The sequence below is a fragment of the Amblyomma mixtum genome, chromosome 8 (assembly GCF_055824585.1).
Source record: "Amblyomma mixtum isolate Tamu chromosome 8, ASM5582458v1, whole genome shotgun sequence".
Taxonomy (NCBI): domain Eukaryota; kingdom Metazoa; phylum Arthropoda; class Arachnida; order Ixodida; family Ixodidae; genus Amblyomma; species Amblyomma mixtum.
In genome coordinates this window covers 67,094,210-67,166,298 of record NC_143019.1, presented here as the reverse complement: position 1 = coordinate 67,166,298, position 72,089 = coordinate 67,094,210, and the positions used below count along the sequence as shown (strand labels likewise).

The 72,089-nt window shown below is 48.4% G+C and overlaps 1 protein-coding gene and 1 pseudogene across 1 annotated transcript; both read right to left on the bottom strand.

The window, feature by feature from the left end:
- Positions 1-14,209: 14,209 nt before the first annotated feature.
- On the bottom strand, positions 14,210-29,062 carry LOC149332828 (uncharacterized). The gene is made up of 7 exons (XM_089557564.1): positions 28,912-29,062; positions 28,369-28,473; positions 22,465-22,533; positions 21,661-21,879; positions 19,298-19,477; positions 18,397-18,573; positions 14,210-14,436 (listed from the first exon to the last, which is right to left on the bottom strand). The coding sequence occupies exons 1-7, from the start codon at positions 29,021-29,023 to the stop codon at positions 14,210-14,212; spliced, it is 1,089 nt and encodes a 362-aa protein (XP_089413690.1). The 5' UTR covers positions 29,024-29,062.
- A 4,445-nt stretch (positions 29,063-33,507) lies between these two features.
- Positions 33,508-50,886, bottom strand: LOC149332827 (uncharacterized; annotated as a pseudogene).
- Positions 50,887-72,089: the final 21,203 nt, after the last annotated feature.

The window sequence follows — 72,089 nt, the reverse complement described above, 5'->3', positions numbered from 1 at the left end:
TAATGAGCCGTATGGTCTGCTGGACCGACGTCGTCAACCTGTCCAGCATTACTTTGTTGCATCTGTTGGATTCTACAAGCCTTTCAAGCACCAGTATCGCTTCTACTTCCGGAATTTCGTTTCCGTTGATTGTCAATTGTATCCTAGTCGGCTTCGTTTTGCAGGCCCATCCGTTATTACGGACGACCAGCAGCTCCGACTTTTGTGGGGAGCATTCCAGTCCTGCCCAACGGGCTTGGGCGTCTACGACGTCCGCCTCCTCTTGTACAGCCGTCTCGATCTGCCCGTCCGATCCGTGATTAATCCAAACCGTGACGTCATCAGCATATAGGGTATGTCTAATACCCTCTATGCCGTCAAGCTTCCCAAGAAGTGTGATCAGTGCGGTGTTGAATAAAAATGGTGATAAAATCCACCCCTGCGGGGTACTCTTACTTCCCAGTGGCATGTTTTCTGACTTCAGTTCCCCTATAGTTAGCTGCGCTGTCCTGTTAGACGAAAAATCTCTTGTGTACTCGTAAGTGCGTCGCCCTACGTTGAGTTTTGAGAGGTTGGAGAGTATTGCTTCGCGCGAGACTTGAACTTCACCAGTCGCAAACAATGTGTGTCCATCAACGAATGATAATGGTATGCTCATTTGACGCTTCTTCATACTGCAATACATTTAATAGGGGTACCAAGTCATCACGGCATCCCAGGAAACGAGAGCGCACATGCCTCAGCCCGAGCATTTCTCCCCCGGGAACCCAGTACGGATGCTGTGGAACCTCCCACCCCACTACTAACTTACAACGACATACTTCAGCACTTAAGATTATCCCGTCGGGTCTATCCTCCGCCGGCTAAGACACTAGACAAAGGGGAGGAACAACACCTCCGAAAGCTACAGACCAACACTTACAACAACCCACGAAGACTACACGCAATAGACCGGGAGTCATTTAACAGAGTACACTGTGGGGCCAGTTGGTCATACATAATCTGAACGAACAAACGTAGCGAACAAATGTAGCCCCGTCCTGTCCTCATCTTTCTGTGTCCTGTTTCAACGCTACGTTTGTTCGTCCGGAGTCATTTGACTCACAGAGCAAATTCTGCGGGGAGGAGGTGGACCTGTACCATAACATGGGCCTGCCAACGAAATCAGGTGATCACTGTTAATAACCAGCCAACGCAGGAGGGGTGGGAGGCAGCTCTGACCAGCTCGGACGATATGAGTCAAAAGCAACTCGTCGAAAGAGCCCAGACAGCAGCCTACACCAATGGGGTTCCGGACTGAGAGCTCCAACCGCCGCTACAACCCCTTACACAATTTCATTAAAATATTTTCACCATCACCACTATACTTGGCTCCATTAATTCGGAAGCAACTAAAATGCATCGAACGTACTGATATATAGAAAGCTTTTATTACAGAGCCGGTGTGGACCATTAAAGGGACGGGATGTGAGTTCGGAATTCGTCGCCACTGCTGCGTCAGCGACATGGCTTGGTTAGTTTAACGAGACACTAAAGGGAAATACCAAACTGAGAACTATGGATAGAGTACACCTCAGAAACACTGTCAAGGTCCTTTTTGAGACGAAAGGAGGTCGCCTTCCTAGGAAATAAAAAATTAAATTCTGGCAATCTTTTTGCATTCCTTCCTCACATAAACTTCGTTCGTGTGAGGTCATCGCGTTCGAGCTCTACGGCCAACCAGAGCAAAAGTACCAAAAATGTCGGATAATTTTTTTTTTTGGTAAAAGCACTGACAATGCATCTAAGTGTTTTATCCCTAAAAAATGAATCCAGTAAGCCATTACCAGCTAGTCCAACATAATCCGTTAACCAAGGCTGCGTCACGTGACATAACGCCTGCCAACTAACGCAACTGCGTCGACGACGGCTGGTGTATATATATATATATATATATATATATATATATATATATATATATATATATATATATATATATATATATATATATATATATATATATATATATATATTGTGACGAAGACGAAGCTGGCAGTGGCGCGGGACGCAGCGCCCGCGCTAGGCCAGCGGCCATTAAATCATCTCATAGCCATCGTTCACCACGCCTCATTCTTCGGCTAGCCGCCGCTTAACATTTGGTGTGAGGTGCTGGGGTCCCTTCATCGCCATCCTGGTCACGGAGCTTCGGCGTCCTAGGCCTGCCGTGGACGTCGGCCGTGAGTACCTAGTCAGCGCCGCACGGCCGTGCCCCAGCCCGCCCGACCTGAACCGACCTCGACGCTCACCCCAGCCCCGTCCCCCGCCCGGACCACACTACACGACGACCCAAGACCCGACGGACCCAAGACCCCACCGACCCAAGACCCCACTGACCCAAACGTGAAGACACCGTCCCTTTGCCTCTGCCGTTCGGTGCGTCTAGAGACCTCGGCCGTCAGCTCCTGGCACCCTACGGCCCGGATGCTTCGTTGACCGGGACTCATTCTCTCATCTTTCTCATCGTGGCGGCCAGCACTGCACCATCTTCTACATATTGTTCGATCCTTCACTCAAGACCATCGCCACTTCGCCGTCTGTTTGTCACCGATCGGGACGATCGCTCGGAGGCCCCGGGTAGTGTGACGAAGACGAAGCTGGCAGTGGCGCGGGACGGAGCGCCCGCGCTAGGCCAGCGGCCATTAAATCATCTCATAGCCATCGTTCACCACGCCTCATTCTTCGGCTGGCCGCCGCGTAACTATATATATATATATATATATATATATATATATATATTGTAGAAGAAGGACTTCGGGGACGGCGTCGAGGTCGGCGATGGAGCGGGGCGACCAAGACCAACACGATCTGCGCGATGGCAATCCCACAACCGCTTCTTCTTCATCGGCGTCCAGCGAAGGGGTCCATCTTCTTCTTCATAATATATATATATATATATATATATATATATATATCCCGCCGGACTGCATTTCGGAGCACGCGTCAACACCCTCATGTTCGGTATTTTTCCGTGTCATGAGGGATTCACCAGCTGCGTTGTTATCGATGAATCAGTGTCCGGTGCACACGTGAACGTCAGACGGCAAAAACTGCACAGCAAGCGAGCGGATCGATTTGACGGAAGCCCATTTCTGCGTGCAGGGACTATTGCGAGCCGGGTAGCATGGTTGGACCGGTGATGGGACGAGGATTGTCGGAGACTGGGTTAGGAGAAAGGCAAGGAAAACTTTATACAACTATTTACATTGTGTACACGTAAAGCAGCTGAGAATGCTTCTCAGTCCAAGAATCTCGATGGGAGAGAGCTACTTGATGTGATGAACTCCTTGACCGTCCTCGGCGCCAGGTTTTATAAGGGATCTCTTCCCTAAAATCCCTAGACGGATACCGTGTTTGCCGAGGAAGGCGTGTCCAAGTTCACTTGTGGCAGGTCATCACGCACTCTCCCCAGGGAACACGCCCCCGATCACGTGTTGACCTTGAGAGGAGGGTGCATCTTCGTCGTGCAGACAGGAATCTCCACGAGTGGCATTCCCACAGTGGGCAGCTAGTCGCACGTGCCTCTCATCAATGCACGGCCAAGCTACGTGGAAGGATACGGGGTGTCAGCTTCCCCTTTGATGACGAATGCCGATGTCAAAACATGATGGCCGGGCCGCGCAGCGCTTCCCGGTATTAAGGCGAAAGCCTTTAATGCCTCATACTGTCGTTAGCAGCCGTGTGGGCAGCCGTGTTGACAGCCGTGTCGGCAGATGCGTCCGCGTTTCGGCATAACTATTTAAAGAAAAAAACTGTCGAGGGTGAGACTCGAACCAGGGCCTTTGGCATTTAAAGTCATTAACTACTCATTTGGCGTTTGAACTCGTCATTAACCACTCATGACTAGTTGGTCTCCGATTGGTTAATGACTAACTAGTGATGACTAACCAGTCATTACTGGTTAGTCATTAGTCATTAATTACTCATTACTAGTTAGTCTTGATTGGTTAGTCATGACTAGTTAGTCATTAACCAGTCATTACTAGTTATGTCTGGCTAACGACTGGTTAGTCATGACTGGTTTGTTATGATTGGTTACTCATGACTAGTTAGTTATCAACTAATTAGTCATGACAACTAGTCATTTACCAGACATGACTAGTTGGTCATTAACCAATCATGACTAGTTAGTCAATAACCAATAATGACTAGTAAGTCATGGGTCATGACCCAATTAGTCATGGCTAGCCAAACCAAGTGCCCCATAACCGCCTCGTGTGTGCCAACGGCCGTGCGGCCAAAGTTGCGTGCAAAGGCTTTCGCCTCGCGCACTTCATTCAGATCGCCAAAGTGGCCCCTGAATTTTTTCCCTGGTAGCTCGCGGGAGAGCCCGCTGCAGTCGCGCAGGGCTCAGTCTTCCAGCGCCCCGTCGAAGTGGCCAGCAGGTGCGATAGAGGGAACCCTTTCTTCTTTTCCCTGAGACAAAGGGTATCGGGTCTGCCGCCGTCACGAGGTTGTCGCCTTTGTTGACAGTTCTCGGGTGTCGGTTGATCCGGCCCGCGTGGCCAGAAGTACGATCATAACAGGACGCGCTTCTACTGTGTCATTTAGCGTGAGAATAACTTTTACAGCTCAACAGAGGTCTTGGCGGGCATGGTGGGACAGTGCAGTCATTTCGCTCTTATTCCTTTTACAAGCGAAGCCCATCTATCGCAGGGCTTGTTGTTGAACATTTGTTTTCGCATCTATGTCAGACAGTCGGAGAGCATCAGGGGTTGTTAAACCGAATAACAAAGAGCGGAAAACGTGCACTTATGTGGAACCACCCGCCGCGGTGGCTCAGTGGTAAGGCGCTCGTCTACCGAGCCGGAGTACCCGGGTTGGCTGGATGGAAACAACTTTATTACACACACACACAAAAAAAAAACAATCTTCCAGGGTGGTCCCCTACTGGTCCAGGAGTCCACGGGCTAGTGCTTCACGTAAAGCCCGATCCACTAGCCATTTCTGGCCGGCGGGCTGAGCGGTCGGTCCGTAAAGCAGCCTCCCAGGAAGAATGAGTGGGATTGGGGATGGGGGTTACTGCCTTTGGGGAAGGACATTCCCAAAGGTAATTGACAAGTGTGGATTTGGGCACGCCACAGGTGTTACAATCAGGAGGAAAGGTGGGATGAAAGCATGAGAGGCGGTGGGGTGAAATAAAGCAGCCTGTCTGTAATTGCCGCCATGTGGCGCTGGATAAGGGCGACAAGGTACTGTGGGGTGGTGGCAGTGTCATGCGGCTGAATTTGTAAAATGTGGCAATTTGGTGATATGTAGAGAGGACCGAAGGGGCTTCTTGCGCAGGGTTGGGTGCCTGATCCTCCGGGGTCCGGGAGGAGAGTTCTCGGGCCAGCGCATGAACGCGCTCATTACCGGGGATCGAGGCATGCCCAGGGACCCACGACAGAGTAGCCGTTCGGTCGAGAGAGGTGGCCGCGGTAAGAATACGGTGTGTTGCCGGAGTCGCCACGCCCTTTAGGTAGTGACGGTACGCGGCCTGTGAATCTGTGCAAATTTCTGTTATGTTTTTGTCAATGATGGAGTGGGCCAGAGCAAGTGCGATGGCGGCTCCTTCCGCCTCTGCAGGCGAATTTGTTCGAATAGTGGCGGCGGCCCCCACTGTGCCGTCTTCATAGGCTGCGACTGCCGTGAAATATCCTGGTTTAGAATTTTGTGCCGCGTCGACATAAAGGATATCGGAGTGGTTGCTGTATGTTTTGGTGTAATAGCTCGCTCGTGCCTGCCGCTTACCGTGATGGAGGCTAGCACTCATATTGCGCGGTAGGGGCTTCTGATATATGTGATCCTGCGTGCGCAGAGAAATCATGTAAGGTGTAGGACTTGTTGGGGTGGGAATTGGTGGATTGAGACGTAGCTGTCGCAGTAGGCATTGTCCTGTTTCCGTGCGACTCAGGTGGACTAATTGGTTGGTGCGTTGAGCCTCTATTAATTCGATCACTGTATTGTGGGTACCAGTGGCCAGGAGACGTTTCGTGCTAACCGTCCGTGGAAGACGTAAGGCAGAGGTGACAGCCGTGCGTATTAGGATGTCTGCCTGTTGTCTTTGCCGCTAAGTGAGTATGTGGTATGGAAGGTGGTATGTAATGCGGCTAATGATTAGTGCATTTGTCATATTGAGGGTCTCGCGTTCAGACAGCCCATGATTGCGTGCTGCCACCCGCCTGATAAGTGCAGCGACCTGTTTGGTCTGTCTCTGCAAGAGCTGAAGGGTGGCGGTTGCATCGAGTGTGTTGTTAATTAGAAGGCCGAGAATCTTCACCTGAGGCACAATGGGCACTGGATTCCCGTACATGTGCAGTTCAATCGGGGGGTCACTGGGGAGGGGTTTCAGCTGCAGGAGTTCCGATTTATTTGGAGAGCAACGGAGGCCTGTGTTTGCTAAATGAGTGGTGGTGATGTCTATGGCAGATTGCAGGATATCCTGGGCTGTTCCAAGGGATCCTCCCGTTGTCCAGAGGGTTATATCATCTGCGTATATGGCTGTGTGGAGCCCTGGGACAGCAGCAAGGGCCTTTGCCAGTGGCGCTAGGGCAATGTTAAAGAGTAAAGGTGATAGAACCGCCCCTTGTGGGGTTCCCCTGTTAGGCGGGGGGAAAGGCTGGGAGACAATATCCCCAAGGTGGAGGTCTGCCGTGCGCCCCTGAAGGAAGGCCCGAATATATTGCCATATGCGGGTGCCACACCCCGTGGTGGCTAATGTCGTGAGGATATGGTCATGGCTTATTGTGTCGAAAGCCTTATGGATATCCAGGGCCAGTATGGCTCGCGTAGAGGCTGTACGACGCTTAGTGCAAAAGAGGGACTCTTTAAGCGCGAGAAGTACGTCTTGCGCCGAGATGTTTGGGCGGAAGCCGAATTGAACGTTTGAGAGAAAGCCTGTTGTTTCTAGGAATGGTTGCAGGCGATTGAGAATGACATGCTCGAAGAGCTTGCCGACACAGCTCGTTAAGGAGATGGGGTGCAAATTTTGAAGGGTGGGGGCTTTGCCCGGTTTGGGTATAAATCGCATGCTGGCATGGGTCCAGGCTGATGGGAGCGTCCCAGCTTGTCAGTGGTTATTAAAGAGCTCCGTGAGTTCCTGGAGAGAAACATCGTCCAGATTGAGCAGTGCCTTGTACGTTATGCCATCCGGACCCGGCGCCGTAGAGCGGCGAATACTAAAGAGTGCTCGGCGGACTTCGTTTAAGGTGATGTCGGCATCAAGTTCTGGGTTAGGTGGAGGTAGATTGGGTGGATCTGCCGACTGAAGAGATGTGGGTATATAAGTGTCCCGTAGTTGGCCAATTACGTCGGTGCCCTTTTGGAGCTCTAGTTGTATTAGACGTTGTGTGTTTACTTGTGTCTGAGATTTAGTGGTTGTTGGATCCAAGAGAGCGCGTAGGAGGGACCACGTGCGTTTAGTGCTTAATGTACCCTTGAGACCGTTACAAAAGGTTGCCCAGTTTGCGCGGGCTAGCGTGTTCGCGTATTCTTCTGCCTCGCGAGTGAGAGCGGCTATGCGGAGTCGCAATTTACGATTGTGTCGCTGGTGACGCCAGCGCTTGAGAAGTCCCTGTCGGGCCTCCCATAGATGAGCCAGATGCGGATCAACCTGCGGTGCCTTAGGGGTATTTTTAATGCTTTTGCTGTTCGCCTGGATGGCCTTCACCAGACGGTCTGTCCAGTCAGACACAGTACGGGGTTCTGTCAAATCAGTTGCCAAATATGAGCGCAATTTATCCCAGTCAGTGAGAAGCTGCGAACGAGGGTTGAAAATCTTGGAATCATAAGATATAATAGTGGAGACTGGAAAGTGGTCACTTCCAAGGCTATCCTGGAGCACCGTGTGAGATTTAACGATTATGTTCGGTGTGGCCCATGTGAGATCGGGTGTGGTGTCGCGGGTGACGCTTGTGCCAATGCGAGTGGGTACGGTGGGGTTTGTGATCAGGCTAAGGTTGTAATCAGCCACTGCGGTAGAAATCAGGTTACCTTTGGGGGTATCCGAGTTGTATCCCCAATGCGTGTGACGTGCATTAAAATCACCCACCACAAGAAGGTTTGAGGAACGGAAGGAGCCCAGGATACCCGGAATAACTCTGCCTTTATCTTTAGGATTGCTGTATATGTTAATAATAGTGAGGCCATATGTGTGTCCTGGTGAGCTGAGCTCTATCGCGGTATATTGAGTGCCCTTGCTGTCGGGCGTGTTTGTCGGTGTGCGGTCTAGTACCGGCATGGATGCGAGTGTCAGGATTGCCGTACGTGGTGTAAGGGCTGCTGTGTGATAACCGCGGATATGAATGCGATTTGTTTCCGTCTCTTGCAGAGCGATGACAAGGGGGGGATTAGGGGAGTTTGCTATATATGCGGCTAGTTGTGCTTGTTTTCGGCGTATGCTGCGACAGTTCCATTGCCATATAATTGTTTCTGCTGGTGTGTTGGACTGGTATCGCCGCCGACGTTTCCCGGGTTAAAACCCGACCGCGGCGGCCGCGTTTCGACGGAGGCGGAACGGAAGAGGCGCCCGTGTGCTGTGCGATGTCAGTGCACGTTAAAGAATTATTCCGAAATTATTCCGGAGACCTCCACTACGGCACCTCTTTCTGTCTTCTTTCACTCCCACGTTCATCCCTTCCCTTACGGCGCGGTTCAGGTGTCCGCCGAGGTATGTGAGACAGATACTGCGCCATTTCCTTTCCTCAAAAACCAATTTACCAGTTTGTAAGGCCCCTTTTAAGGGGCCTTTAAGGTAATAAAATGAAATGAAATGAAATGAATGCGGAACCCCTGCGGGAACGCTACAACTTCCAGTGCCAGCCAAGTAATAATCATGCAATAGAAAAAAGTGTGAGCAAAAAATGGCTGAGGCTTAACTTGGTTAACCCTGGTCAGATGCGAAGCATATTGATGGCTAGGCTTGGTAATACATGGCTTTCCTTGGTTGAATACTTGGTCATTTTAATACCACTAGAAGCCTTCGTCGTGGTGGAAGACAACGGCATGGCTACAGCGGGACGCTGACTAACCCCGAGACGCGCGTTGGGTGGGCGCCTGGATTGCCACGGAAGCCGCGTCCGCCTGCCCGGTGGAGCGAGCGTTTCACCTTGATTGTAAAACATTTTATTCGCCGGGAAGAGCTTGGCAAGAGGTCGCGTTAAGTGGTCGAGAGTACATAGCCATCGAGCGTTTCACCTACACCGAGTGTGAACGCGCGTTCGAAATGCGCGGGAATGCCGCTCGAGGACATTCCGGTGTCTGTGCGATGGCATCGTTCTCCCTCTCCCAGCGCATGACGGCGATCTGTCGTGACGTCATGTGTCACGTGGTATGTCACGTGGTGCGTCGTCACTGTACCACGTGGTCTGCACGGCGTGAAACCACAGCGACGGCGCGAGGTGGACCCTCATCTTCCTCTGTCGTGACGTCATGTGTCACGTGGTATGTCACGTGGTGTGACGTCACTGCACCACGTGGTGTGCATGGCGTGTAACCACGGCGAAGGGCTGTAGTGTACCTCCGTTTTCCTCTGTCGTGACGTCATGTGTCACGTGGTATGTCACGTGGTGTGACGTCACTGTACCACGTGGTGTGCACGGTGCATAACCACGGCGAAGGGCTGTAGTGTACCTCCGTCTTCCTCTGTCGTGACGTCATGTGTCACGTGGTATGTCACGTGGTGTGACGTCAATGTACCACGTGGTGTGCACGGCGCGTAACCACGGCGGCGAAGGGCTGTAGTGTACCTCTAGTAATATGCTTCGCATAAAAAATTGGCTGGTGAATTAGCATTCCTAAGCACGACATATCGTGTGAAAGCAGTTTTTTGCGGGTGGACACCCCGCCACGTACCTGAAAGCGCGACTGAGTCGTCCGCTGACCCTGGGAGCCAGTTATGCGCGTCTTCAACCTTTTCATCGTCAATGCAAACGTACGCAATGCACGCCGGCGCCCTATGCTCCAGTACCGTTGTTTCTGCCACAGTGTTGTCCACGCCAAAGCATGCAGCGCACATCTCTCTGTCACTACCGCCGCGTAGATCACAGCGCGAACATTAGTTTGATAGCAGTGTTAGTTGATGAGGAAGACGATGTGCAATGCATTTTCTTATGTATACCACTACACCTTGGCCAATCCCCCCACGTGGGTATGTGCCATTATAAAGAGGTGAAGAAGAAGAAGAAGAAGAAGCGCGAGTCTGTGTTGCCGTTTAACACAAGGCGGGATCGGCTGCAGCGATAGCATAGGGTTCTCGTGCGGTGGCCAGCGAGGTTGATCTGTTCGCGCCACCGCGGGTTCAAATCCGAGATGCGTCAGTATTTATTTATTGTTTATAGCCAAGTATTCGACGAAAGTTCGTCTGGTCAGGCGTTATTTGAAGTAAAAGTTTAACAGCCACTGACCAAGTCAAAGTAAAGGCGTTTCGGAACCCCTACGGGTCCCTTGTTCACAATGACGTGAAAATGGCGAGCAGTCGAAACTTAAATCAGCAGAATATGACGCAACAATTGCGTGTACACGTGTGGCATCGCCACTTCCTTTTCGTTCATGGCATCAGACGTCGTTTGGATAAATGATAACTCAATCAAATCAAGTTCCGCTCTTCGGATATGATTGCAGCGTTGCCCCAGTCGATATCATTCGTTGTTCCGTGCGCGTGCTCGGCAGTCGCATTGGAAGTCACTTTGTGGTTCCTGACATCGCGCGGAGGCTCTTTCATTCTTCTGAGAAATTCTCCTGTTTCGCCTATGTAGACGCGGTTGCAATCACTGCAGGCAATTATATAGACAACAGCCAGAATCCGGATACCTGACAGGGGGTTCTTGAACTTCGCCAGCATATTTCGGAGTTTGCTCGATGGCACGAGTCCAGTGCGTACTTCGCGAAGATACGTGATAAAGCTTCGCTTGCACGACGTACTATATCACGACGGAAAGAAACAAAAAGAGCGCGGTGCCTACGTGCTCCACTGTTCGAATTTCTTTTGATGACAATTTTACCTGGGTGGTAAGAAAAAGACGTTAGAGTCCTCTTAAAATGCAACACGAACAACTCTGGCTTCTTTTTGCTACGACCGAAGTTAAAGCTTGTCGAAAAGAAACGCGAACAGCGGAGCGCCTAGGCACCGCTCTGTTCGCGTTTCCGTCCATCGCGATAGTACAGCCTTTGTCAAAAGTAACCACGCTGCACAATTTGCTTCTCAGTCGTATATTAAAGCTATTATGCCAGCCCTCAAGCTCTAAATCTCTGTATGGTAAGGAGAACCCCCTGTTCTCACCTTCAAAGAACTTTTTCATTTTTAGGGAAGCCGTGAGGGCTGTGTTATACGAACGAGAAGCAAACCATGGAGCCTGGTTACTTTTGACCAAGACTGTACATACGGAATGCCAGCAGTGACAGTGAAAACCTTACGTTTGGCAGAGATCGCGGTTGCAAGATGAGTTTTCGGATTCCTTCAACAAAGCAGTCGGGATAGCCGTTAGGAGCAAGCTTATTTATGGTTCACCAAAGGTCACCAGGGTCAAGCTAAGCACAAACCGTTGAGCCGTTCTGATTTCGTGAAGTATAGCGTTGTCGCACTAAAAGAATTGCAGCGTCGGTCCGTTCCATGAGCCAGCGTCTCACAAATTCTTCTCGAGTAATGTGCGAAAGCAAATTGGACAGATCCTGAAGGTGCGAACGCTTTTAAGTGTATATTCCCCGTCCGAGTGCATTTTGTAGTGTGTTTAAGAAAGCAACCTGAGGTTATTCGCAATAATTCAACATTCCCCCGTGATCGCGCCGCGTGAGAGTGCGGTGACATCTATCCCCACTGCGCATGCGCGGACTAGCGCGGCAGAGTGACTGTAGATCAACCTCCTTTCTATAGACGCCCGCGCCATGGGCCGCTCATACGCGCGCATTAAAACATACCAGCACCAAAACATTACGGACTGACTCGGCGAGCGAAAAACGGGGTGGAGCAAGCGCACTTGGCTTGCGAAGGCACTTGACGTCACGCTCCCCCGCGATTTCTTTTGTTTTTTCCCCACGGTTGCAAGTCTGGAAAGGCATACAATTGAAAGTGCTTATGTCGTCGGTTCGAATCTTTGCCGCAAGCTAGCCTCCAACTTTACTAGCACATGCAACCTACATGCGACGAGAAATCGTATGGCAACTCCACGAAAGGCTGTACGGCCAACGGTTTTTGTGCCGAAGTTGCGGTACGGATGTCGGAAAAAATTGCGCCACGTTGAGCTCAGCCAGTGGCGAGCGTATATAGACGAACGACATTTGACTGAAGCGGCGGTGCTCGGCTTCCTGTGGGCGTCATACGGCTGCTTGATGACGTCACACTTTTTTCTTGCCTTCGCTGGGATTTTCTGTAATATGTGTGAGTACACACACACAAACACATGCCGCCGGCTTTTCTCGTAATGAGACTAGTAATGTTTTCGCAGTAAAAAAGAGACTGTCCTTCACTGGGGTGGAGTGCTGCTACTATGGGAATCAAAACGGGCATCTTATTTCTCGGAAGTGGATGAAATCGGTTTGGGCGGGGCATGTAATACGAAGGCAAAATAACAGCTGGTCCTTAAGGGTAACGGAGTGCATTCCAAGAGAAGGCAAGCGAAGCCGGGTGCGGCAGAAAGTTAGGTGGGCGGATGAGATTAAGAAGTTTGCGGGGATACGGTCGCCGCAACTGGCAAAGTACAGGGTTAATTGGAGAGACATGGGGGAGGCTTTTGCCTTGCAGTGGGTGTAGTCGGGCTGATGATGATGAATTGCGGGAGAGGCAGCATATTGGGACGTGTTTGCTCATCTGCATACCAGTCTCTCGCACATCACGCTTCAAAGAAAAAAAAAAGATTCAACAAGCGCGCTGCCAATAAGACCTGGTCGGTTCTCTGGTGGTACTTGCCCACTGCCGTCGAAATAGCGCTGGACGGGAAAGCGATGGACCAATCGTGGCCAGGCACAGCTGCAGGAATCCGCAAGTGGTGACGCCACGTGGTCTTTGCGCGTGCTTTTAAGCAATTTTCTGGCGGCTGATTGGAGCCCCGTTTTCTGTAACACGCGGCGCTAGCCTACCAATGCTGCTTGACTTAGTACAGTATTCCACTTTAGAGTTCATTTAAGACTTGTGCTTCCTTTTCGTAAGACTATACAGAAGCCCCGAGGCTTTTTCAACAGGTACAGTCTTTGTCAAAAGTTTAGAGCCCAGGGGGTCTGCTTCTAAGCCTTGTAGTGGGACTCCTGAAGCATTCGTGGCAGCCCTATACCCATTGGAGGAGGCAGGACCAGAAATCTTACCTTCAGCAAATTTGGAGCACTGTAGTTGCATTACGAACCACACAGTGTGGCTCAGAAGCAAACACCCTGGGCTCCAAACTTTTGACAAAGGCTGTACCCTTCGTTTACGAACCCCCACTGACGATAGCGCCCCTGTTAATTCCCTCTGGGCCATTTCGAGAATTTTTCTTTATTTGTTCCTCAGACAGTGTCTAAGAGGAGGCCAAGGCTAAAGGCTAAGAACCTGACGAGGCCTTGGCCCATTGTACAAATTTTTGCAGCAACGAACAAAACTCAGGCATAATACTTCGGCCAGTAGCAGGGAAACAATGTAAACAATTCTTTAAAAGGCAAAATTTTACCGTCCTGTACATCAGTCTCAAATGATCCAAAGTTGTAAGAAAACGCGGATTCTGTAAACATATCCAGGTTTGCATACAAAGGGCACAGGCAATAATAAACAAGTGCGAAACCGGCACTACAAACATCAAAACCAATACACAAGAAAAGCAAAGCCGAAAGTTGGGCGAGCTAGATAACGTTCATGATGAAAAGATAGCACAGAAGGAACACGTGCCGTTCCCTTTCCGTTCCTCATGCTCCCCACCGCGCCATCTCCCCATCATGAACAAAAGAAAAGAAAAATAGGTTTGGTTTGGTTGATGATGTTTAACGTCCCAAAGCGACTCGGGCTATGAGAGACGCCGTAGTGAAGGGCTGCGGAAATTTCGACCACCTGGGGTTCTTTAACGTGCACTGACATCGCACAGTACACGGGCCTCTAGAAAAATAGAACACCAAACTAATTTTGTATACAATGGCAAGCGTTAATCTGTGACCCAGATGATCCAGAGGCAAAAAGTACAAATCGGGGATTTATGCGAGAAAGACATATGTGCGGTAAGTGCCCGCATGGAAACGTATACACGTCTGGAAGACGTCAGTGACGCCGGCCTTCTTGGTGGCGCGGCGGGGCGTCGGCCGGCCGCTGTTGCAGGCATGCCCGCTCGCAGTCGTGCACGGTGCGGAAGGCGCTGCGGGCGCAGAAGTTGTACATCTCGCAGACGCGCGACTCCGGGTTGTAGTAGTACAGGTAGCGCAGGTGGTCGAACGCGCACGTGGCCACCTCCCACTCGTCGCGGCAGCGGCTGTCCAGAGTGTCCTGGTCTGCGGCAGAGATCAGAGTGTGGCCTCACGCACTGAGCACGCGGCGGATGCAAATCGCGGGTGTACAGGCGGCCATTACCATATTAAGGCGACAGCCTTTAATGCCTCATACTGTCGTTAGCAGACGCGTCGGCAGCCATGTCGACAGACGCGTCGGCAACCGTGTCGACAGATTTGTAAGCCTTCAGGCGTCACTGCTTAAAAAGAAACTGCGCCGAGGGTGGGAATCGAACCAGGGCCTTTGGCATTTAAAGCGGAGACGCTACCACTCCGCCACGAAGGCTCAAGGTTGGAGCATGAATAAAGGCGCATCTAGTGAATGCATGGGTTTCATAAATAAAATAAAAGGAATAAAGTCAGGGAAAAGAAAAATAAAAATAAGAAAATAAGCAAAAATAAACAAAATAAGAATAAGATATCAAAATAAAAATAAAAAAACAATAAAATAAGGAAAGGAGCACAAATAAAAAAAAACACAATATGAAAAATAAAAAAGAACAGTGCACCAGGAAACGCTTTCGCCTTGCAGCACTTTTAGAGAGTCAAAGTGCCCCCTGAATTTTTTACTCGCATATAGGTCGACCACGAATATAGGTCGACCCCAAAAAATTGGGCTCGCCGAGAAATAAAAAAAACTATTTGAGCATAAGTCCACTCATATCTTTTGAAAAACATGCACATACGACGTAGGACAAGCATGCACTTCATCTCACATTAATCTCTGAAAAGCGAGCAAATATACAGAAACCTAGGCACGCGCAGAAAAACACCTGATGTGCAATCAACAGAACCGTTCAAGATATTAAATCTCAGCTTTAAAAAGGTTCACAGATGTATCGCTGACACAACTTTTTCCTCTTTTTCTTATGTGGTACGCCTCCAAAACCTCCCGTGTTTTACTATCACCGCTCCTGCCCAGAACGCCAAAATATACTGTTTCTTAAGCTGTCTACCACGATAAGACCACAGAAATGAGCGAAAGCATGCGGGTACACACAGCAATTCACTGTGTGCACCCGCATGATGATGATGAAGACCTGCGTCACGAATATAGGTCGAGCTAATTATGGGCAACATTTCTGAAAAAAAAAGATCGGCCTATATGAGAGTAAATACGGTAATGCGACGGGCGTTGTGAGAGTGTTCACTGCCCATGTGGACGGTGGTTCAAGGTCCTCACCGCACACAGGGTCCACACGAACCCAACGGGCTAATAGAGATGGACAAAACGGGGCCATCGAAGGAGAGGAATGAGCAACCCTTATAAAAATGGTCTATAGAGAGTCTATAGACTTCTTATTGACTCTATTGACTTCCTATAGATATTCCTTTTTGTCTATTCATAGCCTATAGACTGTCTATAGACAAAAGCCTACTAGAAGTGTATGGCCATAAATCTATAGATTGTCTATACACTGTCTATGGCATTTGTATTGCTTATAGACTTTTGTCTCTAGACAGTCCATAGACTTTATAGACAGAAGTCTATAGACACTCTATAGACTGTCTAAAACATTTTTGTAGGGGAAGCTTTCGGTTAATACAAACTAATCCGACGCCGGCCGCACCAGACGGTGTCCCGTATTCGGTTATCGCTCTTGAAGGCGTTACCCTGTGCATAGAATCATGCTTTTACAACGATATCCCCACCTGGAAGTGTGTAGAGGTTATACACTATTAAACTAATCTTCCTTCTCCTCCCACTACCATTTATCACAGGGAATGCTGTGCAGGCGCAATGACGTTTCATGCGGTAATCGTAAATTCCCAAAAATAGACCAGAAAATCCCTGTTCCAGCTCCTTTTTCTCTATAGCGGTTTGAAACAGCCATCCATTACACAGCAAAAAGAAGTGGAAAAAGTTTGATTCTTAAGTTTTCCCGAAAACCAACGAAGGTCCCCCTGTCGCCAAATTCTGCCCCCAAATTTCTCGAAAAAGGGGAAATTCCCCGAATGGAACATTACTGTCAAGCAAGGCTACAAAATTATGAAGGGCCATGAATTAGCTCGAGGCAATTAGAAAGGCGAACGCAAAATGCGAACGCAAGATAACCGATTGTCGTTAACGGACTGGATACCAAGAGAAGGCAAGCGTAGCAGGGGGCGGCATAAAGTTATGTAGGCGGACGAGATTAGGAAGTTTGTGAAGATTAGGTGGCCGCAGCTGGCACAGGATAGGGTTAGTTGGAATGAGGGATGAGTGAAAAACCGTCGGGGGATACGGCATAGTCCGTCGTTCAGTGGCCGTAGGCTAATGACGATGATGACCCAAAGCTCCTTTAGAGAGCAGAAGGTGCCAAACAAAGATCTTGCTCTAAAACTAAGCAGGCTCAGAACTGAAGGTTGAGAGTGCTTAAGGTGTAAGCAGAGCCTTCTGCCGGGAAAGTTTGCATTCAAGGGGGCAGAACATTAACAGCTCACTGTTTTAAGCAAACTTGGAAAAGTGTTTAGACATGACAGTTTTGCACTTTGCAACGCCCTGATCTTAAAAACACGGCAGGAATGCCTCCAAGAAGAGTTCATCAGCAGCAACAGCAGGCTGACTACGCCCACTGCAGGGCAAGGGCTTCTCTCATGTTTCTCTAATGAACCCTCTCATTTGCCACGAGCGGCTACTGTACCCCCCCCCCCCCCCCCCCAAACTTCTTTATCTCATCCGCCCATGCCACCCCCTGCCACGCTTTCCTTCTCTTGGAATCCACTCCGTTACCCTTAAGACCAGCGGTTATCGTGCCTTCGCATTACATGCCCTACCAAAGCCCATTTCTTCGTCTTGATTTTGACTACGATATCATTAACCCTCGTTTGTTTCCTCACCAACTCCGGCCTCTTTCGGACTCATAACGTTACACCGATCATTTTTTTCGTAGCTCGCTGCGCTGTCCTTAACTTAAGCTGGACCCTTATTTTCCACGTTTCTGCCCCACAGGTGAGTACCGGTAAGATAGAAAGCTGTTGTATAGTTTTCTCTTTAGGGATATTGCTAAAATGCCATTCCTGGTCTAGAGAGCCTGCCATATGCGCTCCAGCGCATTCTTATTCTTATTCTTAGTTATTTCCCTCTCGTTATCCGGATCACCGGACACCCTAAGTAGAGGTATTCCCTCACCACTCCCAGCACCTCGCTACCAATTGCGAACTGCTGTTCCCTTGCTAGACTGTCGACCATTACTTTGGTTTTCTGCATGTTAATTTTTGCACCCACCATTCCGCTCTGCTTGTCTAACTCATTTATTGTGCTCTACAGTTCATCTCCTGACTGACTTAGCAAGGCAATGCATAACCGAATCGCAGATTACTTAACGCTTATCTCTTACCCCAACTGTTCACAATTCAGGCCTCGGAGTACCTCCTGTGAACAGGCGGTGAAGAGCATTGGCGAGATCGTGTCTCCTTGCCTGACACCCTTCCTTGTTGGAATTTTATTGCTGACTTTATGCAGGCCTATGGACTTTATGGAAGGAGGGCTAGTTTAACGATAAAAGCCGAAATCATACTATTGATTGCAATCACGTTACCTCAAGCTATCGACGTTGCCAGTCTAGTACACTCTGATTAGGTCCACATAACAGCGCAGGGCTCTAAATCACCACCTTTGGCACGTGTGGAGAGTGTGTGAAAGGTTTGTTTGTTTGTTTGTTTGTTTGTTTGTTTGTTTGTTTGTTTGTTTTTTGTTTGTTTGTTTGTTTGTTTGTTTGTTTGTTTGTTTGTTTGTTTGTTTGTTTTGGGAGGTTTAACGTCCCAAAGCGCATCAGGCTATGAGGGACACCGTAGTGGAGGGCTCCGGAAATTTCGACCACCTGGGGTTCTTTAACGTGCACTGACATCGCACAGTACACGGACCTCTAGAAAGGAAGTGTATCACTAATTCAATTGGAAGGCCAGCAGACCAGTACGCTCTGTTGCGGCATTACACGCTGAGAAAGCCAACATCATTTCATTGGCGGTTGCGTGACTCACCGCCGCAGGCCTGATTGCAGGAGTCCCTGTCCTCGAAACGGTTGCTGCCAACCAGGCAGCCCGGCTCATCGACGTCCAGCGATTGGCATTGGCCCTCGCTGTAGTAGAACTGATACACCTTGTCCTCCGTAGTGCACAGCCGGAACGTGGGCGAGTCGCACTGGCGTCCCGAGGGACCTGCGCATCATGAACGCTGTTTCTGAAACACTTCCCCACATTTCTTCCTAGATGTACAGATCATCTTGGTACATCACGTCTTGCATCGTCTGATGGACGCTTTGAAGGTTGCCATGCAAATAAAGAGTGGGTTTCTCTCAGTGCCATTATGCCGTTCATAAATCTCTCAGCTCGCGAGAACAGAAACTCAAGTCCTCGCAGGCCCCCAACACCAAATAAATCCCTAAGTTAGAAGAGAACACCCTTAGGAGACTACAAACCTACACATACCCACCACCAGCTAAGTTACACCAGTGGTACCCTACACTATACTCTCCGTAGTGCCCACACTGTGGAGAGGTAGCTAACCTCTACCACATGTTGTGGGCATGCCAATTTAATCCCTTAGTTGACCCCGTTCCCAACCCCTCGGGGGAGCAGTGGGAGGCTATTCTGCTCAGCGAAGATCCTGACCGTCAGTACTGGCTGGTGGGGAGGGCCAGCGCAGCAGCAACAGCCAGTGGGCTACCGGACTAGGCGGCCCACACACATGTTCTGAGAATATTGAGCAAATAAAGATGTTTTGAATCAATCAATCAATCGCAGGCCAAGCAGCTGTTCAACGTAAGTCGTTGAGTGTTGAGAAGACGGCGCGCCTTGCAGAAAAAGATTCCTTGTGGCGACGTTGGTGCCCACGCCAGTTTTGAACAATGGAGTGGAATGATGCGCAGTGTCCATTAATTACCTTTGCACTGGGCGTCGCAGTGGCTGTAGACGCTAAAGCGGTCCCGGTTGACGGGGCAGTGCGTGTGCTGCACCCACTCGGCGCAGAAGAAGCCGCCGTACGAGGACTCGGTCACGTAGAAGGCCCGCTCCCGGAACGACTCGTAGTCGCACGGAGACACGCTCACCTTGAAGCACGATGCTGCAAGTACGGCGAGGCGCATTTGTGCTTTTATTGCGAAAGCAATACTACGCTCATGAACGGCCTTTCGCATAGCGGCAGCCAGTAGCCACGTTTCACATTTAGAATGATCTCTGACGTCATACCAGGGGAGAGATGGGCTACTAAGTTGAGTCGTCGCGCAGCGGCGGCCGGTAGCCACGCGTGACATTTAGAATGACCTTTGACGTCATGTCATGCCTAGTGACGTCATAGCGTGACGTCATACAGGGGTGTGGGATGGGCTACCAAGCCCATCGTCGCGCAGCGGCGGCCGGTAGCCACGCGTGACCTGTAGACACGGCGCACTGCGTTCTTTCTTTAGACGCGGCACGCCGCGTTCCTTCCGTTAGAGGCGCTGCGCTCGCTTTCGCAACCCACTAGGCTTAACCAAAGCTAAGCCCTCATCAATTTTTTTCGCGGCGGAAAACTCAGTTCTTGAAACAGCTTGTCCGATGTACAGTACGTCCGCGCAACAACAAATACGTATTACATGTCCAAAGTGGTGCTACAGCAGCTTTCACTATTCAGAGGTTTTCTACTCTCTGGACCAAAACAGCTCGCATAAGACGTGTCACACAAAAGCCTCGCATGTGGGTCTTGCGCTGCAGCCATAGCCATATCCCTCATCCCTCATCAAAAATCCCTGCAGAAGCAGCCTAGGTGGCCCATCTACGTCACGTGACCTTGTGGCGTAATCACAGCCTGCCCACCGGACCGTTCATGCGGCATTTAAATTAGGGATTGATCTCAAGACGTTGCTCGAAAAGAGCAGCCTGGGCCGCACAATTAAGTCCCACCGGTAGTAGCAACTGCCATCACAGGGCAGTGATGCATCCCTTAACCGCTGCACCACTGCGCCAGGAGGGGTATGAGGACTCCCAGGGATCTATGACTGTAAAGTGGATAATGACTAATTCCGCATTTATGGATATTATTAACCTATTAGCTCTATCACGTACGTCATACCCTTAAGGCGGAGCTTAAGTTTATTGTTGTGGTTGTTGTTTATTGTTTATGGGGTCTAACGTCCCAAAGCGACAAGGCTATGAGAGACGCCGTAGTGGAGGGCTCCGGAAATTTCGACCACCTGGGGTTCTTTAACGTGCACTGACATCGCACAGTACACGAGCCTCTAGAATTTCTCCTCCGAAGAAATTCAACCGCCGCGGCCGGGATAAAAATTACCGACGATTACGTTACTTCCTAATGCGAAATTTGAGCGCAGCAAATAAGCTGTTTCACCTTTTCGATAGATTGAGGCAAAGAAATCGAGCAACACATGTATGCGCTATCACAGAATTTTTTTTTATTTTTCGCAGGAAGAGGGGGGAGGGGGGCGGCGTGTACACCCAGCGGCAAACGATGGGGGCAGAAGCGCGCGCAGCAAGCGGACAACACGATAAAGGGAGGAGGGAAGAGATAGCAGCGACTGACTGATGCCGCTGACGCCGATAGTGAGTCAACCCCAGCTGCGGAGTTGGTTTCAGGGACAACGCCGCCGATGCCGACACAAACAATATGATACCCTCGCTTCCGCAGCGCTAAGAACCAGGTCTAGCCGTGGGAAGGTGGTCACGTATTCGTCGACGTGCCGGGGCCTACGTGAAATAACCGGCGCGTCGGCAACTGAAGAGCACCCTATCCGCCACACAAGAACGGGGGGGGGGGGGGGGACCCTTTCCTCCTCTTTCTGCATGGCGGCGACGGTGTTCTATGCAGTCACGTTATCTTGACTCTCTAGCGGCGTCAGCGGCATCCAGCGGTATCAGTCGGTCGCTGCTAGCGCTGGGGGGATGAAAGGGGGGCGGAGCTGGTTACGAGGCCGACGACAACGCCGACGACGACGCGAAACCCAGGAACGGACGCCAAAGAGCTGCGCTCTAAAAAAAAGGAAACTGCGTCGAGGCTGGGAATGGAACGAAGAACTTAGGCCTTTGAAGCGGAGACGCTACCACTCCGCCACCAAAGCTCAAGTGCCGCTTGTGTCAAGCGTGTCATCGCGACCTATACACAAAGCCCCCAATCAGCTCTGTGCACTTTCACACTGTCCACTGATAGCAAGTGAAGTTTCAGTATTAACGAGGGTACGGGGAAAATGTTTGGCCCCCGGAAAAAGTGCCCACATTAATTAACGAGGGACGCATCAACGGGGCACTACTTACCGGGTGGCCGCCACTTGGGCGTGGTGGTGGTCCCGAGGGTGGACGTTACGGCGTCGCCGAAGGGCCACAGGAAACGCCTCCTCAGGCTCTTGTTCGAGGCAGTACTGGCGTTGGCATCGGTGACGGCTTTGTGGTTACCGCGGGCGCGCGTCTTCCTCGCGCTGGGAACCGAATGGGTGCTTCCAGCCCTCGTCGCAGCCGACTCGACGCTGGGGCCGCCTGGTGAAGGGCCATTGCGTGTGTGTGGCAGAAATAGTTTCGGCAGCCTTCCTCAAATAACTAAAAAATTTTGAAACCTACTTTAAAAAATTGCAGAATATCTTAGGTGAACCACCCTAGTATAACTGCTGGATGAGTTTCTCTGGAGTCAGTGCACGAGTACAGAGATCATAACTTTTCTTTTGAGTAGTTCGTGATAGAATTTTGTGTTCATATCCAGGCATTTGTACACACCTCGTGAGTGTGTTACACCGCTACAAATCGTGTCCTGTGTATAAAGGCAACATAAAAACAACATGCAAGTAAAACAACATGCATTCTGAGCTGACATTAGGATGACCCGCGCCAGATGTGTTTCGCAGATACAACTTCTCATAATTTCCTTCCGGCCGATTCACTCGCACATAACGGCGGTGCAGCGATTCCTGTTGGATCAGTTGATAGAACAGTGGCTCAGCGAAAGTACAAGCAAATCCGCTGAAGAGTAGGCTGTAACAAGAACATACTGCAGGATAGTGAGCATTCTTCCACGACCAAAGCCAACTGCGAAGAAAAATATTAAAGGAAGAAACAAGGCAGGCGTACTACGCAGAACTGCAGGAGCTACCACTTCGGGCGTGATCTCTGCAGGCACGAAGATCACTTGGCGCACACCTGCAAAGAAATTAAAACGAACAGTTGGGGCACTTAAGCTCCGCCTTTAAGGGTATGAAGCGATAGTGTTAATGCGTCCTATCAGCGGATCCTTTTGCCCATGCTGACCCATACTGAGACCACACGACATCATATATATATATATATATATATATATATATATATATATATATATATATATATATATATATATATATATATATAAGGAATAAGAAAATCTTCAAGGCAACTGACTAAATATATAATAAGTTGGGGAAGTCACATTGAAAAACTTAACAGATTTATTCAACGTTTCGACCAGGGACTGGTCTTTTTCAAGAGTGATCATACAGTCCACGGATGCATCTTCTTATAGCAGTGAACATGGCACACAGAGGGCTTGAAAAGAAAAAATATCAGCAAATAAAGAAAGATAAAAAATTAAAGATGAGAAAAAAACACAGGGAAAAGAGGAAGGAAACCCAAACGCCAAGATGGTCCAGCAAAGGCGCCGCTTGAAACAGGTGAAAGAGGGAGGCGGCCTGGGCGGGCACGCGACTAGTTCGGAAGAGGGAAAAAACGTGGGGGTGGTTAACAAAAGAAGGTAAGTGCCTGCCAATTGTGTGCGTCAGTATGGCTTCTAGCCGCGTCTGTGTGGCCCCGCGCGACTTTAGGAGATAGCACGAGCACGCACAGGTTGCGGCTGCGCTTAAGTGTCTGCGCTTAAGTGTCCGTGTGGTTCGCATATGGTGACCACATGGAAAGGTTCCTCGCTTGCAGGAGTGGAAAAAAAACGAATAAAAGAATAAATAAATACAGAAAATGGCACTGCGATGGCCAAAAGAAACTAAAAAAAAAAAAAAAACACACACACACGCAGAGGTGACATGAATGCACAGAATACACAGAATACACACAAAATTGTGTCACTGTTGTAGCATTTTTCAGGAGGAGATATGTGGGGAAATGTATATAAGCCCAAAAATGAAGTTAAAGACAGCGGCAGAGTGTTAGAAAGTGTGCCAAAAAGACAAATTTCATCCCAGGGAACACTGCTTAGACTTAACACAACAATATTAGAATAAATACAAATACCAAGCGAAATAATAGAGGCGCACAAAAATACAGTTCAAGAGTAGAAAAATGTCCTAAGAAACAAAGTTTACCCAAACGCAGTGATCAGCAACAACCAAACGATAATAATGCGATGAATACACATGAGAGACGAGCGTCACAAAATTCGTGCTTAACCACAACAAGAATAATGTCAGTACCTCGACCAGAATGGAAAGTGTTCGATACAGAACAAATCGTTACGCAACTGTCATCGTAATGGATTTCACACACAATATTTTGGATGCAAAATAGTTCACAAGGAAAAGAAAAAAGAAACAAAACATTGCAGGAAGATTTAGCCGGAAAGGCAGGAAAGTTTGCCAGGGCTCTCATTAATACCAGCAGACAAGGTGTTAAATTTAAATATTAGATATGATTCACACGCTTCCCTGTCGTGATGTGTCTGGAAGCCAGATTGCAATATGGTGGCCTTGAACCTTCCAAATGGATGGCCTTTTGTCGTTACGTGTTTTGAAAGCGGCAGATCTGGCAGAGATCGTATATGTGCTCTGTGGTTATTTATTCTCAATCGGAAAGGAGTTTCAGTTTGCCCAATATACTGAGCACGGCACATACCGCACTCGAGAAGGTAGACCACGTTGCTGGTGTCACAGTTGAAATCTCCTCGAATTTTGAATGAGAAAGACGATGCTGTGCTGTGAGCTTCTGTGACCTTATTTATCATTGGACAGAGTTTGCAGCGCGGTTTATTGCAAGGTGTGCACCCTGAGACTACACCGTTGTCTAGTTTCGAGGAGGTTACGGCATCTTTGATATTTTTTGCCCTCCGATATACGACACGGGGGGCTTCGGGAAGCAAGCGCTTCATTTTGTCGCTCTGAAGGAGAATGTTGTGATGCTTTCTGAGAATAGGATTAACATTCGGTGCTGATGGAGAGTACGTTAATATCAGATTAGTTGGGTAGTTCGTCTGCGCAGTCTTGGTGCTATTTAGCATTGTACGGCGATCATGTGCTGCAGCTTTTTCCAAGGCATCGTCAATGATAGACCTCGGGTAGCGCTGTCGGACTAAATCCTTGCGGAGTATCTCACAGTTAGAAGCGAAGTCCTCTTCACGCGAGCAGATACGCTTAAATCTCAGAGCCTGGCTATATGGTATTCCTTTCTTGCAATGTTTAACGTGGCTACTTTCAAAGTGCAAGTACTGGTGCCTGTCCGTTGGCTTCCTGAACACGGAGGTGACAAGCTTGTTTTGCGAGATCTGAAGTTTGACGTCCAGAAAGCTGATCGTAGATGTCGAGTAGGTGTGGGAAAATGAGATGCTTCTGTGAGCATTATTAAAGTTAGCAATGAATTTCAGTAGCTCTTCTTCACCATGGCACCATATAAGAAATATGTCATCTATAAACCTCCTATAAAAAAGGGGTCTGAAGAGACAGCTCTCCAGGTATTCAGTTTCCAGAATGCCCATAAATATATTGGCATAATTAGGACCTACTCTTGTGCCCATTGATGTGCCACTTATTTGCACATAGTGGTCGCCATCAAATTCAAAGTTATTCATTTCCAGCACCAGATGCAGAAGTGTTTCAAGGGTCGTGCCATCCACTGGTCTTTCCACTTTGGAACCTCTGTAAGCATTAGCGACTGCCCTGATCCCATCCGAATGGGGTATGTTGGTGTATAGGGACACGACATCGAGGGTAACGAGTATGCTGTTTTCTGGAATGAACATATCAATTATGTCAGAAAGAAAATGAGTTGTGTCTTTCACAAACGAAGGAAAAGTTGGTGGTATGTCTCTGATTAAGCTGTCGACAAAACTGGAAATAAGTGGCACATCAATGGGCACAAGAGTAGGTCCTAATTATGCCAATATATTTATGGGCATTCTGGAAACTGAATACCTGGAGAGCTGTCTCTTCAGACCCCTTTTTTATAGGAGGTTTATAGATGACATATTTCTTATATGGTGCCATGGTGAAGAAGAGCTACTGAAATTCATTGCTAACTTTAATAATGCTCACAGAAGCATCTCATTTTCCCACACCTACTCGACATCTACGATCAGCTTTCTGGACGTCAAACTTCAGATCTCGCAAAACAAGCTTGTCACCTCCGTGTTCAGGAAGCCAACGGACAGGCACCAGTACTTGCACTTTGAAAGTAGCCACGTTAAACATTGCAAGAAAGGAATACCATATAGCCAGGCTCTGAGATTTAAGCGTATCTGCTCGCGTGAAGAGGACTTCGCTTCTAACTGTGAGATACTCCGCAAGGATTTAGTCCGACAGCGCTACCCGAGGTCTATCATTGACGATGCCTTGGAAAAAGCTGCAGCACATGATCGCCGTACAATGCTAAATAGCACCAAGACTGCGCAGACGAACTACCCAACTAATCTGATATTAACGTACTCTCCATCAGCACCGAATGTTAATCCTATTCTCAGAAAGCATCACAACATTCTCCTTCAGAGCGACAAAATGAAGCGCTTGCTTCCCGAAGCCCCCCGTGTCGTATATCGGAGGGCAAAAAATATCAAAGATGCCGTAACCTCCTCGAAACTAGACAACGGTGTAGTCTCAGGGTGCACACCTTGCAATAAACCGCGCTGCAAACTCTGTCCAATGATAAATAAGGTCACAGAAGCTCACAGCACAGCATCGTCTTTCTCATTCAAAATTCGAGGAGATTTCAACTGTGACACCAGCAACGTGGTCTACCTTCTCGAGTGCGGTATGTGCCGTGCTCAGTATATTGGGCAAACTGAAACTCCTTTCCGATTGAGAATAAATAACCACAGAGCACATATACGATCTCTGCCAGATCTGCCGCTTTCAAAACACGTAACGACAAAAGGCCATCCATTTGGAAGGTTCAAGGCCACCATATTGCAATCTGGCTTCCAGACACATCACGACAGGGAAGCGTGTGAATCATATCTAATATTTAAATTTAACACCTTGTCTGCTGGTATTAATGAGAGCCCTGGCAAACTTTCCTGCCTTTCCGGCTAAATCTTCCTGCAATGTTTTGTTTCTTTTTTCTTTTCCTTGTGAACTATTTTGCATCCAAAATATTGTGTGTGAAATCCATTACGATGACAGTTGCGTAACGATTTGTTCTGTATCGAACACTTTCCATTCTGGTCGAGGTACTGACATTATTCTTGTTGTGGTTAAGCACGAATTTTGTGACGCTCGTCTCTCATGTGTATTCATCGCATTATTATCGTTTGGTTGTTGCTGATCACTGCGTTTGGGTAAACTTTGTTTCTTAGGACATTTTTCTACTCTTGAACTGTATTTTTGTGCGCCTCTATTATTTCGCTTGGTATTTGTATTTATTCTAATATTGTTGTGTTAAGTCTAAGCAGTGTTCCCTGGGATGAAATTTGTCTTTTTGGCACACTTTCTAACACTCTGCCGCTGTCTTTAACTTCATTTTTGGGCTTATATACATTTCCCCACATATCTCCTCCTGAAAAATGCTACAACAGTGACACAATTTTGTGTGTATTCTGTGTATTCTGTGCATTCATGTCACCTCTGCGTGTGTGTGTGTTTTTTTTTTTTTTTTTTTTTTTTTTTAGTTTCTTTTGGCCATCGCAGTGCCATTTTCTGTATTTATTTATTCTTTTATTCGTTTTTTTTCCACTCCTGCAAGCGAGGAACCTTTCCATGTGGTCACCATATGCGAACCACACGGACACTTAAGCGCAGACACTTAAGCGCAGCCGCAACCTGTGCGTGCTCGTGCTATCTCCTAAAGTCGCGCGGGGCCACACAGACGCGGCTAGAAGCCATACTGACGCACACAATTGGCAGGCACTTACCTTCTTTTGTTAACCACCCCCACGTTTTTTCCCTCTTCCGAACTAGTCGCGTGCCCGCCCAGGCCGCCTCCCTCTTTCACCTGTTTCAAGCGGCGCCTTTGCTGGACCATCTTGGCGTTTGGGTTTCCTTCCTCTTTTCCCTGTGTTTTTTTCTCATCTTTAATTTTTTATCTTTCTTTATTTGCTGATATTTTTTCTTTTCAAGCCCTCTGTGTGCCATGTTCACTGCTATAAGAAGATGCATCCGTGGACTGTATGATCACTCTTGAAAAAGACCAGTCCCTGGTCGAAACGTTGAATAAATCTGTTAAGTTTTTCAATGTGACTTCCCCAACTTATTATATATATATATATATATATATATATATATATATATATATATACATATATATATATATATATATATTGGTTTGGTTTATTGGGGTTTGACGTCCCAAAGCGACTAAGGCTATGAGAGACGCCGTAGTGGAGGGCTCCGGAAATTTCGACCACCTGGGGTCGAAATTTCCAAGCAGTGAAGGCACGGTGCCGCTTGAGCCAATGACTGTATAAACTCGAACAACGGGCGTGACAGCGGCCTCATGCAACTCAGCAACATTTCGGCAAGAGGAATGGTCTGTAGTAGAAAAGTGCTCTAGTAGAAAAACGTTGTATCATATACTGAACCTTCCATCCCGCCTCTCTTGTCCGATAATGTGCTACTAAATATTCCATCTTCTAGGCTCTCCGAACGCAAAGGAAAAGCAGAAAGAATGAAATTACAAAGAAATCTTTGCAATATCCCAGTCTTAAACCAGTGCTCCATATCGCAGCGCACGTCGCCTCTTTAGCGTACCTATATATATATGTCTGGTAGGCTAGAGGATCGAAGGCGACTCCCTATGACAAACGAATGGTATTCAAGCGACGAGGGGGAAGCCACCAGATATAGGGTCGCTCACCGGCCGTCTTGTACTCGAAGATTACCAGGCCGACCACGAGCACGCCGAGGAACACGTAGAAGACGCCGGGGAACATACAGCCCAGGAACCGCGTGCCATCATCACCTGCGCAGTGGCGGCGCTTAAGTGAAGGTCACGGCGACCAAGCTACATGAACGAAGGAATAGGAACCAGCGCTGCTCATCCAGTCTCGAGCAAAGCTAATCGTGCCTGCTCACAGCTTCCTGTACTTTTTGATGTGTCATCAAGATATCTCTCGACCTTAATAAAGTGAACGGCGCCAAACTGGCGTTTCGTCAGATTTGAAGGAAGCTTCAAGGGCTAGGAAAAGACAATCCTCACAACGCATTTTTCCTCTTTGAAAACGCATCCATATTTACGCCGTCAGAAAATTTCCACGTGCTCGTAGAACGCCTTCAACCTATCAGTAATTGCTTCTAGAAGTCGTAACGATCGCTGGAAAGACAGTACTGCTCCAGAATAGTTAGGCCTAGCCCCGTCCTGCCTACTCGCCAGCTCCTCTTGACCACCATGTACGCTCACCTTCGCTGACATCCACGACGGAGCTCTCCCGAGTGGAAAAGGTGGTGCTGGTGTGCCTCAGCGTCGTGGTGCTGTCGCTCACTTCGTCCGTCGTGTCGGTCGTCTCAGCCATGGCTGCACACCGACGTTCAAGCACCGCTCGTGAATCGCTTCTTCTTCCTCGGCTACGCTTAAAACTTCCCGTGTCCTTCTCGTGTCGTGGAAGACGTGCCGGTAAGGCTCTGATCTGGTCTTTCGTCCAGACCCTGGCCAATCCCCGAGTATGGCTACCTTCAACAAATCAAATCAAATCAAATCAAATCTTTATTTTGCATTTTTAGTACAAATAAAAATGCAGGGAGTGGGGACAAAAAGCTGCTCTGAGGCAAGCTTGACTGGGTCCCCACCCCCTTTACATGGCAGTTTGTGCAGCAGTTATGGATGAAATGTTGAGTGTTTAAAAGAGAACAATTTACAGCACATGCAATTTTCGCGCAGGAAATGAGTAATGTTACAAATGCAGTCTTTTACAATATAAAAAATACAACAAAATGCAACAAACACTCGCGTGATAGCAGACCTGAAAAATGACAATGTTAATAAACAAACTCGCCTGAATATAAGGGAAAAGAAATAGTAAAGACAAATGGACACAACTACAGTACTCTGGGATGAAATGACGTGTTACAAAAGCTCTGTTTTTGGTTATGAAGATGGTTGACACTGTTAAACGCCATGAAACTGGTTGATGAAATGAAGTTTTATATTACATTTAGTGGCTGTTTGCAGGTCGATTTCCATCATTAATAATTTGTTCAATAATCTCGGAAGGCGATTTTCAACGCTATCTAGCCCGTGTGTTAGCCTGGTGAATGGCACGTGCCATGTTCCTTTATTCCGAAATACATACCCCCTGTCAGGAAGGCTTTTTAAACTACATAAAGACAAAAATGCATTGTTATTAGTTTTTAAGCTATGTTTATATCTCATCGACAGGTTAAAGTCATATAATGTTGGAAAAGGTATAATTTTGTATTCATAATAGGTATTATGTAATGGGCTTTCACTTGGAATGTTGACTACGTGACGAAGGGCTTTCTTCTGCAGAGAAAAAATCTTATTTATGTTTTCTTTTGATGTTGTGCCCCATACAAGTCCGCAGTAATTTAGTTGAGCATAGAACAACGCGTTATATATTAATAGCTTAAATTTCAGTGGTAAAATATAACGAAGCCTCCAGAGTACTCCTGATATTTTGGCAAGATTGGTTAATATATGCTGCACGTGTGAGTTCCATGATAAGTGCTGATGAAATGTCACACCAAGTGTCTTTGCTTCTGAAACCACTTCAATAGGATTATTGCCGATATGAATGTTAAAGTTGTAGATAATTGGCTTTTGATAGGGTGTAAACAGGACAGCTTTGGTTTTTGCACTGTTGATCTGCAGGGAATTTCTATTGCTCCATTCGTATAGGTTTTGTAGTGTCAAATTTACGTTATTGCACAAATCACTGGGATTATCTGATTGAACAAAAATACTTGTGTCATCGGCATAAACAATAAGTTGTGATTCCTCGGCTATATTCCCTATATCATTTATATACAAGTTAAAAAGCTGTGGCCCCAATATGCTGCCCTGAGGAACGCCTGCATTCAAGTTCATAAGAGAAGAAAAATTGTTATTTATAGCAACGCACTGTTTTCGGTTTGAAAGATATGATTTGAGAAATTCCAAGGCAATGCCTCGAAACCCATAAAATTCTAATTTTGCTATCAGCGTTTGGTGATTTAAACTGTCGAATGCTTTTGTGAAATCTATGAAAATGCCCATTATTAATTTCTTATCCAAAAATGAATTAAGGATGATTTCTTTTTGTGTTAATAAGGCTAACTCTGTGGACATACCTTTTCGGAAGCCAAACTGGAAAGGGGAAATTAATGAATGCTTATTGCAGAATGAGTCCAGCCTCAGCAATACTAACTTCTCAAGCGGTTTTGAGAGAACGGGAAGGACAGATATGGGGCGATAGTTTGAAAATGCATTTTTATCGCCTGATTTATAAATAACAGTCACTTTAGCACGTTTCATGCTATCGGGAAATACACCTGATGACAAACATAAGTTGTATATGTGATTGAGCACAGGCAAAATGTAGTCTAAGACAAACTTGATGGGTGTAATTCTAAGACCATCAATATCTCTTGTGTTGCTATTGCTTAGTGATGTAAAGACCGAACGTATTTCATTCTCAGATGTTGGATAAAAAAAAGCGGTATGTTCGTTACGATTACGCAAGTAGCTCGTCACACGTTCATCATGACCACTTTTTACTAAGTTAACAAAATAGGAGTTAAATGCGTCTGCGAGTTGAAAGCCCTCGAGAGTTTTTCCGTTTTGTGTTACTTGAATATCGTCATTTCTCGGTTTATTGCGGTTCATGATGGTATTTAGAGCGCGCCATAGCTCATTGGTGCGATTATTTGCCCTGCCAAGTAAGCTGTTAAAATAAGCCTGTTTTGTATTTCGAAGAAAGCGTGTCACGAAATTTCTGTACTTTTTAAAATTAGCGAGGTCTGCTGGGTTCCTATTTTTTATGAATGGAGTACCCGCTCGTGAGCCACGTCTTCTTCCTCCGCTACGCTTAAAATTTCAATTTTTTTCTGTACTTTATAGGGAAAGGCAAGAACGAAGGATTAGGCGACGTGGATGGAACGAGAAAAATTAGCCGCCGATTCACTTCGGTAAACTAGATGCGATGTAGTTTCGCGAGCTCAGTATGCTAAACCCGTCGCGTTGGTTACTTACTGGCTGCTTTACAGACAATGTAGGCAGCAGCTGGCGTGACGCAATTTCTTCTCTTCCACTTGGCTGCAGCTGGCGTGCATGGATTTCATGCTATGTGGCTGCAGCTGCCGCGAAACCAGTTTTTCTTCTTCACCAGGGCACCTAACGGCTTTTTAACTGGTGAACTACCTAGTGCTAGCGCACTCTCCCTTTTGCTGCACGCAACCCGTTGCCTTCTTCTTCTTAGTCTTAAGACATGGCACCTACCTGTAGCGCTCTCTTCTTCTCTTTTACACTGGCATTTGTCTCTCCTCTCAAAAGTTGAGAGGCGGATTCCTTTCGGTCTCCACATCTGCCGACTGTGGCAAGTGGAGGCTTCACCATGACACAACGAGTTATTTGGGAGCGACCTATTTAGTCCTAGCGGGCTCCACCGGCGGCAACTTGCAGATGGGAACTCCAGTCACTAGAATAAAATTTTACACTGACTCTAGAAAGCTCACCTGCAGACAGGGCTATAAGTAAGATTTTAGCCAGACAGCACCTTCCATTCATCATGACAGTTCTGTCCAGAACAATTCAGCCATTTTTGCGGTTTTAAGGACGTCGTACGATCGTCTGTATTTTTGTGCTGATCCGCAAGCATGCGGACGCCCGAGCGCACTGGTACCGGCAACCGGGGGGGGGGGGGGGGGGGGGGGTTCGGCTTGCGACCGAATTGCAGCTATTGGCCGCTTTTTTGCGTGACGCCTCGCTTCTGCGCGGGCAAGATGGCCGTCCGTCGACTTAACCGGGGAGCGAGGCATAGGTGGTGGCAGCTGTGCCGTGAAGCATGTTACATTGGCCACATAAGTGTTCAGAGCGACTGCAAACTCGCCGCGTGCAGCACCTACGAGGTACAGTTCCTCTACTGGAGTTCTGTGATCATCTACGCTCATGGAGTTGACAAAGCGTACTAATTCCTGCTAGTACCATGGCAAGCGGCCGTCGTTACCCGACGAGCCGAGTTGGTAGCCCGTCTCTCGCTCCTGGTATGACGTCATGCCATAACGTCACTAGCGCCTCTAGCGGGAGGAGCGCGGCGCGCCGTGGCAAGCGGCCGCCGTTACCCGACGAGCCGACTTGGTAGCCAGTATAGTGAACTAGAATAGTAGCCAGTCTCTCGCTCCTAGTATGACGTCACGCTGTGACGTCACTAGGCATGGTATGACGTCAGGGGTCATTCTAAAGTTCAAACGTGCCAAGTGGCCACCGCTACGCGAAAGGCCGTTCTTGGGAGTAGTATTGCTTTCGCAATAAAATAGCTTGGTGACTCCTAAGCTTTGACAAGTGCTCATATAGCTCACGCGCAGTTATCAGGTCGGTGGTGTGTTTTGATTTGCAGTACGGATTATCTGTTACGTATGGTAACTGACTGTTCGAAGAATTCACGTCTGTTGACAGCAAAGCTGTTGAAGCAAGGACTGGTGCACTGCAGGGCGTCCATGCACCCCAAAGAATAGGTTGTCCGTCATATGATGCTTACGAGTGGCTAGCTACATCTGCAAACTCTTCATACCGCCCATACATAAACTGGGGGCAAGAAAAACATGCAGTTGTGAGGCGCCTAACACGCGCGCAAGAAAGCCTGCTGGAAGGTGTCACGTAGATGTCCTACAGGCGCGGCCTCTTCGTTATACGAGCGGCTTTCCCTTTATTACTCAGCGCGAAAATGAAGCGGGGTCAAAGTTACGTAAAATATAAGCTGCGAAGGTGGTGGACCCCGTAAGAGAGGGCAAACCAAGCAGCGAGCACTACAAGAGAACCGGTGCGAACCGCGCTCAACCGCTCTTATTCAAGCTTTTCGGCCGCCGGCGAGTCGTCGTCGGAGGTGCCTGCAGATCGGGAGAGACAGAGAGAAAAAGAAACATCCGTTAAAAACCTTGGCAAATTTCGCGCTTATGTCAAAAATTAGCCATCCATAAATGGCACGCTGATTGCAAGTCGGGCCAGTCTTTCTTAGCAAAAAAAAATGGCTGTGGCTTAGCTAAGGTTAAGCCTGAATAATCGAAAAGCTCTCGCTGCTTTTCCGCCAACTCCCAAGCTACCACTTCTGGAGCGGTGTTCCTGCGCCGTCCGACTGTTGCTTCTTCTTCTCCTTCCATGGCGACTGTCTGCGCCTGTTCTATGGGCAAGCGTGCCTTATATACCCCGCATTTCAAACGTGCACTGCGCACGGCTGCGGCGAAAGGTCAAACGGTGGCGAGGATGGCCGCCTCTTCTATGGCCGCCGCCGCCGCTCAGGCATTCTCGCAACGCCTTGCAAAGGAACCTTCTCCTCTTGGGACGGCGGCGGCGAAGGGTAAAACGGTGGCGAGGAGAAGCGGCGACGCTCAGACGACGGAGTCAGCGCGCGGCGGCGACTACGGCTGCGGCATCAGCGGCCACCTGCGGTACGCGTGACGTCGCTCGGTTTCGCGCATGCGCAGCTGTGGCTAAAATTGATCACGGCGCACGCCAGACTCGGTGTTGACAAGCCTAGTGAAGCTTTTTCGCTTCAAAATCGATTTTACAGCTGGCCATGCAGCAAAGGACGCATTCGCTTCATTTAAAATATTTCTGGCAGCTCGATTCAAACTCTGGACGTCTACACCGAAATGGACTTGGCCGTCTTGAAGTAGAAGGAGGCGCAACCTAGCCACTGGTATCCGCGCTGAAACAACTGCAGACGCAATCATTTTTGTTGCAAAATCGGCCCGTGGTGGCGACGCCTGTATCTCTTTTTAAGCTTACAGTAGCTACAGGCAGGCGCCTCTTAGTCGTTACATGGCAGAAGACAATTTTAATTTCTCCTAAGCGTCTCTTTAATGCAACGATCGGTAAAAAGATACCTTCAGGAGAATACATGAGCTTCTGTAGACGTTCGGTGGTAACACATTTCTACGGCACTTGCGAGCGGCGTTTCAAGTGTCTTGCTGCATTTTATCTGTCCACTTCTTTACAGATTGGTCCAATTTTAAATGCGATCACTTTTTTTGATCAGTCCTTTCCCTTTCACCCCATCAGTAACCCGCGCCTTTTTACCTTCGCCATCTTAAGATGTTCCTTCACATCGTTGTGCCGCTTCTTCATCCCCTTCTTACCTGTCGAAAATTGTGTACAGGTTTGGATTCGAAGAAAACATTGAGAAAAGGAACTGAAGTTTGAAACGAACGCCAACCAATAAATTCGCTGTGGCTTAGCTTGGTTAAGCCCGGTAATTGCGAAAGCAATATCCGTACCTACGCTATGGTACAGCTGGTAGTGTAGCTGGTGGTGGTGCTTGTGGTTAAACTTGTGGTGATGCATCGGTTATACAATCCAATCCAATCCATTCCAATCCAACGCAATCCAATCCAATTCACTCCTATCCAATCCAATCCAATGCAATCGAATCCAATCCAATGTAATCTACTCTAATGTCATGTAATCTAATCTAATCCAATCCACTCCTATCCAATCCAATTCAATGCAATCGAATCCAATCCAATGTAATCTACTGTAATCTAATCTAATCCAATCCAGTCCTATCTAATGTAATCCAATGTAATCCAACTAATGCAATCAAGGTCAAATGAAGGTCAATGGTGGTCACCGCCGCGGCACGATGGTGGTCACCCTGGAAAGTGCAAGTAGTATTGCTTTCGCAATAAAACTGAAAACACGTTTCAGAACCTCCTCGGTTCCTTCATCTGGTGTGACTGCGCGGGCGAGTAGCATCTTGCCTTTTTAAGCCCACGTTTAGTTAGTCGTGCAGTCACTGGCCGTAGACCATAGATGTAAGAGGGGGAAGGGGTTCCTAGGGAGCGGTTAACATTGAATGAAGGTTTCAGTGGGTGAGCTAATAGGATTATGGCACATTGTTTGTTTTTATAGGCTTGATGTCCCAAAGCGACTCAGGCTAGGAGGGGCGCCGCAGTGGAGGGCTTGGGATAATTTCGACCACCTGGGGGTTCTTGACGTGCACTCACATCACACAGTAGATGAAATTCGTGGGTTCGATCCCACCTGCGGCGGTCGCATTTTTATGGAGGCGAAATGCAAGAGGCCCGCATACTGCGCGATATCAGTGCGCATTAAAGATCAGGTGATCGAAATAATTCGGTGCCCTGCTACACGGCCTTCCTCATACCCTGAGTTAATTCACTTTCAATGCGGTGCCATTGTGTTGATGTTGCTTCGTAACGCCGGTCCTCGTTGGGACGCCGGTCCGTTTAGGAGAGACAGGTCGCAGGAGGGAGGCGTAGACGTTCGTCCTTGCACAATGCACAGCTCGGTCTATTTACCCATTATTTACAATATTTAATAAGGGAGTAATTACTCACTGACATCCACCCAAGCGCAGCCATACGGCTACAATGGAAAGCTACACAGCTTTCTCAGAAACTTCGCAGTTAAAGAAAAATTCGTCCTGGTCCGAGGTTCGAACCCGGGACCACTGCTTCGCCGGAGCAGTCGCTCTACCTATTGAGCTAACCGGGACGGCAAGCTTATGGTAGGGCGAGAGCGAATTGATCAATAACTCGAAGTGGGAACAGTGTTGGTCAAATATTTGGGGGAATCCCCCAAGGTGGAGTAGATATGTAATAAGGGAGAAATTACTCATTGACATCCACCCAAGCGCAGCCATACGGCTACAAAGGAAAGCTGTACAGCTTTATACACATGTACAGCTATTGGGGATTCCCCTAAACATCTGCCCAACACTGTTCCCACTTCGAGTTATTGATCGATTCGCTCTCGCCCTACCATAAGCTTGCCGTCCCGGTTAGCTCAATAGGTAGAGCGACTGCTCCGGCGAAGCAGTGGTCCCGGGTTCGAACCTCGGACCAGGACGAATTTTTCTTTAGCTGCGAAGTTTCTGAGAAACCTCTATAGTTTTTCGTTTGTAGCCGTATGGCTGCGCTCGGGTGGATGTCAATGAGTAATTACTCCCTTATTACGAATCTACTCCACCTTGGGGGATTCCCCTAAATATTTAAATATTTTATACGCCAAGCAGCACGGCAGTCGCTATCATCCAGAACGATCACGAGCGTTAGGCCAGAGCTCGCTTCCTCGAAACTCTGTCATCCTAACACGCTACTCGTCGCGGCTCCTCGTTCTTCGAACTTGGCCGGCGCGAACCTTGACCCTGTCCGCTCTATTCAATTCAATTTTGGGCATGGCTGGAGGCCCAGAGGGTGACGAGTGGGGGACCCTGTCCGCTCTCTCCTCCCACAAAAGCCGAGTGACCTCTCAGAATCTCCCCTTCGGCGTCCCCCATTGGACGCCAAAACGCCTCCTTAAATCCGTTTGCGCCGCATTCTAGGGACCCTTATAGCGACCAATCAGAAATAATCTCCTCAAAGCCAATCGAAAGATTTGCTTTAAACAGAATGGACCCATGGTGTCCACGTGGTTGTTCTCGCAAGCACCCCGTGCATCCACCGAAGCCGTTAAGCACCGCACACAGCGCGGACACAGAAAATAAATGACGGATGGTGAATCAGAAGGTTTTGACTTCTGGTTTACTTGTTTATTGGGGTGTCCCAAAGCGACTCAGGCTATGAGGGACGCCGTAGTGAAGGGCTCCGAAAATTTCGACCAGCTGGGGTCAAAATTTCCGGAGCCCTTCACTACGGTGTCCCTCATGGCCTGAGTTGCTTTGGGACGTTAAACCGCAGTCTTCCCTCTTGAATTCATCGCTACTTCGGACAGCCGTTTCCTCCTCACCGTCGGTGCCGTTGACGCCGTCGCGGCGCACCGCGCTCTTGGCCCCTCCTGGCTCCTTCGCTGCGCTCTGGGCGAACACCTCGGGCACGTAGTCCACCTCGGCCATCTGTGTCACCCGTTCTTCCTCCCAGGCCGAATGGGTCGAGCGGCGACGGCCGCCTGCAAGCAGCACGTCATCATCATCATCATCATCAGCCTGACTACACCCACTGCAGGGCAAAGGCCTCTCCCATGTCTCTCCAATTAACCCTGTCCTTTGTCAGTTGCCACCACTGTATCCCCGCAAACTTCTTAATCTCATCCGCCCACCTAACTTTCTTTCGTCCCCTGCTACGTTTGCTTTCTCTTGGAATCCACTCCGTTACCCTTAAGGACCAGCGGTTATCCTGCCTTCGCATCACATGCCCTGCCCAAGCCCATTTCTTCCTCTTGATTTCAACTAAGATGTCATTAACCCGCGTTTGTTCCCTCACCCACTCCGCCCGCTTTCGATCTCTTAACGTTACACCTATCATTTTCCTTTCCATAGCTCGCTGCGTTGTTCTTAGCTTAAGCTGAACCCTCTTTGTTAGCCTCCACGTTTCTGCCCCATAGGTGAGTACCGGTAGGATACAGCTGTTGTATACTTTTCTCTTCAGGGATATTGGTAAGCTACCATTCATGATCTGAGAGAACCTGCCATATGCGCTCCACCCCATTCTTATTCTTCTAGTTATTTCCCTCTCATGATCCGGATCTGCGGTCACTACCTGCCCTAAGTAGACATATTCTCTTACTACTTCCAGCACCTCGCTACCAATGGCGAACTGCTGTTCCCTTGCTAGGCTGTTGAACATTACTTTGGTTTTCTGCATGTTAATTCTTAGCCCCACCGTTCTGCTCTGCCTGTCCAACTGATTGATCATGCTTTGCAGTTCTTGTCCTGAGTGGCTTAGCAAGGCAATGTCATCAGCGAATCGCAAATTACTCAGGTATTCTCCATTATCTCTTATCCCCAACTGTTCCCATTCCAGTCCCCGGAATACCTCCTGTAAGCAGGCAGTGAAGAGCATTGGCGAGATCGTGTCTCCCTGCCTGACACCTTGCCGTATTGGAATTTTATTGCTGACTTTATGGAGAACTATAGTAGCTGTGCAATCGTTATAAATATCTTCCAATATTTTCACATAGCACTCTTCTACACCCTGATTCCGCAATGCCTGCATGACAGCTGAGGTTTCCACTGAGTCAAATGCTTTCTCGTAATCAATGAAGGCTATATATAGGGGTTGGTTATATTCTGCGCATTTCTCTATCACCTGATTGATAGTGTGAATGTGATCTATTGTCGAGTATCCTTTACGAAAGCCTGCCTGATCATTTGGTTGACTAAAGTCCAAGGTTGTCCTGACTATTAGCGATTACCTTAGTAAATACCTTGTAGGCAACGGACAATAAGCTGATTGGTCTGTAATTCTTCAAGTTCTTGACGTCTCCTTTCTTATGAATTAAGATAATGTTAGCGTTCTTCCAAGCTTCAGGTATTCTCGAGGTCACAAGGCATTGCGTATACAGGGTGGCTAGTTTTGTAGCACAATCTCTCCTCCGTCCTTCAACAAATCTGCTGTTACCTGATCCTCACCAGCTGCTTTCCCTCTTTGCATTGCTCCTAAGGCTTTCTTTACTTCCTCCTTCGTTACTGGCAGGATGTCCCATTGCTGTGCTCGACTGCCTCCCTCAGTAACTTGATGATTAGATTCGCTACTGTATAGATTTTTGTAGAACTCTTCGGCTAATTCAACTATCTTATCCATATTGCTGATGACATTGCCCTGTTTGTTTTTTAGCGCATACATCTGGTTTTTACCTACGCCTAGTTATCTCCTCACTGATTTTAGGCTGCCTCCGTTCCTTAGAGCAGCACGTGACGGCTGTTAACTAGACAAGAGATCTTCCCCTAGAGTCGCTGCGCCATGCGGGGATGGCCAAGCTCAGCCTAGGATGAATACAGCATTGTAAATAACACCTCCGTGGAAAACGACCTGCATTCAGCGCAGAAAGTTGGGCTAGTTGGTTGCTAGTACTATTGTGAGACATTCCAGCGGCAAAAAAGACAGGGACGAAGGTAGACGAGACAGGACGAACGCCCTTCGTTCCTGTCTTTTTAGCCGCTGGAATGTCTCCCAATACGACCTGCATTTGCTGCTTCGTCCAGCACTGTCATTCCATGCCGGACACCGCATTCGTACACCGCGAAGCTAAAGCAGCCCTAAGCACCGGACGAAACGCACACAGACGTGCTCATGACGCATTGAATCTAGCTTAAGGAGTACGGGACACACACATACAGAGAACTGACACAACGAAGCGCTGTGTCCTGCCTGGTGACTGCGCAGCGCGACTGCGCTTGCTACGAACCATCTGCTGTCCCCAGGCCAGCACACCGAGTGCACAATTTAAGGAAGCGTCGCCAGTCTGAACCAGCTTGAACTTGAGGCCTTAAATGTAGGGGTGTTCAGTGCGAAAACGAAGAGCCCCGTGGGCAAGCGCGTAAATAGGCTTCGTATGTATGTATTTCTGTATTTGTTCATGCCAAATATTAAACAATTAGTGACGTTAAAGATAACAGAACGTGCCGGTTTGCTTACGTTTGCTTCGGGCCGACTTCTTGGCTTTTTTCCCGGCTCCTGCACGAAAAGAGAAAGCCACCGCTCTGAACAAAAACAGCGCGACTAATTGTAGCAAAATCATGGTTTGAGCGACTAATTGTGTATCGACTGTGCTGTGCAAAACTGGAGCCAGGCAAGGAAAACTAGTCTGAGGCTTCAAGCACCCAATTTTCCTCCCGGTTGCGGGGCCCCGTACGGCCGTACATCAAGCACACATGTCCTACTCCAGATAAGGTTAATGACAAGTCTAAAAAACTGATGGAATTGTTAGTGGCTAATGCGTGAGTAAACTTAAAATGGGATCAGCAGCGCCTAAAGGCACCCAAAACATGTTCAACTATCATCTGATAGGAGTCATTAGGTTCGATGTTTAAAAATCTCTGCCTCTCCCGTAACCGAGAGTAGAGTAAGCATGGAATGCTTACGGTCATAACACATTGATTGTAGATGGTACTAGCCAAAACCTTTAAATGGGTCTAGTGTTCAACACACCCCGCCACAGCACACCACACATAATGTGTACTGGTCACTGTGGACGCAATCGTTTCCTGTGAGTGTCTGGGGAATCTCTTCCGCCCTGCCTCGTCAGCTGTATCCGGTTTCTGTCAGGCTCCATTGCTCGGCTTAAGCAGCTGTGAAGGTGGCGGCATTGAAATGCAGGACGATGCAGAAGCGTACGCGGACACGACGAGACGCAGGCCTGACAAGAATGTATATGCAGCGCGTTCGAATACTCCGCGAGCGTGTAGACATCTGCCTGACAAAGGGGGAAACGACATGAGCTGAAGGCCCAGCGGCCGGTCTTTTACATGCGTGTATATGCATATGTATATGCAGCGCGTTCGAATACTCCGCGAGCGTGTAGACATCTGCCTGACAAAGGGGGAAACGACATGAGCTGAAGGCCCAGCGGCCGGTCTTTTACATGCGTGTTTGTGGGACCGCCGCGCCATCCTTGGGGACGGCGCGGAAGCAGTTTTTCTGCCCAAAGCCCTTCTCGCCCTGGAGCTCCCCTCTTGCTCTAAGCGGCCCTCTCAGAGAGTCTCGTTAAATCTCGTACGGTGCCCGGATGCTCTCTTTTCAGTGCCCGGATGAGTGGAATTCAGTGCCCGGATGTTGGCTCTCGGTTTTGGCGTGACGTCACCACACTGCCGACAACGGGAGCTAAAAGCATTTCATGCTTAAAAACGTGCGCGCGTGCATGCCCAACACGAGGACAGTAATATGCCAGCTCGATAAAACAGTCTTCATGCCTGCGTCACTCCCATTAAGTTTTCACGCAGTGAAGCCTACTGCTCTACTTTCTCAACCCATGTATTCCATTGACATTTCAGTTAACTAAGCACTGATTTCATGCCAATCCTACGTGGCATGATTTTTGCCTTCTTTAGTCCCAAAATGCACAGGCATCGAGAACAACGTGCGAAGGCCAGGAGCATCAAGTGCGGCGTTGCTAGTGGTCCCTGCATCGCAGATTGCAAACGCTGGTAAATTTACTGCTCCATGACTGGGATGAGGGAATTGAAATTTCTGAATTTCTAACAGCGATAAAACATACTCGGGCGCATAGAATAATTCACTCAGAAAATGCAAAACTTTCGTCACCTGTCGCTGCACGAGTACGACTGCGGAAATTTTAAGATGCACCGCCGTTATGGTTAGGCTTAACGGCGGTTTATCTTCTAACAGGCTTCCTACATCTCTGGCAGAAAGCGTTTTCACCAATACTTAACAGACGTGCGGAATTAAGTTTAGGCTTAACAGAGGTTTATCCTCACCAATACTTGACAGACATGCGGAAAACACCGTTTCCCCAGTACTATGCGATATTTTTATGACCCTGCAAGGGGCGATGACCAGAAACTGTCCCAGTTTTTGCATTGAAGGGCCAACTACATGGGTTAAGCGTGGTTTTCTTTTTTGTCGAAGGCAACGTGATGAAACAGAGATAATTGACTCGACTACAGTAGTAATGCAAGCTGTAGCCTTCCCATTCAAATTGTCTATACTCAGGCCTTAACCGCAGCAGCGGCCTAAGCATGCATTGTGTTCAGGAAAGTAAAAGTAGCGTCTCTCATAGCCTTAGTCGCTTTGGGACGTTAAACCCCACAAAACCGAAAGTAAAAACAGCACTAAATCTATACATATCTGGCAGCCAGCGCTTTCACCAATACTTGACAGACATGCGGAATTATGGTTAGGCTTAACAGTGACTTATCCTCCCCAACATCAACAGCTTAACCACGCCCACTGCCGGGCAAAGGCTTCTCCCATGTCTCTCCCGTTAGCCCTTTTCCGTCTTTCTGTGTGGTTTGTGTAGAATTTAGCGCTGTTTTAACTTTCCTGAACACAATGTCACACCAACTAATCCAGCAAACGGTACTGCTAATCATGCATCCACCTCGCATACGCAGGAGGTGCGGGGTTCAATCCCCAGTGCCACCGGGCACCCACCGGTTTTACGATGTGTACAAGTTTTCCCTTGACCTGGTGTTCGTCTTATCTGGGGCGAAATGCTCGGGAAGTGGGTCTTATACCCAAGCATCTTGTGCCATGGCGCTCCTTGGCCAGCGATGCGCCATTTAAATTCATCACCACTGTCGCCTTCTACGTGAGCGACGAACAGCAACGCGTCAAGGCGTGAAGCGAGCAACTTACGACCGCTCGCCAAGCGCCGAGAATCCGCTGGTGCTGCGCTCTCCTCGAGATCTGGAACAGAAGACAATTGCGAAAACTGAAATAAACGCCCTGTACGAGAACGGCGCACTTCACTCGGTGGTCGCACGTAAATATTCGAGCTGAAACGAAAGGTTGGCTCTGATTTTTATTAATTTAGATTCCCCTTTAGATCTGGATCGGTACTTTCCCCGATATCTCTAGCATAGCCTTCTCAATCAGGCCTGCATTTATGGGGCAACTCTAGTGCTGCTGATCAATGGAGATCAATTTCGTACTGCTCATCAATTTCGTGCTGCTGATCAATGGAGAATATTACAGAATATGTTATCGCTTAAAGATAATTGATTAGAAAAGCAGAAGAAAAAACAACCACATGACGCCGTCGGGACCGAATCCACGACCCCTGAATTACGCGTCCGGTGCTCTTCCTCTGAGCCACGGCGACGGCTGTCAGATCTGCTTTCGGGGGTATTTATGTTTAGCAGTTGCATAGCATCTACATGAGTGTTCTTCAAAATAAGTTCTTTCTAGAGACAATGACAAACCAGTTTTAGACAAAGAAGTCCCGTATATGCAAATATGTCGTACAGAAAAATTTTCGGCACAACTCTTGGGTCATTCACCTTAACTCTTTCGCTACCGCGGAAAAATGCACGATTTGGAGCGTACTGAAAGAAATTTTTTTTTCTCAAGAACTAATACACCCAACACATATTGCAATGCATGAAATTGAAGCTTATTAGTTACACTTCTGAATGAAACAAACACCAGAGTTTTGTGTGCAAAAGTAAATGAACATTTATTTGTGAAATTTGCTAAAAACACAAAAAAAGGAAATAGCAAAAACAAAAATTACCGGCTGCACTAAACCCGAACTTGATTAGAGGAAAACTGGAATATACAAACTGTTGCACATGTTTATAGCTTTCATTATCCACAGTTTCAGCTATGAGAAAAATTTACTGCACTTTCCATGGCTTGTCAAGTCAGGGGTCATGACTGTGGTGCCACTGTGAAGAGCAATCAGAGGTGAAGATGTGAAGTAGAGGTAGACTGACAAGTGCTTCACATAAGGTTTTATCTTTGTTCCTCCCTTGTTCTCTGATAGCCGAGCTTGTAGTTTCTTCTTTTTTTCATTCTTTTCGGTTGGTGTTGAATGGATTCTATGAGAGGATTGGGGGCGTGGACTTCTTTTCCCTCATCATACTCGAAGATTTCTTGAATGAGCTGCTCCCTGAAAGCCAGCTGATAAAATTTGGCATTTTAGGCAAGCTCTAAAACATCAGGATCGATGAAATAAGTTTTATCGATGTGGTTCAAAAGCCAGGACACTTTTCAAGTGTTGCCAATAGAAGCTGCCGCCACTGAATCATCCGGGTCCGTTACGTGCAAAAAAACAAAAACAAAAAAGCGAAAAACCAATTTTGAGAAATGATGTTTGATGGCAGAGGGCAAGAATAGATTATTCTGGTATTTCAGTAGCGATACAGTCGTGGCAGGTCAACGATTCCAATGTATATGATGATTCTAATGAACATCAGAATCTCCAACAGATTCACGTCTTCTCATGAGCCGTCACGTCGAATTTGCTGAAAATCTTCATCCATGCATACTTATTAGTGTTTCCGCACACGATCTTCATCTTTTCCGCCGTGAAGAGCATCAAAAAAAAGTCGAGACGTCGAGCGAATCTCCGAGCGCCGCTCCGCAGCGATGTGCCAATATGGACACCTAGCTGTCGTCTTGGTTGAAAAACGCGACGCGACCTTGAGCATTTGGCAAACTGTCTTCGCCATACGTTGTCAAAACCCTGAAGCACAAAAATAAGCCACTGTCATCAATTACAAACCGTATCCACCGCAGAAAACACACAGCGAACGAAAACAGAACTTACATGCAAGTACGCGCTGACGTTCCAGGCTCCCGAGGCGAAGTCTCGCTGCCGAAACCGAAATCCAACGTTTGTACATTGTTGCCCGACTAATAACCACTGCTTTCGTCGCAAAAAACGAAACCGAAACCGGCCGACGTGCTCGGTGTCAGCTTTTGCTTCCGAGGAGCGCTCGGCGACGCGGACGCCATTTTCTCCGGCTGACGGTGCTGCGGCCTTTCAAAGTTTTATTTTTCACGGCGCCCGCTCATGTCAAAACACTGAAACCAAGGCTGCAATCGAAAGAGCAGTTGTCGAGCTCGCTAACTAGATGGCGGAGCACGTCCAAAACGCTCCAAAATTAGCTTTTTTGCGCGGGCGATTTAAATCGATCATATGCGCACGATCGCCTATGGCGCGGTAGCGAAAGAGTTAAGGGGAACAGCGCAACAAAGGCGGGACACACAGAAGACAAGCGCTGACTAGCAACTGATTTTATTGAAAGACAGAAGGTGGAATGTATGCAGGAAAAAAAGGACAAAAATCCAGTCAAATGAAATTATGTCACATGGGAGGCAAGGTAGTCCATTTCTTTGTTAATAGACTGTTGCGTGAAAGGGAACGCGAAAAAATGTTTGAAGAAGGTCTGGTTCCTGACACAAAATTTCGTTGCAAAAAAATTCAAGTGCGCCCCTATCAACAAAATAGTTTCATTTGACTGTATTTTTGTCGTTTTTTTCCCGCATATATTCCACGTTCCGTCTTTCAATAAAATCAGTTGCCAGTTGCTAGTCAGCGCATATCTTCCGTGTGTCCCGCCTTTGTTGCGTTGTTCCTCCTAAGATGAATACTTACCAACTCCCCCAAATTTCAGCTTTACTCTGGGGCCCTTTACACTCGCGGTCGACTTTCTCTGGCTGTGCAGCCAAGACTAAGCAGGAAAGGGAAGGAAGGACACGGGCCTTTGTAACCACCGTGCTATGTTACCACTCCAGGCAGTCCGGTCAGCCAACAAGAGGAGGGAGCACAATCCTTTGGCCGGCTGATGTACAATAACGTCGTTCGCCCCGACCTGCCATGCCTTCTCTTCCTAGCTGCCCGATCCTACAACTAGATGTGGCAGGACCGTTTGATTGTTGAACGCGAGAGAGGAGTGCATTCTTTCGTGTGAACGTGTTGGCTTCCTCGAGACTTCCCGAAATGGCCCTTGCGATTCGTCCCTCCAGCTTTCAAAAGCCAAAAGGTCCTCCCTGTCTTGCCTAGCCTTGGCTGCAGAGCCGTAGAAAACAAGCAATGTCCCCGTTCATGAAGAGACAGGAGTCCCCGAAAAAAAGGCGCAACATTTTCTCGGCCAGCAAACGGAAAGCTGCTGCTACCAATGGATGTGGAACGTTCAGTGCGTCGCAAAACGCCAGGTTGCGAGTAGAAATGGCATTGATTCAAGTCGTAACCAAATGGGAAACATTAAAATTCATCTGCGCTGAAGAGCAGCACGGATTCAACAGGGCGGAAATTTGGGCAAGTCGGTATTGATTCATAACATAAGAGTAGCGCAAAACCAGGACGACGGACAAAAGCGAAGAGAACATACACCAACAGAGGCGCTGCCGGAGCAGATGCAGAAAGCAACAGGCCGTGCTCTGCAAATTGTAGCGGCAATCAAGGATACGGTCACACACTGGTTTTTGAAGACATGTAGAAAGATGCCCGAAGAAGTAGAAAAATAATTCACCAGGGTGGAAATTTTGGAAAGTCGGTATTGATCCATAGCATCCATAACATAACATTCTCGTACCTTTTGTCCGTCGTCGTGGTTTTGCGCTACTCTTATGTTAAAGACAGCACGGCGCGCGGCTATCAGGCAAGCCCAGGAAGCGGACAACGCACAAAGAGAGCTTCAGTGAAAGTGTGCACAGCCAGAGGCCCCTGGAGATGCTCATCCAGGCAGTCACTAAGGCTAACTGAGGAATGAGTTGTGCGTGTCGCTTCCGAAGTACGGCTCAGCGGTTACGTCAGTTTGGTGGGAGATGCTCTTCCAGGCAGTGACTAAGGCTAACTGAGGAATGTGTTCTGCGTGGGGCTTCGGAAGTACGGCTCAGCGGTTACGTCAGTTTGGTGCCAGTGGCTACGCGCTGTGTTTCCTTTCTCTCTCTCTCTCTCTACAGACGGCGAGGAAAGACTTACCCTTCGGATCGAACTGGATCGGCGCGAGCAGGTCCTTGCTGGTCACCGTGTGAACGTCAGGCGCGTTCACGTCTGCAGCAGCGCAAACGCGACCATTTCAGCTGTGTAAGCGTCACTGACATCCCATACACAGCGGGAGATGTCCCCTACGCCATTTCACCAATGCGCACACAGTACACGAATGCCGCACACAGGTTTAGCATAAAGTACAAACGCAGTTCTGCATGTCAAGATTGCGCATGCCCTAAGTGTGCATCTGCCGAATGCTAATCGAGACCGAGTATTTCTGCTCACGCTCTCACGTTGCGAGTGCTGTAGTACGGTGTAATTGAAAGTGCTAAGTGTTCAAAAACGGCAGTTTAATGAACCAATCCGACCCGCTCACCGTAGCCGTGGTAGGCGTACTTGATGATGAGGAAGCAGGCCGACACGAAGAGGAAGTAGGCGATCAGGACCGAGAAAATAAGCAGCGGGTTGGCCGCTGGAATCGGCTCGGCCCTGAAGTCGCAACAGAGCAGAACGCGGGCGAGGTAACCAGGTCCACTTCGTCATTAAATATACGGCTTCATTAAAGGGAAGCTGAAATGGTTTTTTGAGAATTCGAGGTTACTCAAGAACTCGAATCTATCAAGCATCTAGGTAAAGCATGAAAAGTATTTTTGCACTAGCATTTAAAATGGTGTCATAATCATCGAACAAAACCGCGACGATGTTTAGGCTTCTTCTCACTACGTTGGAGGAGTGCGGGGAAACTCGACAGTGACGTCATTGTTGCCGAAATTTTAGATCTCCGCTGCTTACGCCTGCATGCTGCTGTGTGTCGTCAGATGGCGCCAAACAATGCATCGTGAGCTTCACCTTCGATTGCGTCGGTTTTCGTCCATGGAATAACCGTTTCTTTGCTGGAAACGTAGTGCCGTCATACGTGACGTCATTATCGGGGCCTCTGCCCGTCGCTGTGCAGTTCAGAGAAGCTGAGCGCCGAAGACGACTTTATTCGGTGATTACGCCCCCATTTCGAATGCTAGAGCAAAACGATTTCGCAGGCTTTACCAGCACATTTCGCACATTCGCAACCTTAAACTCGGCAAATTTTAAAACCGCTTCAATTGCACTTTAAAGGGTCAGTCTACTGAATTTTATCGACCATATTTTCTTTGCGGCAACCGATAGCTCTTTACTCAAATTACCCTTTAGCCAGCTGTGGTGCCAAGGAGTGCGGTAGAACATTTTAAAATAGAATTAATTAATGTGGGAACACATCTGTATGAGATGGTAGTCTCATCTGGCAACCATCTGGATTTCCGCCGCGCGGCGACAAACATGGCGGCGCCCGTCGAAGCCGGACCTCTCGCTTCGGACTGAATTCGCGTTGTTGCTGCCTTTTTCAGTGCGTTCACTGGCCATAAATGGGGCGCCTGTCTTTCGCTTCGTCTCATCTCGCCTAGAAGAAAACATATAAGAGATGAATTTGCTTTATTTTAATAATTAGAGTGACGATTCTGCCGCTCCTAGGCTTAAGTGGAGAGTCGGTTTGTTTACAGCAATGGTTCCCGTCCTGACGACCAGATGGCGCCACTATAGGCTGAGTTTATTTTTGCGTCTCTGCTAGCATACGCTGAACTAAAAGTGGGAATGTGCCTGCGTTTTGCGTACGTATAACTATAAATATTCATGTGATTTACAGAAAAAGCGAGCGGTACGCCTTCTACAGTTTACTAGAACAAAACGTGCGTTTCTCTGACATTGGGGCATACAAATGGTACGTAGTATATTCACCTATGCTTCTACAAAAAAAGACTACCACTTTCTTGAACAAAATGAACGTTTGGGGTCGCCACCATGCTTTTTTACGCGACTTTTAACGCCGAAATAAAATATAAATTCCTGCCTAAACCGGGCGCAGACCCCTCGTTATTAATGTTATAGGGTGCCAACTACCAGAATATGCCATTATTTATACACTCATATCGGTGAGTAGACTGACCCTTTAACTCTTACTGCCTGCTTTCCAAGCGCCACTCGTGGAAACGTTTTTTGGATTCTTAATGTTATCAATGTGCTTAAATGCACACTGCTTTTTTTCCATGCACTGGCTGTTAACATTTTTTAAGGAACCCTCTCAAGCCATATTTTTTTTTTCTTAAAAGCACCGTCCCTTCCATGGCCCCGACATCAGGGGCTGTGAGGAAACACAGGCAGCGCAGACAACCATTGTCGCTTCCGTACGACGCGCGCGAACGCTGTGCGCGTACTCACGCCGACGGGAAGCCGTACTCTTCGTAGATGAAGGCGTCCGCTCCTTCGGCCGCAGGCTTGGCGGCTGCCACTCCCGCCTTGGCGGCCTCCTGGGGACCCGCCGCCACCGCTGGCACTGCGCCCGCTGCCCAGACACAGGGAATTTATGAGGACTATGAACGTAAGCGCTTCCTTTTCTTCCGCAGCCAAAGGAAGAAAAATGCACATTTTTTTCTCGCATCATTTGAAGATAACGCATGAACGATGTCTCAACGCCTCTTTACAGTTTTCTTGTCAAACAAAATATCATTTTATCGAGCTAGACCGCTGCCACCTTCAGCAGTTTGCCTGCACTGTTCCCGTAAAATGCGAATTTAGCTTTCGTAGAGAAAGCCTCGAATATTGCAGAGCAAGTAAATCGTCCGGAAAACAGAGTGAACTCCAAGAAGCATTTTGTCCTCGATTATTGCCTTCCTCGAACGCAACCATGCGTTCGCATCACACGCACAGTCTTCGTTATTAAAAAAAATCTACTCCACCTGTGGGATTCCCCTAAACATTTAACCAACACTGTTCCCGCTTCGAGTTGTTGATCGATTCGCTCTCGCCCTACCATAAGCTTGCCGTCCCGATTAGCTCAAATGGTAGATCGACTGCTCCGGTGAAGCGGTGGTCCCGGGTTCGAACCCCGGACCAGGACGAATTTTTCTTAGACTACAAAGTTTCTGAGACAGCTGTATAGCTTTCCTTTGCAGCTGTACGACTGCGCATGGGTGGATGTCAGTGAGTATTTTCTTCCTTATTACAAAAAATCTACTCCACCTTAAGGGATTCCCCTAAACATTTGACCAGTCTTGGTCAGAATTCTTAAGGCCAGCGGCTTTTCGCTTCAGCCGCATAACAGAGTCATTACGGCACCATAAACGACTGAATGACCTTGAAATGCTTGCAGAAGGCTTCTTTTTTCGGTCGAGGAGCTTCCTGCTTGACTTGAATGATCCGCTACGCGGGGTATTCTAGCAACATTCATTTCGCTGCAGCTGGACGCTGTGGCCTTTTGACCGAGACTGCACGTGAGTAGAAAGAGCGTTCACACCTGCGGCAGGGTGCGGTTTGCCCGCCGCAGCAGCCGCCTCCGCCTTGGCCCGAGTGGGTGTTCCCAGGGCGGCAGGGGCCGGGCCGCGAGCGGCCGTCGCCGCTGCCGTAGCCGCCGCCGCCGCAGCTATGGCCGCTGCGGTCGCCGTCGTCGGCTGCGCAGTCTTGGACGCAGTCCCTGCATCCCTGCAAGCACGTCATATCAAGCGCAGCACTTGAATACATGCAATAGGCGGAAAGTCGTCACAGCGTGTGCGGATAGCAAGGCGGGCAAGAACATTCGGCTTCGGACACCATTGGTGTACCGAAATTGCCAGCTGCAGAGCTCTAGTGTCTGCCCTTATCCTTCCTTACTATCGCTCTCCCCTTTGTTTCCTCTCCCTGTCCTTTCTTTATTAATGAATGGCCAGTAAGATCAACGACAGATCTAGAAGCTCGAGTCGAGGCAAACAGGCCACAGCATCCACTAATATAGGGACAAAACTAGCTTGTCTGTCAATGCAGTGCGCGTCTCGGAGCGGATGGCAACAAGCGGATCAGATGAGCGCGTAACATAATCACCAATATGGCTGCCACAGTGACGCCATACAGGACACCTACAAGGAACGAGAACAGGCCGTGGGGACGCGCTTACTTGGCTGCGAAGGATCCACGTCGCGACAGGGCAGCCTTGGACGGCGTCGGTCCCGCTGCACGGCCCTTCTCCGCTGCCTTCATGTCCTGCTTGAGTTGTCGTTCCAGGGGCAAGTGCGAGTGGGGCATCCCCTGCAACGCCGCTGTCGCTGCTGTCAAGGCCTGCTTCACTCAGAGTCCTCCGGCCCTCGGCTGGCCCTGTGTCGGAATCTTGCTGGCTCGGCCGTCTGGGGCGCACGAGGCAGATCCGTCGCGAGCGGCTGCTGCTCTTCTGCTTCGTCTGGCACTAATGTTGGATGTGCACTGACAACTCACTCTGATGTCCAGGAGAAACACTCTTTGATGCGCACAAACGAAGACAAAGGCGCCCGACACGCGCAGCCACTGGCTCAGATGATGATGATGATGTCCTCAGGCTTAATGGCTCAGATGCATCGCTGCGTCACCTAGTGGTCTGAGAGTGGTGCATGCATTTCGCGCGCCAGGGGATGCTCGTTTGGAGGCATCGGATTTTTTTTTTGTCAGTGCGAACCCGAAACATAACATGCAATATGTCTGAATTCCCAAATAAAGCTTTTGTCCCGTAATCAATCTCCTATAGTTAACAGGTTCCGTATAGTTCTGCCGTCCAATCTGTCAGGCAGTAACCTATTATTACTTTTTCTTTTCCTCAAAACGCTTCTGTATCCTGCAGCTCACAGCCTGGGGCCTTCCATGCACTCTCCAGTTGTGAGCCATCTTTATTTGAGGCCGACCGAGGCTCTGCCCCGTTTGTTCTTAGTATGAGAAGCAGCCACATGATGAGTCGACACGCTAGCGCACTTCCAGATTTATTCCGCCGCTCTGATAAGGCGTCTGCAACGTGTATTTCTTTTCTTTTGCATTAAACAGCCGCTTGCTGCTGCAGACTGCCAGAGCGTTACTCCGATCCCGAGGAAATGAAACGCCATCCAGGTGCCGTTATCAGACGACCGCCCCTTCTAGTATGATGGACTCAACGATACAGAAATACGTTTGTTTGTTTGTTTGTTTGTTTGTTTGTTTGTTTGTTTTTGTCGAAATGGGCCAAATCCAGCCACCGAGTTTAAGTGAAGTTCAGCTGCATTTGTAAGTTTGTGCATATATCTCTTCTTTGAAGGACTATCAAAATTAAAGGGCTTTATAACTAGCATTTTAAAGCTCATCACGTAAGAGCGTGCATTGCGCTGCTGCGGACAAACAACGTCCGCGTTTCCTGTCAAAGTAGATTTGGTTCGTTTTTAAAAAAAATCTCCTTATATATAGTGCCAACGATATATATTTTGGGAGCTCTTCAGACCCTGATAGCACCTGTGTCGTCCCTTGCATGATATCAAGATGCCTGCGAGCAGCTTTTTTCCCGCTGCCTTCCAATCTCATATGTACGATGGAAAAAAACGTTATTATTATTATTATTAATATTATTATTATTATTATTATTATTATTATTATTATTATTATTATTATTATTATTATTATTATTATTATTATTATTATTATTAATGCCAAAGCATTATTAGGCTATGTAGGCGGCTTTTTCTGTCATCAAAACCGTGTCCGCAGCGATTGTGGGAAACTGTAAAGAGATGTCGTCTCAAAACTGGTTATAATCGAAGGATGAGGATGTAAGGATGCAGCGCAAAAATTTTGGTGCCGATCGGATCATTAGTTAATTAATCAGAGCCAAAAGTGACCAAAACTGGGCGTGGTATGGCCGGGAGTGGCGTGAAATTTGAATCGCCGGAAGTGCGGTACCATGTGACATACCACGTGATTGGCCCACGTGAGCTTAAAGTTGGGCGGAGCCATGGCGCGACGCGAAATTTGGATGAAGCGCGGTGGAATTGGACGGATTGCACAGATTCCCGCAGTCAAATCATTGCGTAATCGATGAGATATCGATACGCGATCGATAGATGATCGATAAGTGACCGATGAGTGACCGATAAGTGATTGATAAGTGATAATAAGTAATAGATAAGTGATCGATGAGTAACTGATAAGCGATCGATGAGTAACTGATAAGTAAACGATAAGTGACTGATACGTGATCGATAGGTGATTGATATGTCATCGGTAAGCCAAATAAATGGACATTAAGAGAACTTGTTGCTGTGCTAGTTGGTTTTGGTTCATTCTGAATTACTTAAGGTGCAAAGACAGGACGAACGGAACAGGACAGGACGTGTTTTTCTACCTTCGTCCTGTCTTTGCACCTTAAATAATTCAGAATGAATTAAAAGGACAATTGTGAGTGCGTTATAAAAGGACATTTATTAGCAAAGATACTCAGTTACGTGCAAAGAGAGGCGATGAGTGCCGAGCAGGCGTCAATGCTTTCGCATCACTCCAATGCAGTTTCCGCAATGCCCTCTAACGTTTTGTAGCGAGAGCTACACTACGCTACCCAGTCGAGCATTTCGCCGCGAGCCTGGGAGGCCGATAGTGCGTATGCGCGAAACCAGAGAGGAGCAGCAGGTGCGCAGTGCGTGACGTCAGAGTTCGCAGCCGCCGCCGCCTGAGGAGCCGCGCCGGCCCGACTACGCATGGAAAGTAGCATCGTCATCCAGGGAGTTTATGCGGAACCACACAGGTTTATCACTCATCACTCAGGACATGAACTGCAAAGCATGACCAATGGTAGCGAAGTGCTGGAAGTAGTAAGAGAATATGTCTACTTAGGGCAGGTAGTGACCGCAGATCCGAATCATGAGAGGGAAATAACTAGAAGAACAAGAATGGGGTGGAGCACATATGGCAGGTTCTCTCAGATCATGAATGGCAGTTTGCCAATATCCCTCAAGAGAAGAGTATACAACAGCTGTATCTTACCAGTACTCACCTATGGGCCAGAAACGTGGAGGCTAACAAAGAGGGGTCATCTTAAGTTCAGGAGAGCGCACCGAGCTATGAAAAGAAAAATGATAGGTGTAACGTTAAGAGATCGGAAGCGGGCTAAGTTGGTGAGGTGCACTGAAGAGGAATCTGAACTTGTCTTTTTGCCGCGGGAACTCAATCTACACGTTCCGAGCATTCTTAGAAACTGCGATTTATTGCCCTTTGTGGCCGATTTCCCTAATTAAATCGAATTAACGTCCGGCTCCCACCTTTTTTTTTTTTTAATTTTCCCCCGTACGGTGGGCGGAGTCGACCAACGCGTGGAGTGCCTTTCACCCAGTCCCGTGGCGGCTTGCCGCTCTGCCATCGGCGGAGTAATAGGTAGTAGTCCGTAGTAGCAAATAGTCCGCGCGTATTTCTATTTCTGCGCGCTTATTTTGCGGCTATATTATCTGCGAATGAAACTATTTATTCATGGAAACCTAAAAAACAAAATAAAGCGAAGGCAAAGCCTCCACGGAGCTGGCTTAAAGGCACTTCACGCGTTGGTCGACTCCGCCCACCGTACGGGGAGAATTAAAAAAAAAAAAAGGCGGGAGCCGGACGTTAATTCGATTTAATTAGGTTTGGTTTGGTTTATTGGGGTTTAACGTCCCAAAGCGACTGAGGCTATGAGAGACGCCGTAGTGAAGGGCTCCGGAAATTTCGACCACCTGGGGTTCTTTAACGTGCACTGACATCGCACAGCACACGGGCCTCTAGAATTTCGCCTCCATCGAAATTCGGCCGCCGCGGCCGGGATCGAACCCGCGTCTTTTGGGCCAGAGCCGAGAGCCGTAACCACTGAGCCACCGCAGCGGTGCGGTATCTACCTTATTCACAGCAAAATACTATGCGCGATTTCATTACATTTTCCACACTTAGCCAAACGGCTACGCAACGCTCTCACACGCGGCGAGAGCTCCTGAATAAAATAACGCGACTTCGGACGTCAGAATTAGTGAAAGCTGGATTAGCTGCTCATAGCTGCGCCGGGATCGAACCCGCGTCTTTCGGGTCAGCAGCCGAGCGCCGTAACCACTGAGCCACCGCGGCGGGTTAATTAGGGAAATCGGCCACACAAGGCAATAAGCCGCAGTTTCTAAGAATGCTAGGAACGTGTAGATCGATTTCCCGCGGAAAAAAGAGAAGTTCAGAATCCTCTTCAGTGCACCTTTAAAGACATCCTAGTCGATATCAAGAGGAAGAAATGGGCTTGGGCAGGGCATGTGATGCGAATGCAAGATAACCGCTGGTCCTTAAGGGTAACGGAGTAGATTCCAAGAGAAAGCAAGCGCAGCAGGGAGCCCTCAGAAAGTCGGTGGGCAGATAAGTTTGCGGGGATACAGTGGCCGCAACTGGCAAAGGACAGGGTTAATTGAAGAGACATGGGAGAGGCCTTTGCCCTGCAGTGGACGTAGTCGGGCTGATGATGATGATGATGATGACATACGGCTATCACGGAAGCTATCGATGTGGTTGCCACGTGTATAGCAACACTCTCTTAGTCGATACTTCTTAATTAATCCTTAGCAGTAAGTCACAACAACAAGCTCGACAACATGCGTAACCAGGGGGAACTGCAGCTCGTTGTAGTTCCGTATGTCGTTGGTCGCGTCATTATTCACTCAGGCATGCCCGCGCTTTCAAGCCTATGTGGGAAGCGAACCAGCATTGGATGCTTGGCGGCCTAACCTCCCCATTGAGTGCATATCGCGGCCATTAGATTCGGTCGCCTGCTGTCGAGAGGGCGCTGCGATTCACATTACCAGAACGCAGCCAATGGCGAGGTCCGGTCGCCAAGCGCCCAATGGCTGGTCGCTTCCCACGGATGCTTGAAAGCCGAGGGTATATTTGAGTGGCCAAAGACAGAGGGCCAAACGGACATGAAATGAACAATGGAAAATAGGCCGCTTATAGAATACAATCCCTGGGTAGCATTCTTAACGGCCTGGGGAGGATCGCTGGAGTTTTGAGCTACGGCGAAGCATGACTGCCATTTACCACAGAGAAAATGCGTTATACAGTTTTCGCTGCACAATTAAAGATACCTCCCCATATGACTGATTTCACTCTATGTTGTTGGTTTTCAGTGACTCCGAAGGGAAGCGCCAGCAGCTGTAAAACTGGTCCCGACTAGGTTAAGCAACTAATACGACTCCGTAATCATTTAAACTGACGCGTGCTGATTGAACATTCGAAGCGTTCAGCATTGCTACGTTCTAGGGGCTCTCGCAGTCCACATCAGGAACACCGTGTTGTAGAAGACAGCAAAAGGGGCCTGGTCTACAATGCCTATATCCTGGCCTACAATGTGAACACGAACCAGATATCCAAGCAGTCTGGCAATGCATTCTGGCGAGCTAGCAGGTGTATTTTTGGAAAGTTGGCAAATGTGGCGAAAGAGAGCACATCAGCCTCACTACGCACCTGTTGCGCCTTTCACCCCACGCACGCAAGCGTTGAGAGCGTTAAAGCTGCGCGCTTAGAGCGCAGGCAAGGTACAGTCGTTGCCAAAAGTAACCCGGCAACTATGGTTTGTTTCTAAGCGTCGTAGCGAAGCACCTATGGCAGCCCTTAAATTCTGAATCTGTGCAAAGCAAGGGGAACCCTTGTCCTCAGGTTGCCACAGCTTTCGGTCTTTAGGGGTGCCGTAAAGGCTCCATTATACGGTTGAGAAGCACAAACCTGTTGCTCGGTTACTTTTGGCAAAGGGGTACCTTTTTCGTATCGCAAGGCATTGAACCGAATCGGGGAGACGATTCCAGCCAAATCGACTGAGCGCAGTAACACTCTCGGCACTCTGCAACGGTGACAGTGAGCCAGCAAAGCAAAAGACTGAGGGCCCATCAGCTGCAGTGCTTTCTTAGACGCGTGTCCCTCGGAGCGGGGGCGACGTCAGCGGCCGGCGGCTGCGCCTCCCCACCCCGACGCCGAGACCTGGAAAGTGAGAAGACAGGAAAACCATTCGCTGAGAGAAAGAAAAAAATAGAGGAGTGGTGGGCGGCTGCAAAGCGTAATAAATAATACCCGGCCTGTGCTGCGCACCGAGGAGGAGCACGGCGCGATGACGGGGGGCGCAAAGAGAACGACCAAGACGATGACGGGCGATGAGTCAGCCGACTGCACGGAGGACCTCGCCGCACCCATGCTGCGTGGTGGCGGCAGAAGGAGGCCGATCCATTCACGTTCACCGAGACGTCGTTGCCAGCCACGTGCACGTGTGTATACGGGATGGGGACGCTCTTTGAAGCCAGGCCGCGCAGGGCCGCCAAAGAGACGCGTAGCTCATTGTGGCAGTTCGTAGGAGATCGCACCTTGTCCCCCTGCCGCGGTGACTCAGTGGTTATGGTGCTCGGCTGCTGACCCGAAAGACGCGGGTTCGATCCCGCCCGCGGCTGTTCAATTTCTATGAAGGCGAAATTCTAGAGGCCCGTGTACTGTGCGATGTCAGTGCACGTTAAAGAACCCCAGGTGGTCGAAGTTTCCGGAGCCCTTCACTACGGCGTCCCTCATAGCCTGAGTCGCTTTGGGACGTTAAACCCCATAAAACCAAACCAAACTGCACCTTGTCCGTGGCCAGAGACAGTGATTGATGTCACGAAAGTTGTGCAACGCTTGGGCGTGAGGGTGACCACAGCCAAATCTGCGAAGGCCAGTCGCAAAATGCGCTTGGGTGCGAAGAGCTCTGCTAGTACTGCCCCTGACGAAGGCCAAATTATCGAAGCTCTTGGTTCGTTTCCCTGTACGCACAAATTCAAATTCAAATTCTTTATTTCTGCCTTGTAAAGATACAGACAGCGGAGGCGCAGAAAAAAGCTGAGAGACAGCTTGACTAAGCCGCAGCCCCCTTTCGCTTGGCAGCAGCTTGACAGCAAGGCTTTTAATACAAAAGGCAGTTGCAAAGCGTGATAACAAGTATACAATAATGAGCTGGTACAAGAGAAAACGAAAGAACATTATACAAAATTGACACAATATTCACATTGGGTAGACACAGTAATGGCAGCAAAGAAAAAAAAGAGAAAGAAGAAAAAAGCACAAGACAAAAAATCCTACATGCTAGCATACAAAGCACGCAAAGACCTGTTTGACGAACTGAAAAGGTCAAAATTATTATATATATACGCGTTTAGCAGGGACGGAAGAGTGAACTGCAGGCGTTCTCTACCCGAGTTTAACCGTGGGGTCGGGACTATCCATGTCTCCGCATACCTTGTTGTGTAGCTTGCATCTCGGGTATGTAGTTCAGCAAGTTTACGTATGTGGTTTACATTTCTACGTGTTTCGAGTTTAAACCGGACACTCAAGCGATATTTATACAAGTTGTGTATTTTTAGCACACCACTTTGTAGAAAGAGATCTTTGCTTGGCGAGTCCCAGGGGACATTGTAAACATTACGAAGAAACTTTTTCTGAAAAATGTAGATACGCTGAAGACAGCTAACCGTAGCTGTGCCCCACACTAGATGGCAGTAGTTTAAATAGGAGTAGAAAAGTGAATTATAGAGGAGTAACTTTACTGTTTTTGGAATGACGTATCTGAGCCGACTTATGACTCCGGTTATTTGAGCCAGTTTCGTGACAATATGGTCCGTGTGGTGTTCCCAAGACATGCTGGAAGAAAAAACTACTCCAAGGCATTTAAATTGTTCAACTATGTCTATACGTCGCGAGTTTAGTTTAATCTCGATGGGGGAAGGAAGTACTTTGTTTTTAGGACGAAACATGACAGCTTTTGTTTTCTTCTCATTTATACGCATGTATCTGGATTCGGACCACTTTTGTAATTCACTCAAGGTGTCATTGCATTCCCGAACAAGGAGATCAAGATCATTTCCAGTAAAAAAGATGCTAGTGTCGTCAGCGTAGATAATAAATTAAGCGGCGGAGTTAATGTTGGAGATATCATTTAGGTACATATTAAAAAGTAATGGTCCCAATATACTACCCTGGGGAACGCCAGAAGTAACAAGTTTTAGTTCAGATGTCACATTGTCTATGCTTACAGCCTGTTTTCTATGCGAAAGATATGATTTCAGGATCATTTGAGCCAGTCCACGAATACCACAACGCTCCAAGTTTTTCAGGAGTACACTGTGGTTTACTAAATCGAATGCCTTCGAGAAGTCCACGAAGACACCAATAACAAAGGCCTTATTTTCAAACTGTGTTAGTATATATTCCTTTTGTTCGAGTAGTGCTAACTCGGCAGATTTATTTTTACAAAACCCAAATTGATTAGGTGACAAAAGGTCATGTTTATCAATAAAATCAGACAACCGTGTATACAGAACTTTTTCAAAGGCTTTCGAGAAGATTGGGACTCTTTATTTATTTATCTATTTATTTATTGTGTATTTATTTATTTATTTATTTATTTATTTATTTATTTATTTATTTATTTATTTATTTATTTATTCATTTATTTGATACCTCAAATAAATACTGCTCAGGTTCAAGTAAGCGTTCCCTCATATTTTTCTTGCTGATATTAACAGCTCCGTAAATCTCAGCCAACCTTCTCCGCCGTAAGACTGCCACACAGTTCGCTGGCGCTGCGCTGTTCATCACTGCTACACAATTGCTACAGCACACTGAACACAGTTTCTATACCTGTACCATCCAGCGGGTGACGACTGCGTTATCCTACTGCCAACGCGCATAAAAAGCGTTCGGGAGCCTGTCAATTGGGGGGGGGGAGCCGAGGGCGTTATTATCCCCATTATTCCTCTAGCCGATAGGGTGCCCCTATTCTAAAACTCCCTCAAGTCGAATTTTTGCACATCAAGCGTCATTTTCGGCCACTCTGTAGCCAAGCCAAACACGACGTCAACCGCTGCCTGTAGTACAGCAGTGGACAAGTCAGATATCGCAACAAAAGTTTTTGCACGAGGCAACTGCGCGAAACGCTCTGCACGTAGCCACGAAAGACGACGCCTGGCGAGAGAAACAAAACGGCGCTCTCCTGAAGTGGGGGCCAAGGCGAGCGAAGGCAGGGGCGAGGCGTCTTGCACTCGGATGCGATGCGCGCAATGTTTGGGCTTGTACAGAGAAGGCGTTGGTCGCCTGTGCGTCCGCGGATAGTGTGTGCGTAACCACGTGACCCGCCCGTGCTCGCGTGTACGCCAGCGGGGCCAGTACGCCCACAATAAGGGGCGCCCTCGGCAGCGGAAATGCGCCACCTCCTCCCTCACCGCGCCCTGAAGCCGTCAGTCAGCTGGACGTGAGGCACATGCAAGGCTCCGGAAAACGAGGAAGGCCGGTCAGAGGTCGCTGCCGCTCGTTAGACCGGTCATGTACGTACGCAGCCAGGTTCAACCCAAACAGAGAGAGAGATGGAAAAAATTACGAGGAACTTTAGCGGCTAAAGTGGTGCAGCCTTAGTGCTGCATTCTGCTACGCGATTGTTCACTTCACATTCTGTTGGTGCATTAATTAACTGCCAATTAATGACGCTTAATCTTTGCCTTTAGGAGTGGAACGCGACAGCGTGTTGTAGCGCTGCCAGGGAGCCAACGGAACGCCACCACCCGTTCGGCGCGATGTGTTACCCTTTGAACGCAACGCTTTCTGGGGAAAGGAAATAGCGCTGTAATTCTCTCTCATCTCGGTGGACACCTGAACCTCACCGTACAGGAAGGGAGGAAGTGAAAGAAGAAAGAGAAAGAGGGGTCGTAATGAAGAAACTGAAAATTGTATTTGAGGAAAGGAAATTACGCAGTAACTGTCGCGCATATCTCGGTGGATACCAGTCGAAAATTGTATTTGAGCAAAGGAAATTGCGCAGTAACTGTCTCGCATATCTCGGTGGACACCAGTCGAAAATTGTATTTGAGGAAAGGAAATTGCGCAGTAACTGTCTCGCACATTTCGGTGGGCACCCGTCAAAATTTGCGCGCAGTGACGTCACGACCATTTCGACCAATCTGAAACACGGACAAATTTGCTAACACGTCTTGGTCACGACAGTATGAGCGATTAAAGACTTTCGCCTTAAAAGCTTTTATAAGCAACATTTGTAAATGTCTCTAATGAGAGGTGACGAAGAAACCGGCTCTGCCAAGTTCTCGCTATCTTTGAGGCGAGAAAGCCACTGTGGTTATCTGTGGCGCACTGCAGGCCCCTTTCTCTATAAAGTGGAAGGGAGAAAACGGACTTGGCTTCGAAGTCGAGGCGGAAAAGAAGAGGAGGCAATTCGTTTACAAACGAGATCTATACTTCTGAGATCGTGTCTACTAACCTGTACGCACGCACAGCTGCATCCACTAATGCCCAGTCCACTCGACGGACAATTTTTCCGTCTATACTGTTCGCACGCTGTCCACCTGTTAACGTGCCCTAAGCCTTTATCTTCTAAAAACATCAATTTATGCGAATCAATTACAATCTCTTTTATGTCAGCTAGGGCGCATGTAGCCATACGCGAAATGTTTAACAAGTATAATTGGTGGTTTTGAGGAAAGGAAATGCAGTAACTGCCTCGCTTCTCGGTGAATGCCTCAATAGCCCCGTGCGGGAAAGGATGATGAGGTAGCGAAGAAAGAAAGAAAGGAAGAAAGAAAGAAGGAAGGAAAGAAAGAGAGAAAGAAGGAAAGAGAGAAAGAAAGAAAGATAGAAAGAAAGAGGGAAAGAAGGAAAGAAGGAAAGAAAGAAAGAGAGAAAGAAAGAAAGAAAGAAAGAAAGAAAGAAAGAAAGAAAGAAAGAAAGAAAGAAAGAAAGAAAGAAAGAAAGAAAGAAAGAAAGAAAGAAAGAAAGAAAGAAAGAAAGAAAGAAAGAAAGAAAGAAAGGAAGAAAGAGGTGTGTGGGTTTTGCAGGGCTCCGTAATAATTTCCACCCCCTGGGGATCCCGCATCGCACAGCTCACGGGCGCCTTCTACGTTTCGCCTCCATCGAAACTACCGCCGCGGCCGGGTTCGAACCTGAATGCTCGAGTCCGGCAGCGGCGACCTCGCTTCGATAGAGGCGAAGCGCAAAAGCGCCATCTGTCGCGTCATAAGAAGGCATGGAGATCCTGGAAAAAAAAAAAAGATTCCTCCTCCTACTTGCGAATGGCGGGGTGGTGATGGTGGTGAAAAACTTGTTTAATACTCAAAGAGAGTTTGGGGGTTAGAAGATCCCGCTACATGGTCGGTATCCTCAGTCCGGGACAACGCACGACGGGGCCCCATCTTGCGCCCTCATTACTAGAGCCCTTTGGGACTCAAGCGAGGAGCAATTGAGGAGGGCAGTCTGCCATGCCTCTCAGCTAGGTGGGGGAAGGGGGAAGGTGAGGATTCTGAGTACATGCCCACACCATGTGAAAGATATCGCAGATCTCTCCACAGTGCGGGCAGCGCCCATCTGTGTTCAGATCAAAGTGTTTGGCGATGGCAGGACGGATGGCAGGCGCCGCCGAGTTTGCTCCTCCACCTTAGACCTGTGCCACACGCGCACAGAAATGGCAATAAATTCTTAAGGCCATAAGTTTGTTAACGCCATTATTGTTGCGAAAGCAACACTACGCGAGTCACCGAGCCATTTCACGGAGCTGACGAAAGGCCATACAGCGCATGCGCGAGGAGCAGTGACGTCACACGGCACACAGCTGGCGCGCCGCCGCCGTCACTGCGCGGGTGACTCAGAGGTGCTGCAGCGGCGCTCGTCAGTTGCGCATGCGCAGTAGCGGCGCATAGCTAGCGTGCCAGGGCCGCCGCCGCTGCTCTCTCTCTCTCCTCGTTGCTTTCGCAATCCTCCAGGGTTAACCAGAGCTAAACCACAGCCATTTTTTTTTTTGTGCTCGCGCTACACGTCCGCATCTAATGTCATTATATTAAAGTGACGATGACGATTTCGAAGCAGTCAGAAATTTCAAATTTATATAAACAGTGCTAGGAGCACAGTATCTCGGCAATGTTGTTGAAATGTAGTATAAAAGTTATTTTGCAGAAAACGCCGCTGTTCTTGCTTGACAGGTCGAAAAGTAGCCATAATCTCGCGTGTTAGCACACAAGCCGAGAGTACCTGTCAGAAACGCTGGTAAAAATGGCGCCCTTTGCATCGAACATGCAGTAGAGATGCATCGTCTGACTGAAAGTTATGAAATAAACATTTGCTATTGTTTAAAAAATTGCTGCCAATAAAGTTGCATGCTTTTTGCGTATGGAATGAAGACGAGAGTACGCATTGCTCGGGCGAATGCGTTGTGGCGAACTCAGTAGGTCGCGAATGGCAGCCATCAAATTTTCGCGTGTGGCACCACGCGAATGCCATTCAACCTTAAGGCAGTAAGCATTTACTGGCATTAAACTTTCCCGTGTGGCACTGGTATTACTCAGCCCCTTGGCATGTGCCGGGTAGAGTCGGTGTCTGTCGCAGTAATGAATTAAGGTTTCGCTACATAGCGGAACCACCAGTGGCCTCATTGCCTCGTAGACCCAGGTGACCAGCAGCCCAGATTGAGATAGATCTGCGGGAGCCCGTCTTAGAATTTGGGAGGCAAGCGGTGATATTTTTCCTGCAAGATAGTTCCCTGCAAGGTTTTGGATCGGCGGCAGCGAGAGCTATTACAACTTCCTCCGCTCGCGTTGAATTTGGGGCCCGAAAAAATAGCCCCTCGACATTCATTCTCCAGTGGACTACAGCAGCCATGTAGAATCCCAGCAATATAGAAAATACACATTTGTGGCGATGCGGAGAAGTTTTGTAGTCAGTTAACAAGATAACCTACCAGTTTCAGTGATGCAATCGTGAAGGTTCCGCAAACCCTATACTTTAACGTGCACTCACATCGCACAGCGCACGAGAGCATTTTGCGTTTCGCCCCCATCTAAATGCACCCTCCCACAATGGGGTTGGGGGCTGTGCACACCGAGGTGAGAAAATTTTCATTTCCTCAAAAAATAATGCATTGCACATGTGTGAAAGCCTCACGCCCTCGTAGATCACTTTCAGAACACGCAGAGAAGCACTGCTCTCTATAAGCTAAGCCTTACGGCGCTGCTGTCCGTCTATGCAACAGAAGTTATAGCCGCTTTCATTCTGTCTCGCCGGTGCGTAGATCTCGCTGTGCAAGCCTACAGTGCATGAGAAGGAGAGGAACAAGACACACATAACAGCCACACACAGCGGGGAGGAAACTAAATTAGGGGGCGCCCCAGGAAGAAGAAGAAAAACGGTTCGGGCATTGTCTGTTCCTCCCCGGCAGCTCTTCAAGGCGCGTCGTCGCAAAAAAAAAAAAAGAGAGAGAGAGAAAACCTTTGGAGCCAGGAGGAGGAAGACGACCTGTGACGTCCTTCGGGGCCGAGTCCAGGCGGGGGCAACATGGCGCCGCAGCGCGGCGCTGCGGCGGCGGGCCACCGCCGACGTCAAAACGGACGACGATCCATCAGCATTAAGGCTGGCCCGTGGCAGCCATTACGAGCCGGTACACGCCCTTGCGACGGCTAATGGGAACCCAGTGTGGCACGCAGCCCTGAGATGACCGCGTGCGAACGCCGGTCAGCCAGATCAGCGCTGTCGTCTCCCTTCTTCAGCGAGAATCGCCCATACATCCTGACAGCTCAACGTTTACCTCCGAAGGTGCCGTAGAAAATCATCATCATCCCGACAGCGCCCACTACAGGGCAAAGGCCTCTCCCATGTCGCTCCAATTAACGCTGTCCTTTGCCAGATGTGGCCATCTTAATCTCATCCGCCCACCTAAGTTTCTGCCGCTCTCTACTGCGCTTGCCTTCTCTTGAAATCCACTCCGTTACCCTTAAGGACCAGCGGTTACATTGCTATCAGACCAATTACAGACCGATCAGCTTACTATCCTTTGCTTACAAATTAATCGTAACGTAATCGTAGATAATATCAAGACGACCTCAGACTTCAGTCAACCAAATGATCAAGCAGGCTTTCGTAAAAATACTCGACTATAGAACATATTGACACTATCAATCAAGTGATAGAGAAATGCGCACAATATAACCAGCCACTATATATAGCCTATAGACTTCATTGATTACGAGAAAGCATTCGTGTCAGTGGAAACGTCAGCAGTCATGCGGGCATTGCGTATCACGGTGTAGAAAGGTCTTATTTTGTTTATTGGTTTATTGGGGTTTATTGTCCCAAAGCGGCTCAGGCTATGAGAGAGGCCGTAGTGAAGGGCTCCGGAAATTTCGACCACCTGGGGTTCTTTAACGTGCACTCACATCGCACAGTACACGGGCCTCTAGAATTTCGCCTCCATCGAAATTCAGCTGCCGCGGCCGGGATTGAACCCGCGTCTTTCGGGTAAGCAGCCGAATGCCGTAACCACTGAGCCACCGCGGCGGGGCAAAAGTCTTATATGAAAATACTGGAAGATATCATCTATAACGGCTGCACAGCTACCATAGTCCTTCATAAAGACAGTAATCAAATTCCGATAAGCAAGGCAGTTAGGAAGAGAGGAAAAGTGCGCCGAATGTTTTGACACCATGTGGTGTAGGTCCGCCTGTGTGCCTCAGTGTGCGCTTCGGGGCTCATAGCCTTCTGGGTATATTGCGTGTTTTTGGGATTGAGCTACGTGTTTGCTTGTATTCTTCACAGCGCTATCGCCTGCATATTGTTGTAGTTCTTCATCTGGATGCGCATATTTCCTTCTGCCTATCGACCTTTTCGCGATGCTCGGGAAAACCGCTCTTCAGCGCTGCTTGCCGCGGACAACGTAGGGGAGCTTAATGCTCTACTCTTTCCTGTACACAAGAGCACAGCCCAATATGGCGGCACCCACCGGCCTGTTTTTGGAAAGGCCTGTTGTGTTTCTGAGCACGTGGTGAGCGTGTTTGAGTAGCTGTGCTCGTTCATGTGTTCCGGCTTCGTCCCTCTCTACAGACTGATGCTTTGCTTGACTTTCGCCTTCCGTGATGTCCTTCAGGGCTCTAATCACTGCCTGCCTTATCCTGCCTCTGCTGTAGTCCCTGCACGCGACCTGCGACTCCGCTATTTTATTAGTGCGTTTCTCGAGCTGCCTCCTCCACTTGGGTTGGTGCTCTACACCTGACTGATGCGCTCTTTCTCAGGTTGCGATCCGAATTCGTAAGTGCTATCGCCATGATGCGTCCAACAGACCGTGCCGCCTCTGTGCATTGCGTGTTTCTGTCGTTATTCCATTGTTCTAGAGCTGCTGCAGTTAGGGCCCTACTCACCGATTTCGGCAATGCGAGTCTGAAACCTGCATTCGGCAGGCGCCACACCTGCCCACCGTGTTTGTGGGCAATGTGCCAAGTGTTCATATATACTTGACCGGTTGTGATGACGTCACAAGATCACGTGACCTAGGTAGAAAGTGGGCCACCTGCTTTGCCGCTCACAACGCCGGTGCCGCCGATCACGCCAACGCCGTAATTTTCTGCACAACGGCAGCCGTGACTGATTGCATGCATAGAGTGACGGCAATAAACATGGTGTCATGCTTCGAGCGCGATTCGTATACATGTAATGCGAACACGCACAACACACAGAATACTTGACACGGGTAGTTGTTTGGGCGAGATGGCGACACGACGACACGACGACAAAACTAGCGATAGAAATCAGTTGAAAGTAGCGCATGGGGTGTCCTCTCCGTCAGGTCCTGTGTTTCGAGCGCTATTTTTGTCGGCGACGCAGAATGCATTTGGTATAGCGCTATGATCACATAGCAATATCATGATTAACCCCATAAACCAAACGATAAACAATTCCATACCGAGACAAACCATGGAAAACAATGGACACGCACCTAATTCGCATTCGGCTTCACTGCGCAAATCGACCGTCATTCTTTTCTACGGCTTAAGCTCTGTCTTCTCGCTTCCTCCTGGTGTACCGGGTACACTGAAAGGCATTTCGAATGAATGACAATATACGGCTAGAAGTGCAATACTCTTCTCAATTTAGAAGGAGATTTAAGCAATTGGAAGTGGTTTAGTATGGAGACATGTGCCGGGATCGATAGAGAGCCTCTGATACTCCAAACTTGTCCTCCTCTTTTTATTCTTATCGACCATCGTTTTCTTTGGTTCGCATAGTACAGCCTTTGTCAGAAGTTTAGAGCCCAGGGGGTCTGCTTCTGGGCCACACTGCTTTGCTCGTAATGCGTCCTCGGCGTCCCAAATCTCCTGAAGGTAAGAAGATTTCTGGTCCTGCTCCCTCCGTTGCGTGGAACTTCCATTAGTCCTACAGGAGCGCCACAATAGTGCTCAGAAGCAGACCCCCTGGGCTCTAAACTTTTGACCAAGGCTGTACATGAGATGTTGGTACAGCAGTTGACGTCGCAAGTCATTATTATTCTGCTTCATGTTATCATGTACGATACATTCCTATTACTCTCCTCAATATCAGTAGCACATGTAACGCGCTCGTGAACAATTGCATAGGTGCGCGCATCAGAATTTACGCGTGCCCATTTTTTTCTTGCAGCGACCTTCGAAACGGCGAGAGCTTCGGACCCTGCGCGCCTTCCTTCGTTACCGTGGCTGTTTTCAAGTGCCGTCATTAATTGCCCCTCGTCACAGCGGGAGGCCATCCCGCGTACAGGTCCACGTTGCGCCCCTTTCGCATTCCTCCCATGTGCCGACGCGCTAAGAGCTCGGCGCCCCGCTGCGAACCCTAGCAGGCACATGCGGCGGCTCTCATCTTCCAACTAAAACCATGCAGTGCTGCGGAGGCTGCGAAAGCACTCGTCCAATGCAGCGTGCGGCGGTTACCATAGCGCTGTGCTTGGAGAAGTTGGTTCTCAACTGTTAGCTATGGAGCGTTGTCTCTATAGTGCGCAAGTACACAAAGGTTTCCACACCGGAGCAAGAGGTGTCAAGTACCTTCGAAACAGCAGAGAGCGCTACACACGCATGGGAGAATTAAGGCGAAAGCCTTTAATGCCTCATACTGTCGCTAGCAGACACGTCGGCAGCCGTGTCGACAGACGCGTCGGCAGCCGTGTCGGCAGATTTGTCCGCCTTTCGGCGTCACAGCTTAAAAAGACACTGCGCCGAGGGTGGGAATCTAACCAGGGCCTTTGGCATTTGAAGCGGAGACGCTGCCACTGCGCCACGAAGGCTCAAGGTTCGAGCATGGTGATCTGTGTACAGTGTGAAGTGGCACCCCCAAAGATACGTGTGCCAATGCGCATCTAGTGAATGCGTTGGTTTCATAAATAAAATAAAAGGAGTAAAGTCAAGAAAAGGAAAAATAAAAAAATAAAAATAAGAAAGTAAACAAACATGAAATCAATAAAAATAAGATATGAAAATAACAATAAAGAACAATAACATAAGAAAACTAGCGAAAACAAAAAATAAAAATATGAAAAATAAAAAAGTAAATAAAAACATACAGTGCGCCAGGAAAGGCTTCCGCCTTTCAGCACTTTAGAGAGCCAAAGTGCCCCCTGAATATTTTTTTTTCTTTGATCTCGCTCAACAAAATCTAGCTCTCTCGACTACTGATTCATTTTAGCAAGAAGGCACTATTTCACGAGGTCTCACCGAGTTTATGCGAAGCTTGATCTTGAGGGTGTCCTTGACCAAACCATGAGTAAATGATTAAACGAAATAAGCATCACCGCGACGGGAATTCGAACGCGCGGCCGCGCGAACAGGTAAGCTTCACTGGCCACTGCACTAGAGCACTGTGCTCTAGCCGCAGCCAACCACACCAGGTGTTGTTGTTGTTGTTCCTAGCCTTTGAAAAGATGCCCCATACCCACGCTGGGGAATGGGCCAACAATCGGGAGGCAGAGCTTGCTATTCACCTGTACGTAATAAAGGCAGAAGAAAAGAACACGGGAGAGGAGCACCGGGTGAGTCCACCACAAGGAGGGCAGGGAGTGAAAAGAGAAGAGTTTGGATGGAAGAGAGAGAGAGAAAAGGAAGAAATTATTAATTCAAAATGTAGCAAAGCATAGAAAAGAAAATATTGTAACCTTTAGGAATGCGGGGGATCAGATTCTAGTAAGAAGTTTTGAACAGCGGTACAAACAGACCTGTGGCTGAACCCAAGCCTGGTGGCGGCGAATGATAGCAAGAGTGGGCTGCTCAAATTAAGGCCAAGATTCTGTAAAGGCAACTCCAGCGGTCTTCTTCTCAAAGAGGTGAAACGGCGACAATGGAGCCAAAAATAATCGATAGATTCAGGCTCACGGCAAAATGCACAGATACCATACCTGTGCAGATAGAAATTTAGAGGAGGGATACGGCAGCGCAACCTCGTCAGAGATAATTTTAGCTGCCAGGTGTTAAATTACAACACACTCTCGCGCTGTGGATTCCACAGCGTCTTCTTCATCGACTAATACTACAATCGAACTAGTATCGTCGCTAGACGTGCCGAAGACCCTGCAAAGCAAAACCATGAGCCAACCAGGCTGAACACACGCTTTCTTGCGTCTACTCGGTCTAACTCCGTTAAAACTCTACCACTTTTTTCTGCATATTTATTTACCCGTCTGGGTTAGAGAGGTGCCGTGTTCAAGCGCTTGTTTCTGGTACAAGAAAAAATTAAAAAATGTAAAGATTACACAGCTCCGGCTCGGGGAAGGTTTTCCAATGCTTCTTAACGGCTTGCCCAAATTTCACAGTGTGCGTCCGTCTCGCGCAGAACGTCTCTGCAGTCGCTTACTCCTTCAGTCGCGTGTGCCATTTTGTGTCTTTATTCTGTTCCGTATGGAGGACACGACACAGCCGCGGAAGCTAGGCCTAGCGGCGCCTTGAACGTCAGTCCTCCTCCCTCCCGAACGCTTTACTCGCTTTCACCTTTCAGCTTGGAAATGCGGTTTCTCTTTTTCCCCTGAGTGCTGAAAGTAGCGTCGCTAAGCAGCGCATCTAGCCTTGGCCTCACTGCGGATGCAGCATGGAGCGATCGGCAGAACTCGAGCACACCCGCACGAAGAGGCTGTTCTTTCGTGGCGCACATACGCTTTGTTACGGTCAAATGTTTAGGAGAATCCCCCAAGGTGGAGTAGATTTGTTATAAGGGAGTAATTACTCATTGGCATCCACCCAAGCGCAGCCATACGGCTGCAAAGGAAAGCTATACAGCTTTCTCAGAAACTTCGCGTTAAAGAAAAATTCGTCCTGGTCCAGGGTTCGAACCCGGAACCAGCGCTTCACCGGAGCAGTCGCTCTACCAATTGAGCTAACCGGGACGGCAAGCTTATGGTAGGGCGAGAGCGAATTGATCAATAACTGAAAGTGGGAATAGTGTTCGTCAAGTGTTTAGAGGAAGCCCTTTCCTTTGGAGCCGTATGGCTGCGCTTGGGTGGATGCCAATGAGTAATTACTCCCTTATTACGCTTTGTTACGTCGTCCACTCAGCAGTGTGAAAGCATGCCATGCTAACATTGTCAATCACATTAAGCGAGGAATAAGCGCGAGAAGGATTCACCGAAACTCCGAAGGCTCTCTATTCCAGCTGCCCAGTTCGGTGGAGAGTTCAGTTGGTCGTATTTGATTGTACAGAGGATATGGACGACAGTACATGGGCCCTACTTTAGGCCAACCCAACGCTTGAGTATGGGGAACGGAACCAACGCTGGAAGGGTACACGGTAACCGAGTTGATCATGTGTACTTCTTTCGTTCATGTCTATTTCTCCAAAATGTGCTTTCTCGATTGTGGCCGCTTGAACAATACTGGGCCCCTAGCCTCCACAACGGTGCACGCTTTCCTTAAAAAAACGAGCGAACAAGAGCGCGTTCCTTAATGTTGCAGCCCCCTTCGCCGCTCCCAGCACGCGGCGAATATAGTCGGCCTATACTTACCACGTACTCGAAGCGCACGTTTCCCCCTAAGCCTGCGGAATCAGGAAGAAAGAGCTGCGCTAATAAATCGGCGCTACCCGCTGAGTGCCCGGGCAGCCGACGACGTCCATGTGAAACTACGGGGATGCCCATTCCCTCCCCGGAGCGATATGCAATGAGCCATTACATTATGTCGGACCCCTCGAGCGACCGTCGGGATCCGGTGTTCAACGTTCGGCACACGCAGGCCTGCTGACAAGTGAAAGGGAGCGAACCACGGTAAGGAGAAAAAAAGCGAAAATATATCGCTCAACTTAATTTCCTATCACTCATTGGTGCACTTTACTGTTTCCTTTTCTTTGGTGGAAGGTGACCGGTCTATTTCTTTTCTCTCTCTATGATTAGTAGGGAAGAAAAAAATACCCTTCGACAGAGTTCCCCAACAGCGCTGCGGTCAAGCTCGCTGCGTCTGCGGATTGGGTGCGGAGGTGAACCATCGTTCAACGTTTTAATCTAGAAGCGAAGAGTCTCCACTGTTCCTGCTTGGCGTTCAGCGGAGAGGAATTTCAGACTGAGGCGCTGCGTAACCGCTGCCCGTACCATAACAGTCATTAGACTTGCGCTTTTGAACGCTTCACGGAGCGGCCGTCGGCTAGTAATGGCGCACCTCCGAAGTTTTTTTTTTTCTTTTTGCCACTCTTCGCTGTTGCCGGGCGCGGAGAAGGTCGGAGGTGAGAGATGGAAAGCATCAATTTCTGCAACACGCGCCGACGTCTGCATTTAAAAAGCTTTGCGTGCTCGGGTATTGTCGAGTTTTCAGCGTGTGGCCCGTGAAACGGCGCGTGCACTGTCAAGACCAATTTATAGCCGCAATCGCTCATGCATTTCCACTGCGTTGGTGGAGCTGCACATCCTTTAGAGCAGTCCCATACGGTTCTCGTCGCTCTTGAACCCCAACTTTCACCTTGCTTTGAGAAAAGATTTTGCCTTGCATCTGTTGGTGAGTGAACGACTGGGGTTCACGACGCCTTCCGTCCGGGTCATCGCAGCATGTCGTAAGAAAAGCCTTCTCCGGATAATGGTCCGAAATGGTGCCTTGAAACTTGGGCCCTGAAGAACATGTGTACCGGCCAGTGGGAGCCCCGTGTGTACCAGTCACTCGAGTACACGTGCTCCAGGGCCTGACAGTGGGTGTACTTTTGCAAACGCGAGGGCGAAAACGAGCCATTTTTCTCCCTTCTACACTCTTACAAAAAAAGGTAGTGGAAACGTAGTAACGGCTGCGGTTACAACCTTTTTTTAACCCTTTCTACCTATGTACCATGTTCCTACGACCTTGTTACTATCTCAAGACAAAATTAAGTAGTAACAAGGTAGTGAATTCTGCTGTTACTACACTTGTACCACCTCATTATAACGCTGGTAGTATCCATTACTGCCTTAGTCTGGAAATGGATGATTGGAATATGCACTTATATGTATACTAACATTCCTGGTGACATTGACACTCAATGCCCCATTTTTTTATATAATGAAAAGGGTTTCCTGAATGGTAGCAAATCTAAGAGTCTAGGAAATCTAGCAAATCTAGCAAATGTTACAGCAGGTAGTTGCTGTTGCTACCTCTCCATAGGTAGTAAATGTTACTACCTTGCAGTATCTACGCACAGTTACTACATAGGTAGTCATATATGTGACGGTTGTTGCT

Coding starts and splice junctions, on each gene's coding strand:
- LOC149332828 (XM_089557564.1), bottom strand. CDS start 29,023: ATGGCTGAGACGACCGACACGACGGACGAAGTGAGCGACAGCACCACG. Junction 21,880..22,464: donor AGCTCCTGCAGTTCTGCGTA/GTACGCCTGCCT, acceptor GCCCTTCACCAG/GCGGCCCCAGCGTCGAGTCG. Junction 19,478..21,660: donor GCCCAAGTGGCGGCCACCCG/GTAAGTAGTGCC, acceptor CCGTACTTGCAG/CATCGTGCTTCAAGGTGAGC.